Here is a 72,089-nt window from a genome sequence, read left to right on the forward strand (position 1 = left end):
GCTGCACCAATTGAGCCAACTCATACCTCAACTCCACCTCCATCACAAAATGTTGATAACTCAGCTCAACAACTTCATAAAAGTCCAGATACTCAGTCTGGCAAGGAACCCACACCCCCACCATCAGAAAATCCTACACCAGCCTCTGAGTCCAATGCTACAAAGTTTGCATACCTGAATGCAACTGAGTCTGGCCGTAGGATCATTGATTCAGCTCAGTCTCTACTTCGAGACTTTCATTCTACTCAAGCTGAAGGTAGCCAATCCACCCAAGAGCCCTCTCACCTAACAGGTATCACTCAACTTCTACAAGAACTCCGTAGCCTGAAAGATTTGGTCAGTATCATCACTGCAGTGCAAACCCAGCAACCAAACCAATAGCAAATGGCCAAACTGACTGAAGTAGTACTTAGCATGGCCACTCATCTGAACTCTCTTGAAGGAAAAATTCAACAATTATCTGACGTCAATCCAGGGTACGTCACTTCCTCTGAGCTTCAAAACTATTTTGTTAAGCTAGCAGCGGAACTGACCCCCTCCAGAGCAACTGTCCACACTGAGTCTGCAACATCTGCTGAGTTGCAAGATTGTTTCACCAAGCTATATGCTGAGCTTACTAAATCCAGTCCACCAAGCAATACAGAATCTGTCACCACCACCGAGCTCCAACAATGTTTCACTAAAATTCAAGCAGAGCTGACAAGTACCCGTGACCTTGTATCCTCTTCCTCTCAATGTACGATTGATCAACTGAGTGAGGCAGTGAGACTCTTGAACATTGATCGAGCCCAGATGGATGTTGATCCAGTATCCAACACAGAGCTAATGAGCTTCTCGCAAGCTATCATGAAAGCCATGAGGATCAACAATGCACAACGAATGTTCTATGACTCTGCTCTGTTGAAACTATTTCATCAATCTTATGGTCAGGTCACCAGCTCCATTGCCTGCCTCAGCAAAGCCCATGAATGTCTTCTTAGCATGATAAGCAGCTCCCTTCGAGTCCCCAGGCATGTCTAGGACGATAGCGTTCCAGTCATTGACAGCCTGGGAGAAAGCACCAAAAGGCTTCAACGCTATTCCAACTACCTCTCCTCTGCCGCCAGGAATAAAACCTTCCTCTATCAACCCGATGATGGCAAAACGGGGGAGACTAGTAAACAAGGAACTTAGCCTCTGACTTTAGGAACTGCGTCTGCCTCTGGGAGCAAAGGAAAAGGCATTGCTCATGTTGACCCCTCAGCCCAAAAGAAGAAGAAGTAAATCTAGCCAGTTTGTGTCTAGAGTTTGTGTCTAGAAACTTGGCATCTTATCCTGTTATCTATTTGTTTTGTCGTCTACTGTTTAGGTTGATATACCTTGTTTGTTGTTGTTGTCCAAAATCGTTTCTTATTTGTTGTTGATTGTTATTTAAATCCAATATCAGTTCTTTTTCCTCTTCCTGATCTGATCAGTCAAGTTTGAACAAACAAATCAAAAAGACACTAAAACTAAACTAGGAGACAACATCTTTCTAAAAGTAAAGCCAGTATACACAAATATAATAAACCTAGTAAAATTAGACCTCGGAAGGCTTAAGACAAAATGAATGCAACCCTTACGGGGGAGTCACTTCAAATATTTCAATCATGGGGCAACTTATAACTGAGTTCCGTAATTATGTCTTTTGCCAACATCAAAATGGGGGAGTTTGTTGAAACACCTTTCCACAAGATTTTGATTTGACAAAATCATCCATGATTAAGAGGCAATTAAATTTAAATGCTTTGATTTAATTGTACTAATATGTTTGTTGAATCTTGAGTGCAAAAATATATAAAGTAAAAGACATGACAAAAGTCAGCACAAGCGAAGCTGAGTAGAAAAGAACTCAGCATGACAGTATGGAAGCTGAGTGGAGTTAAAATTCAGAAACAAAACAAAGCTGACTAAAGCTAAAGACCACGTCAGGAGCGTTTAAACAAAACGGAGCTGACCTTGGAGGAACTCAGCATGAACCATAAATAAACGGAGCTAAGTATTCATCAGGACAGCATGAGGGATTCGTTCCACTAAAAGACAAAGTCTGCCAATCATCAGCACCAATAATTGGTACCTCGAAGATACCTAAGAAGACTGATTCCGAGCGTTTGAAGAAATCCCAGAAAAAGCTTCGAGCGTAGGAGAAAAATGGAGAAATGAGGAAGAAAGAGAAAGCGTAAGAAGAAGAAGAGAGTTTTCTCCTTCCTGGGACAGTGTGTCCACTACACGTGTTGGTCATCCAATGGCGTTGGACAGTGTGCTTATTAATGCAAGTGTTTATGACGGCGCGCGGAAGTTCAAAAGCCCTAAAGGACTTTAAGGACATTTTGGGGGGGCTTCTGATAACATCGAGATATTATCCTGAGGACCAAAAGGGATATTCGTCTCAGAGTACGCCACGTAGTGATCCCCAAAGGGAAGCTAGCTGGCGGATCTCCATGGATCAGCTCCAAGAGATCCGCTGGCGGATCTATAAGGCGGATCTCACTATTCGCCTCTATAACGGCTGGCCGCCGACTCGGCCATAAAAGATCATTTATGAGTTATTAAATTAGTTAAACTGCCAGGTAAAGGATAACTCATAACCGCCATTAATGAAGCATTAATGGAGACTTTCTAGTTACCTGAAGGTTACAACTTCCAGCTATATATAGCCCGATCCCCTAGGCTATCAAGGTACACACATTCTTATAACCCTTGTCAATTCAGTTGGTTTCCTTGATTCATCTTACTGACTTTGGCATCAGAGCTTCCCCCTATCGAACCCAACGACGCCCCCACATGGACGAAAGTTGATAAGAAATTCTCCACTTGTTATCAATTGGTGCGGTGAGCGTGGAATCCTTAATCAAACAAAGGGTTTTTCGTTCACGCTGAAAACATAATGACCAACGAAGGTGAAAATCCCTTCTCAGGGATCGAAACGCCGTTAGTTACACCATCTAGTGCTGGTCGCACTGAGACAACTGCTCCTATAACACATGTCAACAGTAACATGCCGACAACTGCTTTTATCAGTATGTGTGCTCAGGATATTGAGGCACGATATGGACTTGAGATAAGGAATCGCCTTCGAACATTCATGACTCTTCCTCCACGTTGGAGCACGACGTCAACATCGACCGTTTCATCTTGGCCTTTAAACTTTGGCCTTGGACCAGGGGCCCATAGCTCTTCGTTCCTTCAAGCCCACAATACGGATTCCATGTTAACTGCCACGACATCAGGTGGCGAACGACCAATTAATCGGGAGTTATTCCCTGGTGAAGGAAGTCAGAGAAATGATACGATCCTTCCTAGCAGATCGGGAGGTCCGGGGTTGAATCTTGGTGGGCCCAATATACCCAGACGTCCACGGACGAATTTATCCCTTGGCGGATCTAAAGGGCCAACTCACAAAAAGCGTAGAAAAGAGAAAGGTAGGCAGACGAGGTCACCTTCGTCCCGACGAGCGAAATCCTCCCATCGTGGCAGATCGCCCCCATCTACTGGTCGTAGACGAAGTAAAAGGCCAGAAAAGACATCCCATACAAACAGACCACCACCGCCACCGCCTTCAGGAACTGTTGGATACATCCCGTCAGGAGGCCAAGGGGGAGGAAACGGTCTGACTCCCCCAGGTGGAGGAAACGGAGGAGGAGGTGGTGGTGGAGGAAGAGGCGGAGGAGGAAGTGGATGCGGTAATGGAGGAAGACGTTCGTCATCAGACCAATCGTCTGATTCAAGTTCCTCTTCTTCTTCTTCTCCAAGCAGATCGCCACGAAGAGGCCGTCCCAGGGCGGATCCGAAAAATTTTGATGATAGAGTAAGGGCCCTGGTGCTTCGTATGAATGAAGAAAATGCTAGGCACAACCCGTTTCCCAATAGGGATTCGCCTTTCGCAGCGTGGATTGAGGCGGAGGAGACAGAACGAGCTTTTAAGATTCCTAATCTCGCAATAGACACAGGCAAAGATAATCCAGAAGCTCATGTTCGAAAGTATCGAATACTGGCCAGACTCAACCGAGCTACTGAGCTTGTGCTCTGCAAAATGTTTGTCACCACGCTGGGGGCCCCAGCCTATTTGCGGTTTCAATCTTTACCTCCAGGCTCGATAAACAGCTTTGATCAATTGAGCAGGGAATTTTGCGCAAAATTCGCCGGTTGTATTCCTGTAGTGGTGAAATCTGGGAAGCTTCTTGAGTTGAAGCAGAGGGCGAACGAATCCCTTCGAGAGTACGTGGACACTTTCAACCAATTATGCATACAAATTGTTGATGTGGACATCTCCGTAGCTGTGGAATGCTTCGTAAGAAATACCACCTGTAAGAGTTTGCAGGAAGATCTCATCCGAAAGAAACCCACCAGTATGGCAGAGTTGATGGAACGTTGTAAAGATTTCATTGAGGTGGATGACATTCACCGAGGTTCACCGTCATCGCCAAGGAGGGACAAGGGCGAATCTCATCCCCGAGATAGAGACAGAGACAAACGTCAGGACTCTAACTCTAGAAACAGGCGAAGAGATTCTAAGAGCAAATCAACGTTTGTCACCTCTTTCACACCTCTTAACGCTTCTAAAAGTGAAGTTCTTATGTGGATCGAGAACAGTCAACACAAACGGAGCATTTCATACCCCGAACCAAAGGAAGGGGAGTACACCAATAATGGTAAAAATCCAAAAAACTATTGCAAGTATCACAGGAAAAATGGCCACGACACTAATGCATGCTGGGAGTTAGCTCGAGAAATTGAGCGTCTCATAGAAAGAGGCAAATTGGATCGGTTCATCCAAACTGAAGGCAAGAGAGGAGATGGTGACAGATCCAAGGAGGACCCAAAGAAGAAGGGAAAAGGTACCATCAATGTCATAGCAGGTGGACCTAGGTACCAGCCAACGTTTAAAAAAGCAAGGACTACAGCCCTTGACAGGACGTCATTAAATCGCCCCTTTTCAGATGCAGGTCCTGAAATACCACCCCATGCGGATGCACTGGTCGTCGCTATGATGGTGGAAGGCTGGGAGATGAAAATGGTAATGATTGACACTGGAAGTTCATGCAATGTCATCACTAGAGGAGCTTTCGCCAAACTCATGATTGATCCTGTTCAAGTAGAGCCAACCATGGTCGATATCTTGGGAGTAACAGGACATACTTGTTGGTCCCTAGTGATTAGTTCCAAGGGGGGGGGGGGTTAGGAACTAATGTAACTTTTTTCACTTTTAATTATGCTGACGTAAGGTTATTGTAAGAGTTTGATAACTCAGCGTGTTGGTCAGCACGGGTGAATGATTAGTCAGACAGTTTTAGTCCTTATGCTGACTAAGACTGCTTGACTTGAGAGTTAGGAAATGACACTTAAAGAGTCAGTTTCTAACTCAGCACTCAATATCTACTCAGTTTCAGTTTTGACAATTTATAATCGGAGTAAATCTTACAATCAACACATGCACATATGTATTTATATTGAGAGAGAAGGTTTAGAAATTACTCAGCACGACTTATCCTGGTTCGGCCTCTCTGCCTACGTCCAGTCCCCAGTTCCTCCTGGGATTTTCAATCCAATACTGAGCTCTTTCAAGGTAGAGCACAAACCCTTTACAAGGCAGTGAGTATGCAAGAGTACGTCCTCTATTCGTCTACTCAGCTCCTACTAAGCACTACAACCCAGCACTTAGATTTTTCTACCACTGAATACTTACAACCAAGTACTCAGATTTTTCTACCACTGAATGCTTACAACCAAGCACTCAGCATACACCTCTCAATATCACTATTGATCACACACTTGTTCTTTTTCAGATAAAGAACACTTTAGATGATTACAGACAATCAATCTAGCATTTACACAAAGAATAGAAAGTTTGGTGTAAGATTTCTTTTGTTGTTGAGTGCTTTTGAGATTTTTCTCTCTTGTATATTTCTTCTTTTATTGCTTCTGTTTTTCTTCGTATTCTTATCCAAGAACTCTCATTGTCCTTTTATAGATGAAGGATCTGGTATTTGGATCCTTTGAATATGATGTAGCCGTTGAATCCAAAACGGCTCTTTTGGGGAACATTTGCAGGTTGCCTCCAGACTGTACCTCCATCCCTTTTTTTTTATTTCTTCAGGCGTCAGATTTGTCTCCTTCAGTCTTCGTCTTTTAGTGACAGTTGTCTTTTACCAATAATCCGACGTCCCATGATTCTTGGAATTTGCCTTCTTTGTATTATCGAGGCTTCAATCATTGGTGTAGATCATCGGCAGACTTTGTCTTCTAATAAACGGAATGTTTAGGCTATTTGATTGATACTCAGCTTCATTCGTTTTCTTTGAATACACATTCTTCATGTTGAGTTTCTTCTTAGTCAGCTCCGTTCTTGTTTGTATATTTCTGAAGGAGTCTTCTAGTTTAGCCAGTTTCGTTCTGATAACTTTTGAAGAAGCTTCTGACGCAAGGCTCTACTCTACTCAGCTTCATTCATTTTCTGTCAGATGTTCAACTTTCATGCTGAGGTCTTGTTTGGATGATGAGGCTGTCTTCTGGTTTAGTCAGCTTCGTTCTGATAGATCTGAAGGGAACTTCACATGATGAGTTCTGCTTTACTCAGCTTTGGCTTATGCTGACTTTTAACCTGTCTTATTTATTTATATATACTTTTGCACTCAACATTGAACAAACATATTAGTACAATTAAATCAAAGCGTATTAAATTTAATTGCCTCTTAATCATGGATGATTTTGTCAAATCAAAATCTTGTGGAAAGGTGTTTCAACAAACTCCCCCATTTTGATGTTGGCAAAATACATGATTATGGAACTCAGTTATAAGTTACCCCATGATTGAATTATTTTTGAAATGACTCCCCCGTAAGGGATGCACATATTGTCTTAACTTAATTCTAAACCTTCTAAGATTTAATTGAAGTATCTTTAAGACATTTGTGTGTACTGACTTAGTTTACTGTTGGATAGTTCAACGTCTGAATTTTTCGAATTTTAAGTCAGCTTTCAAAAATATTAGACGTATGTTTTTCGTCTTAATTTGTTTGTTCAATTTTATCAACCATTCTGATCAAGGCAAATTTATTGAATTAAAAAAAACATACATAGACACATAGGGGTAGGACTTGTATCCTAACTTCCTAACTTCACTCAAACTACTTAACTTCAACCTACTTCTGGCCTTGAGTTCCTCCTGGAATTTTCTCCCCCGTTTTGCCAGCATCAGGAGTAGAGGTGCTATTGGCAGAGGGTCTAGATTTGATCAGTTCAGTCAGATGTTGAATTTGGCCATCTAGAGAGTTCATGTGATTGACCATGGTCAGTATGAGTTCTGTCAGTTTTGCCATGTGATCAAGAGTTGATTGCTGTTCCTGAACTGAAGAGATATGACGAATCAAATCTTTAAGGCCAAGGAGCTCACTCAGGAGTTGGTGAATGGCAGATGGTTGGGATGACTTTTCTTGAGTGGATGAACTTGGGTTAACTTGAGGAGAGACTGGATCCTGAAGCAAAGTTTTAGCAGAGGCAATGATGCGTCGGCCTGACTCAGTAGCACCTAAGTGTGCAAATTTCGCAGCAGTGGTTTCGCACTGAGTACCTTGATTAGGAACAGGACTTTGAGGCGTACTGTCTTTAGGAGCTGAGACATTCTCATGTTGAGTTGGAGGTGGAGCTTGATTAGGCATGGTGATTTATTCATCTTGATCAGCTTGATTTGGACTGGCAGGGTTTTTGGCTTGTTCCTCATTTTGAGTAACAGAGGCTTGTTTTTGTGGAGAATCTTCCGGAGTTGATTCTTGTGCAGGAACAAGTCCTTCTTGCTGCTCATGATACTCAGTATGAACTTCACCTTGTTCAACATGAGCTTTATGTTGCTCAGCATGGTCCTTAGTGACCTCCTCAGCTTCCTTTTCTTTACCTTTAGGTTGAGTCCCGGCAGATGACTCAGCTTCAGTTCTCCTTACAGAATTACTCTTCTTTCTTTTTACTAAGGATGATTCAGGGATTCCTTCTTCTTCCTCACCCTGAAATCCATCTGACCTTTTTCTCTTTTCAGCTGCCTCAGCTTTTTCTTGATCAGCTTTCACTTTGTTTCTAGACATAAGTCTCAGTTTTCTCGGGACAGTATGAATATCCTTTGAGCAGATTCCCTTTTTCTTCTTCTTCTCAGATTGAACAATCTCAGGTGACCCAGTATTGGTACCCTCAGTTTCAGGTTCATTCTCTGGTTTTTCATCCTCATCTCCTTCCTCAACGACTTCAGTTCCCTCATATCCCCTCAAGGGTTGATCATACAGTAGTCCATTTAGTATGCTAGCAGTGATCTCACCTCCCAGTGTGCTTATCTCATTCACTGTTTCTATTTGCTTGTCTTGTATAATCTTAGTAATGAGAGAACCCAGGCGGAGCTTCCTCCCGCTTCGTTGAAGTGCACCGACTAGAAAAACAGGAAGATTGAATGGAGTGTAGGTCAACATGTGCCAGATGAAGCACTGTTCGAAGTTTGAGGCGGATGAGTCTGAGCTGAGTTTGGGGAAGATGAAATTAGTCAGCATAAAGTGGACCATCTTCTGGTTTTTACCCATACAGGTGCTGGGTATTTCTCCTTTGTGATCTTTGGGTTTACAGAACCCCTTCAGCTTTTCTGCTACGGATTTTGGTATTTTCTCCTTGGTTGTCCTAAATTGAATTCCTTTGTCTGGTAATTCTAACAATGTGGCTAGATAGGCAGGAGTTATGACGATCTTCTGACCTTTAACGATAGTCTCTAGATAGTCAGAGTCATCGGCATCAACCATCAGGTTTGAGTAAAATTCCCGTACTAACATGGGATAAGTTTTTCCGGAGAGAGAGAAAAGACCTTTCCATTGGTTCTTCTCGATCCATTCACAGAATGGTTTCTCATAGGAGACGAAACCGAAAGAAAACCTTCGACTCTTCATTACTTCTTGACTCTTAACCCAGGAATGCACTTTGATCATTCTCCTCACTGGTTCGGACGAAGGTCCGGCATGATTCGTGAGTTTGAGAGCTGGAATGATGGGTTTTTTACTGGAATACATTTTTGTGTACCAAGAAGAAGGTTTGTTCTTCAGGAGTTTTCAGGGGTAAGGAGGAAGTGAAGGTATTCTTTTGCCTTTTATAGACATTTTTGTTACTCTTTTGATTTGTAATCTGCCGTTTTTCCTAGGGACGTTCAATCGACAGTTATCCTGCTACTTATGACAGTTTCGGCGCATGGGATTTGCCATTAATATGTATCTTCCCAAAGTGCTTTCTTACACGCGTTTTCATTTGATGATGCATGGAGGATTTCGCTAGATTTTGTTGAATTTGGAACGTTCATGGTACAGGGTAGTTTTATTTTTATGTGGATGAATTTCTAATTCTTAGTGACTGAACATATGTTATTTACTCAGCATGAGGTGATTACTCTATATGTCTATCTACTCAACACAGAATATTTACTTAGCATTTGTATCTACTCAGCATGGATTATTAAGCTCAATGTGCAGTAGTCACTAGATTGATATCTGTCAGCATGACAATCACTCAACATTTGTTCAAATACTTAGAATTATTGAAGAGGATTAGACATACCGATAGCTTCCCTTAGTGTGTTGAATTGTTCACGAGCCAAAGGCTTAATGAAGATATCCGCGAGCTGTTCATCTGTTGGTACATAAGTCAGCTTGATCTCACCCTTTAGTACGTGATCTCTGATGAAGTGATGTCTTATGCTGACATGCTTCATCCTGCTATGTTGAATTGGATTCTTTGATAGATCAATGGCACTCTTGTTGTCATATTTGATCTCTATTGTCTCTGTTGTTACTCCATAATCCTCAAGCTGTTGCTTTATCTATAGAACTTGAGCAACACAGCTTCCAGCAGCAACGTACTCAGCTTCAGTTATAGACAGAGCAACTGATGACTGCTTCTTGCTGAACCAAGATACTAGACAGCTTCCAAGGAAATGACATCCTCCTGAAGTACTTTTGCGTTCCAGTTTATCTCGTCCGTAGTCAGAATCAGTGTATCCAATGAGTGTGAAGTTATTTGAGGTTGGATACCATAAACCTGCATCAACTGAGCTTTGCAAATATCTAAAAATTCTTTTGACAGCAATTAAGTGAGATTCTCTGGGGTCAGTTTGATATCTTGCATAATAACACACTGAGTACTGTATATCAGGTCTACTAGCTGTGAGATAGAGTAGTGAGCCTATCATACCTCGATAGAGTTTACTATCTACTGACTTACTTTTCTCATCTTTGCATAGGACAATATCAGTACCCATAGGGGTTGATATGGGCTTACAGTCTTCCATATCAAATTTCTTCAACATTTCTTTTGTGTACTTGGACTGACTAATGAAGATGCCGTTCTTACCTTGCTTTATTTGAAGTCCAAGGAAGAAGCTGAGTTCTCCCATCATGGACATTTCGAACTCAGTCTGCATCTGTTTGCTAAATTCTTGACACAAAGATTCGTCAGTAGCACCAAATATTATATCATCTACATAAATTTGTGCAAGTAGGGTATGTTTACCCTTTTTCTTAATGAACAAGGTTGTGTCAGCTTTTCCTCTGACATAGTTCCTGGTCAGCAGAAAGTTAGTCAACCTTTCATACCAAGCTCTTGGAGCTTGTTTCAGACCGTATAGGGCCTTTTTAAGTTTATAAACGTGGTTTGGAAACTTTGGGTCCTCAAAACCAGGAGGCTGATTAACATATACCTCTTCGTTTATAAAGCCATTCAGAAATGCACTTTTAACATCCATTTAATATAACTTGAAGTTCATGAAACTAGCATATGCACACAGTATTCGTATTGCTTCTAGCCTAGCAACTGGTGCGAAGGTTTCACCATAATCTATGCCTTCTTGCTGACTATAGCCTTAGGCTACAAGTCGGGCTTTATTTCTAACTACATTTCCATGCTCATCTAGTTTATTCCTAAATACCCATTTAGTCCCTATGGACTTCTGATTTCTGGGCCTAGGTACTAAATCCCATACCTCATTTCTCGTGAATTGATCAAGTTCTTCTTGCATAGCGTTGATCCAATACTCATCATGCTCAGCATCAGCAAAGTCTTTTGGTTCATGTACTGATACAAAAGCAACGTTGCTAAGGAACTTCCTAAGCTGATCTCTAGTCATTACTTTGTTGCTTGCATCATCAAGAATGGACTTCTCTGAGTGTCCTCTTGGAATCTTTATCTCCTTGGGTAAAGTTGAGTTGTTTGGAACAGGTGTTTCTACAATCTCTGCAGGGACAGATTGATCAGCAAAGATAATTTCAGTTTCGATTTTACCTTTGGTCAGTTCTTGAATTGATGATTCATCATGTCCATTCTGGTCAGCAGGAGCTGAGTTGGGTTCTTCCTCTGTGTGTTGAGTTGTTCTTCCTGCAGGGTCAGTTTCATCAAATTCTACATGGACTGACTCTTCTACAACCTGAGTCCTTTTATTATAGATCCTATATGCTTTACTGTTTGTTGAGTATCCCAAAAAGATCGCTTCGTCAGCTTTGGCATCAAATTTTGCCAGATTATCCTTAGTGTTGAGTATAAAACATTTACACCCAAAGGCACGAAAGTATCCAATATTAGGCTTTCGTCCTTTCCAAAGTTCATAAGGGGTTTTCTTTAATATAGGTCTTACCAATGCCCTATTCAATATATAACATGCTGTATTGACAGCTTCTCCCCAAAAGTACTTTGGAAGCCTATTTTCACTCAGCATTGTCCTAACAATTTCTACTATTGTCCTATTTTTCCTTTCAACAACTCCATTTTGTTGAGGAGTTCTAGGGGCAGAGAGATTGTGGTCAATACCATTAGTTTCACAGAATTCATCAAACAATTGATTTTTGAATTCTCCTCCGTTGTCACTTCTAATGTGAGTTACTCTTAGGTCTTTTTCATTTTCAAGCTTTTTGACTAATATGGTAAACACCTCAAATGTCTCATCCTTGCTACTTAGCAAGATAACCCAAGTATACCTAGAGAAATCATCTACAATAACCAAGGAAAATTTCTTACCTCCCAAGCTGAGTGGCTGGATAGGTCCGAAAAGATCCAAATGTAGTAATTCCAATGGTCTTTTGGTTGAGACAACCTTTTTGCTATGGAATGACTTTTTGATTTGTTTACCTTGCTGACAAGCATTACAAAGTTGATCTTTTTCATACTTTAATTTTGGTAATCCCTCAACTAATTGCTTTCTAGCTAGTTTGGCAAGGAGATCCATGCTGACATGCCCAAGTCTCCTATGCCATAGCCAGGAGTTGTCCTCTTTTGACACCAAGCATATACTTTTTGAAAATTCTTTTTCCAAACTCAACATGTAAACATTCTCTATACGATGGGCTGTTAAAATTAAATCATTTGTTTTTCCCTCGAGTATTTGACATTTAGCATCATCAAATATAACCTTCCTTCCACTCTTGCAAAGCTGAGCTACGCTTAGAAGATTATACTTGAGACCTTTAACTAAGGAGACTGGCTCAATTTTAGGGTTACCTCCGATAGTTCCTGAGCCGACTATCTTGCCCTTTTTGTTGTCTCCAAAGCTTACACTACCTCCTCGTTTAAGCTCTAGTGTGATGAACTGAGTTTCCTCACCTGTCATGTGTCTTGAGCATGCCCTGTCTATATACCAGAGTTTTGATTTTTCCACGCATGTCAAGCTGACCTGCATTTTAAACTATTCATTTTTAGGTACCCAATCCTTTTTGGGTCCTTTCTTGTTAGTGTAAACAGGTGCAAAATCATATTTTAACTTGTGACGACATACATTTGTAGTATGGCCACTTTTACCACAAAAGCCACACATAGCTACCCTTTGAGGGCGATATTGAGTGTGGTCAGCATTATTGTGCTGAGCATGCCAGCATACTTTGGTGGTATGACCTTTCTTACCACAGAAGTCACATTCGATAGTCTGTTTGTTATGCCAGCACACAGCTTTTGTGTGTCCTTTCTTCCCACAATAGCTACATTGAGTGAACTGGTTATGCTGAACAGTACCTGAGTACACAGCATGGGATTTATTCTTAGTTGAACCGTTTATTAGGTTCTGTAAGGTTGTGACATCCTTTCTAAGTCTTCTTGACTCAGTTTGAACCTCTGTGACAAACTTATGCAAGATTTGCATGTTGGTATGCAAGTCTGAGTTGTCCTGGAGGAGATATCGGAGATCACTTAGTTTGATCTCCTCAATCTCGTCACATCGCCTACTGAGTGCCTTACTTCTTTTGTTACACTTCTTAATTAGTGTATATAAGTCACTCAGGGCATTTACCATTTCCTTTCTGAGTAAAAGCAAGGATGTTACCTCATTGTTGTTTTTCTCCTGCTCAGAATCTCCAGAGAGGTCGGCTTGCTCAGATTGATATTGGTCAGCTCCATCATCTGCCATGAAACATATATTGGCTGTTTCATTTTGCTCAGCTTCGGATGATGTTGATTCATCACTATCACTCCACGTGGCCATCATTGCCTTTTTGCTTCCATTCTTGTCTTTCTTCAGACTAGGACAACTTGACTTAATATGCCCAGTTTGATGGCATTCATAACATGTGACAGGCTTGGAGCTGTCCTTTTTGTATCCGGTGTCACTGGGCTCAGCTTTATATCTGTCTCCTTTCTTGTATGGCCGCTTACTATTTCTTTCATTTCTTCTGAACAGCTTTTTCATTTTTCTAGTAAACATGGCCATTTCCTCATCATCAGTTGACTCACCTTCTGTGGAGTCAGCTTTCATTACCAGTGATTTTTATTTCTTATCCTCAGATTTATCTTTAGCTTCAAAGTTTTTCATAGAAATTTCATGAGTCAGCAAGGATCCGATCAGCTCATCATATTTGTATGTGGTCAGGTCCTGAGCTTCCTCTACAGCTGTCTTCTTGGCTTGCCAGCTTTTGGGAAGACTTCGTAAGATCTTCTTCACTTGTTCTTCTTCAGTGAAATTATTGCCGAGTCTTTTAAGCTCATTTATTATGTTGGTGAACCTGGCATTCATTGCTGAGATGTCCTCGTTGTCGGTCATCTCGAACAGCTCGTACAATCGCATGTGTTGGTTCACTTTGGATTCCTTAACCTTGTTGGTGCCTTCATAAGTTACTTCCAGCTTTTTCCAGATTTCCTGTGCTGACTCACAACCTGAAATCTTATTGTATTCTGCAGCATCTAGAGCACAGTGAAGCATATTGATAGCCGAAGCATTATTTTGTAATTTTCTGAGGTCATCCTCTGTCCACTCAGTTTCACTCTTGATAACTTTCTCATTATCAATAGTTTTATAAGGTATGTGTGGACCTTGAACTATTGCAAGCCATGCACTCATATTTGTGGCTTGAATAAAGTTCTTCATCCTATTCTTCCAAAATGTATAATTAGACCCAAAGAATAGGGGAGGTCTAGTGATTGATAATCCCTCAGGGAGTATTTGTGTTGTTTGGTTTCCTGGGAGGAAATGAGTGCTGTTTTCACCCATTTTTCGGGATCAGCTCAAGATTGTTAGATCTTTGAGTAGTGAGCTTGGGCTCTGATACCACTTGTTGGTCCCTAGTGATTAGTTCCAAGGGGGGGGGTTAGGAACTAATGTAACTTTTTTCACTTTTAATTATGCTGACTTAAGGTTATTGTAAGAGTTTGATAATTCAGCGTGTTGGTCAGCACGGGTGAATGATTAGTCAGACAGTTTTAGTCCTTATGCTGACTAAGACTGCTTGACTTGAGAGTTAGGAAATGACACTTAAAGAGTCAGTTTCTAACTCAGCACTCAATATCTACTCAGTTTCAGTTTTGACAATTTATAATCGGAGTAAATCTTACAATCAACACATGCACATATATATTTATATTGAGAGAGAAGGTTTAGAAATTACTCAGCACGACTTATCCTGGTTCGGCCTCTCTGCCTACGTCCAGTCCCCAGTTCCTCCTGGGATTTTCAATCCAATACTGAGCTCTTTCAAGGTAGAGCATAAACCCTTTACAAGGCAGTGAGTATGCAAGAGTACGTCCTCTATTCGTCTACTCAGCTCCTACTAAGCACTACAACCCAGCACTTAGATTTTTCTACCACTGAATACTTACAACCAAGTACTCAGATTTTTCTACCACTGAATGCTTACAACCAAGCACTCAACATACACCTCTCAATATCACTATTGATCACACACTTGTTCTTTTTCAGATAAAGAACACTTTAGATGATTACAGACAATCAATCTAGCATTTACACAAAGAATAGAAAGTTTGGTGTAAGATTTCTTTTGTTGTTGAGTGCTTTTGAGATTTTTCTCTCTTGTATATTTCTTCTTTTATTGCTTCTGTTTTTCTTCGTATTCTTATCCAAGAACTCTCATTGTCCTTTTATAGATGAAGGATCTGGTATTTGGATCCTTTGAATATGATGTAGCCGTTGAATCCAAAACGGCTCTTTTGGGGAACATTTGCAAGTTGCCTCCAGACTGTACCTCCATCCCTTTTTTTTATTTCTTCAGGCGTCAGATTTGTCTCCTTCAGTCTTCGTCTTTTAGTGACAGTTGTCTTTTACCAATAATCCGACGTCCCATGATTCTTGGAATTTGCCTTCTTTGTATTATCGAGGCTTCAATCATTGGTGTAGATCATCGGCAGACTTTGTCTTCTAATAAACGAAATGTTTATGCTATTTGATTGATACTCAGCTTCATTCGTTTTCTTTGAATGCACATTCTTCATGCTGAGTTTCTTCTTAGTCAGCTCCGTTCTTGTTTGTATATTTCTGAAGGAGTCTTCTAGTTTAGCCAGTTTCGTTCTGATAACTTTTGAAGAAGCTTCTGACGCAAGGTTCTACTCTACTCAGCTTCATTCATTTTCTGTCAGATGTTCAACTTTCATACTGAGGTCCTGTTTGGATGATGAGGCTGTCTTCTGGTTTAGTCAGCTTCGTTCTGATAGATCTGAAGGGAACTTCACATGCTGAGTTCTGCTTTACTCAACTTTGGCTTATGCTGACTTTTAACCTGTCTTATTTATTTATATATATACTTTTGCACTCAACATTGAACAAACATATTAGTACAATTAAATCAAAGCGTATTAAATTTAATTGCCTCTTAATCATGGATGATTTTGTCAAATCAAAATCTTGTGGAAAGGTGTTTCAACAATACTATTCAAACAAAAGGCCAAGTTACTTTGGACTGTGAGCTTACAGATGATGATCAAGTTTGGAGGGGAGATTTAGAATTTTCGATCTTGGATGGTCAGTTAGCTTATAATATCATCCTCGGACGACCTTTTATCTCCGAAGTTGCAGCTCTTATCTGCATTCGCCACTTAACACTTTACATTCCCACGGCCAAGGGAGGTGTAATGATCAAAGGTAGCCAAAAGGTGGCCCAAGAAACATATTCGGCATCACTAATGATTCGCCCTCAATCTAAGGAGGAAGATGAAGAAGAACGCGTCACGATGGCCTTGGGCGAGACCGAAATATACCTTATGGAGGATGAAAAGCAAGTGCGAATGGCCAAAGGGCTCAAAGATGAAATTAAAAATGCAATCACCAAAGTGCTCCACGAGGCAGAAGATGTCTTCGCTTGGAAAGATGAAATTCTCCCCGGAATCAGCCCAGACGTAATCACTCACAAGCTCAACATTGATAGGGATGCAGTTCATGTGGCTCAGAAATGGAGAAATCATGGCCCGGAAAGGCAAAAGGTGATAGAGGAAGAGATCACCAAACTCTAGAAGGCGGATGCCATTGAGGAGGTGCTTTACACTTAGTGGTTGGCGAACGTCGTTTTGGTGAAAAAAGCTGGCGGATCTTACCGCATGTGCATTGACTTCACAGATCTCAATAAAGCTTGCCCCAAAGACAACTATCCTTTGTCATGTATTGATATGCTTGTAGATGGAACTGCCGATCACGCAATGTACTCCTTTACTGATGTGAAGTCAAGTTATCATCAGATCCCTATGGAGCCCTCAGATAGAATCAAGACCTCATTCGTAACACACCAAGCAACTTATTGTTTCAAAGTTATGCCCTTTGGGCTTAAGAACGCAGGTGCAACTTATCAGAGGATGATGAACAAAATATTTGCAGATAATAAAAGGGGTAACTATTCTGTCTATGTAGATGACATGATCATCAAAAGTACGACCATAGAAAAACATGCAGACGATATAAAGGAGGTACTGGACGTACTCCGGCGCCACAACATTAAGCTGAACCCAGAGAAGTGCACTTTTGGGGCAACATATGGAAAATTTTTAGGGTTCATGATCAGCGAAAAAGGAGTTAGCCCAAATCCTGACAAAGTTAAGGCAGTTCTGGAAATGCAGGCACCGCGGAATGTCAGAGAAGTACAACGCCTTAACGGGCGTATCATAGCCTTGGGCAGTTTATCTCTTGCTCAGCCCGCAGATCCCAGCCCTTTTACGAGGTCATTAAGAAGCAAAAGGCATTCGAGTGGAATGAGGATTGTGAAAGGGCCTTCGAAGGAATCAAACGGTTCCTCTACATGTATGTATCGGTTACGGACAAAGCCGTATGCACGGTCATGATACGAGAAGAGGATGGCCAGCAGTTCCCGATTTATTACGTGAGCAAGGTTCTGAAAGACGCTGAAACCAGGTATTCAAAGCTTGATAAAATGGCACTGGCTGTTGTAACCACGGCAATCCGCCTTAGGCCATATTTTCAGGCGCATATTATGGTGGTTCGAACAAATATACCAATGAGAAAGGTGTTGCAGAAGCCAGACACTTCGGGAAGGCTGATGGAATGGGCAATCCGCCTGGGCGAATTCGATGTAAGGTATGAAAGCAGGTCAGCTTTAAAGAGTCAGGTCCTGGCGGACTTCGTGAATGAATTCACTGACGAAGGGATAGATCATCCCAAGCCTCCGATAGAAGAATGGTCAATGTACACCGATGGTGCCTCCACGGCGGATGGAGCGGACGTAGGCGTTGTGATCAAGGGTCCCCAATACATAAAATTACGGTACGCAGCAAAATTAAATTTCTATGCAACTAATAATGCTGCTGAATATGAAGCTCTAATATTGGGATTACGCCTACTTAAAGAAATTACTCCTGAGCGGATTGTGATCTACAGTGGAGTATGGCTGGCCACCTACTCCAAATCCTGGATGTCTATATAATTCCTTACGCAAACGTAAAGGTAAAATAACATAGTTTCCATAAAGGATCAAAACAAATTGTACTTAAAAATGTTTTTACAATATCTCAAATAAAAGCAAGCTAAACAACAATAGGAGCATCCTCCTTTGCGCATTCTTCTCCCATGGTGCTTGCTTTAGGATCCTCCTTCTCCAGATTCGCAGATACGCCATCGGGAGATACCTCCTTATCCACCGAGGATGTGGGACCAAGTGGAAGAGCCTGATCAGGGATTGGGGTAACATCCGCCTTGAGGGGCACTTCTTCAAGCTCATCCGCCAGAACCGTAATGGAGGGTTTGGTTTCCTCCATAGGTCCCTTCATCCATCTCCGAACGTAGTCACGGAGGTACTCCTTAGCGTCTGTCATTTTATTGAACCTCGCCACATCTTCTGGTTCGGGGACGGCGAATTGCGGATCTGTGAAGTTAATCTCAGGATGCGCCAAGGAGAAATACGCCATAAGCATCTCGCCGTAATAAAAAGCTTGCACGCCCGCCGTGCATTCAGCTTCTCCAAGGGCGTCTTCATGGCTTTTGGCATCAGATGCAATCTTTGCCTTTAAGCTCTTAATCTCCTCATCCCTGAGAAACAAGGCGGCTGTGGCAGAAGCAAGGTTGGCATTCGTCGAAGCAAGACCTGCATTAATGGAGGCGATAGTGGAATTAGCTTCCGCTATCTCTTTCTCTAATCTCTCGATAGTTGCCTTGTCCGCCACATTTTGAAGAAGCTCATTTTCCATGGTGCGAAGGCGAGCATACAACTATAAAAAAACAAATGATTCAATCAAAAGGCGAAAAGGGTTAAGGAGCTAATACTATCTACATCCTTTCTAAAGAAACTCACCGAAAGGAGCTCCGTCTTCCCTTTTTGGGCATGAATTGAACCAGGAATCTGGTTATAGTTCCTATGCACTTCGCCCACCTGACCCAAGGCCTCATCCAGATCATTTAAGATGGATTCATTCTCAAAAGAACCTTGGGTTCCCAATTTGGCGGACCAATATCCACCAATATCAGGCTTCGCCGTCTACACAAATACGAAAAAGTCATACTCCGGTCCAAAACTTGATGAACAAAAGGAAATCAAAAGGTGGACTACCTGGGCAACCTCCTCAGCAGGCTTGGCGGACCTCATGGCATCCGCCATAAGCTTAGGGCCTCCAGTGATGGTGGGCTTCCTCTTCTTTAGTGGTGGCTCAACCCCCGTGTCTGCATGACGTTTACCAGTATCAGTTTGAGGATTAACCGCTTGACCTTTCTTGCGTGCTTCGGCCTCCAAAAACTTCCTGCGCGTCTCTGCAAGAGCGTGATTGGCCTTAGATACACCCTTGCCAAAGAAAACATTAAAGTAATCAAAGTTCACGAAGAAATGAAGGGTACCTTGGTCAAATTGCGCAATCTTTGAATAAACGAATTGATCCCCTTCCAGGCGAATCAATGGGATATCACTCATCATGAAAGCTAAGGCATCTGCATAAGTCCATGCATCTGCCTTGATCTGCTTCATGAGCTCCGCCACCTCCTCATCACTGTTCGTTAAAATTCGCATGTCACCCGCCATATGTAGCGGCCTGGGATTCCAGACTGAAGGAAAACCCAATGGTTCGCCATCCTTTATCTTCACGTAGAAGAATTTCTCATCCCAGCAATGAACATTAGACATTTTTTCGCTAAATGGCGAATAAACTCCGAACTTGGCGAATGTGAGATAAGATTCGGACTTCCTTTTCGAGGGTTTGTGAAAAGCCCTAAAGATACGACCCGTATATACAACACCTAAATTCGAGGCGAGGTAGCAATCTAAAGCGATGTCCAACCAGCAGTTAGGATGTAGCTGGCTGACTGTAATTTCAAAGTAAGAAAGGATGTCCGCCATCATCTTTGGAAGAGGAAGTCGGAACCCTCTTTCCACATGACTACTATACACTGTGAGGAAGCCGCTAGGCGGATAGGAAGGACGTTGATGAGATGCGGCGAGCCGAGTCTCATAATTTTTGATCCAGGGAAAGCGATCCGCCAGATCTTCTAGATCCGCAGCACTCATACGAGATGGAGTAGACTCCGCTCGTGGATTCTTTTTCTTCTTAGGAGGAATCGAAGAAGAGGCCATTGATCCCCGGAACCACCTGTGGGCACCGGCCGGAACAGCACCGGAGATAGAAGTAAAATGAGAAGGATTCCTAGTGGAACGAGTCTGGTAACGATTACGCGCCGAGTTATTAAACTCAGCTAAATCGGAATTAACCGAGCCCTCGAAAGAATGGGAGTTCTTCGACGACGAGGTGGTCCAACTAAAATCGACTTCTATTTCAGGTTGGGAGATTGAATTAAAGAGTTCCGAAGTTGATCTAGAAGATGAAGACGAACTTCTAAACATCCAGGAAAAAGTTGAGTGAAAGAAAATGAACTTACATGAGAAATCAGAAGCTTGATGCGAAACTTTGAAGAAATCCCAGAAAAAGCTTCGAGCGTAGGAGAAAAATGGAGAAATGAGGAAGAAAGAGAAAGCGTAAGAAGAAGAAGAGAGTTTTCTCCTTCCTGGGACAGTGTGTCCACTACACGTGTTGGTCATCCAATGGCGTTGGACAGTGTGCTCATTAATGCAAGTGTTTATGACGGCGCGCGGAAGTTCAAAAGCCCTAAAGGACTTTAAGGACATTTTGGGGGGGCTTCTGATAACATCGAGATATTATCCTGAGGACCAAAAGGGATATTCGTCTCAGAGTACGCCACGTAGTGATCCCCAAAGGGAAGCTAGCTGGCGGATCTCCATGGATCAGCTCCAAGAGATCCGCTGGCCGATCTATAAGGCGGATCTCACTATTCGCCTCTATAATGGCTGGCCGCCGACTCGGCCATAAAAGATCATTTATGAGTTATTAAATTAGTTAAACCGCCAGGTAAAGGATAACTCATAACCGCCATTAATGAAGCATTAATGGAGACTTTCTAGTTACCTGAAGGTTACAACTTCCAGCTATATATAGCCCGATCCCCTAGGCTATCAAGGTACACACATTCTCATAACCCTTGTCAATTCAGTTGGTTTCCTTGATTCATCTTACTGACTTTGGCATCGGAGCTTCCCCCCGTCGAACCCAACGACGCCCCCACAGGGACGAAAGTTGATCAGAAATTCTCCACTTGTTATCAATTGGAAACAGACAACTGTCACAAACAAACAAAACAGACGCTAAAAGACAACCTGACGCCTGAAGTAAAACAGAAGCAGGGAATGGTGTGCAATCTGAAGATTTCCAGAAAATGTTCCCCAAAAGAGCCATTTTGGTAGCAACGGTCAAGACATTTTAAACGATCAAATCCACAGGATTTAGCCTATATAAGGACAATCGAAGAACCAAAACATATACAGAGAACTGAAGCATCAAAAGAAAAATACAAGAGAGAAAGTTTCAAAAGCACTCAAATACAAAAAGAATCTTACACCCACGTTTCTATTCTATATGTAAATGCTAGATTGAGTTGTAATCATCTAAAGTGTTCTTTAGTTCACAAAGGAACAAGTCTGTGATCAATAGTAATATTGAGAGAGTAAAGCTGAGTGCTAGGTTGTTAGCATTTCAGTAGTAGAGAAATCTAGGTGCTGGGTTATAGCACTTAGTAGGAGTTGAGTAGACGAATAGAGGAAGGTACTCTTGCATATTCAACTGCCTTGTAATTGGTTTGTGCTCTACCGTTAAAGAGCTCAGTATTGGATTCAAAAAGCCCGGAGGACTCTGGGGACTGGACGTAGGCAGAGAGGCCGAACCAGGATAAGTGATACTGAGTAATCTCTGAACTCTCTCTTATATTGTATGTGTTATGTGCTAAATTTACTCAGCATATAAATTGCCTAAGCTGACCTTGAGTAAATAAGTGGTAGAAGCCGACCTCCAAGAGTGTCAATTCTCAACTCACATGAAAACAACTTTAGTCAACATCTGACTAAAGCTGTCTTCGAACATATCTCACTAAGCTGACCAAAATCAGAGTTAGTAAACTCTCAAAATTACTTCCAGTCAGCTAAATTAAATCGCAAAAAGTTATATTAGTTCCTAACCCCCCATTGGAACTAATTATCAGGGACCAACACAATATTCATCGTGCTCAGCATCATCAAAGTTCTTTGGTTCATGTATTGAGACAAATGCAACATTGCTGAGGTATTTCCTAAGCTGATCTCTGGTCATCAGCTTGTTGTCAGCAGCATCAAGAATGGACTTTTCTGAATGTCCTCTTGGGATTTTTATTTCTTTGGGCAATGTTGAGTCATTTGGAATAGGTGTTTCTACAATCTTTACAGGAATAGATTGGTCAGTAAATGTTATTTCAACTTCTTGCTTACCTTTGGTCAGCCCTTGTATTGATGATTCAGAGTCTCCATTTTGATCAGCGGAAGCTGAGCTTGGTTCATCTTCAGTGAGCTGAGTTGACTTTCCTGCAGGGTCAGCTTCATCGAACTCAACATGGACAGACTCTTCTACAACCCGAGTTCGTTTATTATAGACTCTATATGCTTTGCTGTTTGTTGAGTACCCTAAGAAGATTGCTTCGTCAGCTTTAGCATCAAATTTTGCAAGATTGTCCTTTGTATTGAGTATAAAGCATTTACACCCAAAAGCACGAAAGTACCCAATGTTGGGCTTTCGTCCTTTCCAAAGTTCATATGGGGTTTTCTTAAGTATAGGTCTTACTAGAGCCCTATTCAGTATATAACATGTTGTGTGGACAGCTTCACCCCAGAAGTACTTTGGAAGCCTATTTTCACTCAGCATGGTTCTAGCAATTTCGACAATAGTTCTATTCTTCCTTTCAACAACCCCATTCTGTTGAGGTGTTCTAGGAGCAGAGAAATTATGGTCAATGCCACTGGTTTCACAGAATTCGTCAAACTGTTGGTTTTTGAATTCTTCACCATTGTCACTTCTAATATGAGCTAGTTTTAGGTCTTTGTCAATTTCAAGCTTTTTAATCAATGTGGTGAACATCTCAAATGTTTCATCCTTGCTACTCAGCAAGATGATCCAAGTGTACCTAGAGAAATCATCTACAATGACTAAGGAAAATTTCTTACCTCCCAAGCTGAGTGGCTGGATAGGTCCGAAAAGATCCAAGTGTAGTAATTCCAATGGTCTCTGGGTTGAGACAATATTTTTACTATGAAATGACTTTTTAATTTGTTTGCCTTGCTGACAAGCTTTACACAGTTGATCTTTTTCAAATTTTAATTTGGGTAATCCCTCAACTAATTGCTTTCTAGCTAATTTGGCAAGAAGGTCCATGCTGACATGCCCAAGTCTTCTATGCCATAGCCAGAAGTTATCTTCTTTAGACACCAAGCATATATTTTTGGAAAATTGTTTTTCTAAACTTAGCATGTATACATTTTCTACCCGAGGGGCAGTTAAAATTAATTCATTTGTATTTTCCTCGAGTATTTGACACTTGGTATTATCAAATACAATCTTTCTACCACTTTTGCAAAGCTGAGCTACACTCAGTAGATTGTATTTGAGACCTTTGACTAAGGAGACAGACTCAATAGTTGGGTTACCTCCGAGAGTACCTGAGCCGACTATCTTACCCTTCTTATTGTCTCCGAAGCTTACACTTCCACCTCGTTTAAGCTCTAGTGTGATGAACTGTGTTTCATCACCTGTCATGTGCCTTGAGCATGCGTTGTATATGTACCAAAGTTTTGACTTCTCCACGCATGTCAAGCTGACCTGCATCTTAAAGTATTCATCTTTAAGTACACAATTCTTTTTGGGTCCTTTCTTGTTAGTATAAACAGGTGCAAAATCATATTTTAGTTTGTGACGACATACTTTTATAGTGTGGCCATGTTTACCACAGAAGTCACAATAAACTACCCTTTGAGGGTGATGCTGAGTGTGGTCAGCATTGTTATGTTGAGCATGCCAACATACCTTAGTGGTATGTCCTTTTCTTCCGCAGAAGTCACATTGGACAATCCGCTTGTTGAACCAGCACTCATCTTTTGTGTGTCCCCTTTTCCCGCAATATTCACACTAGGTGAATTGTTTATGCTGACTAGTACTTGAGTACTCAACATGGGATTTATGTTTATTTGAGCCTTTTACTTGACTCTGTAGGGTTGTAACGTCCTTTCTAAGTCTCTTTGACTCAGATTGAACCTCCGTGACAAACTTATGCATTATTTGAATGTTGTTATGTAAATCTGCATTGTCTTGGAGGAGATATCTGAGGTCACTCAGCTTGACCTCTTCAACCTCATCACACCGCCTGCTGAGTGATTTGATTTTCTTTTTACACTTTTTAGTTAGTGTGTATAAATCACTCAAGGCATTTATCATCTCATTTCTAAGCAAAAGTAGGGATGTTACCTCATTGTTGTGTTCCTCCTGGTCAGTTTCATCTGAGAGCTCAGCTTGCTCAGATTGAGAGTGTTCAGCATCATCGGCCATAAAGCATATGTTTGCCGTTTCATTTGCATCAGCTTCGGATGATGTTGACTCATCACTGTCACTCCATGTTGCTACCATTGCCTTCTTGTTTCCCTTCTTATCTCTTTTTAGGTTTGGGCAGCTTGACTTGATGTGCCCAGTTTGGTGGCACTCAAAACATGTGACGGACTTGGAGCTGTCCTTCTTATATTTGTCACTGGACTCAGCTTTGTACCTATCACCTTTCTTGTATGGCCATTTGCTGTTTCTGTCATTTCTTCTGAACAGTTTCTTTATCTTTCTAGTAAACATAGTCATTTCCTCATCATCAGTTGACTCAGCTTCTGTGGAGTCGGCTTTCATCACCAGTGATTTCTATTTCTTATCTTCGGACTTTTCTTTAGCTTCAAAGTTTTTCATAGAGATTTCATGGGTCAGCAAGGATCTGATCAGCTCATCATATTTGTAGGTAGTCAAGTCCTGAGCTTCTTCTACGGCTGTTTTCTTTGCTTGCCAGCTCTTAGGTAGACTTCTCAGGATTTTCTTCACATGTTCCTCTTCAGTGAAGTTCTTTCCAAGTCTTTTGAGCTCATTTATGATGTTGGTGAATCTTGAGTTCATTTCTGAGATGTCTTCGTTCTCGTTCATCTCGAACAGCTCGTAGAGTCTCATATGCTGATTGACTTTGGACTCGTTAACCTTACTTGTGCCTTCATAAGTCACTTCCAACTTCTTCCAAATCTCCTGTGCTGACTCACATCCTGAAATCTTATTGTATTCTGCAGCATCTAAAGCACAGTGAAGCATATTTATAGCCGAAGCATTATTTTGTAATTTTCTGAGGTCATCCTCTGTCCACTCAGCTTCGCTTTTAACAATTTTCTCATTGTTAACAGTTTTATATGGCACATGTGGACCTTGAACAATTGCAAGCCATGCACTCATGTTTGTGGCTTGAATAACGTTTTTCATCCTATTCTTCTAGAATGTATAATTAGATCCAAAGAATAGGGGAGGTCTAGTGATTGATAATCCCTCAGGGAGTATCTGTGTTGTTTGATTCCCTGAAAGGAAACGAGTGCTGTTCTCAGCCATTTGTGGGGATCCGCTCAAGATAGTTATATCTTTGAGTAGTGAGCTTAGGCTCTGATACCACTTGTTGGTCCCGTGTGATTAGTTCCAAGGGGGGGGTTAGGAACTAATATAATTTTTTTCGTTTAATTAATATGCTGACTTAGTTATTTGGTGAGTTTGTTAACTCAGCTTTTGGTCAGCTTGGCCAGATATGTTACAAGACAGCTTTGGCCGGATATTGACTAAGGCTGTTTTATTTGTAAGTTAGATATTGACACTCTTGGAGGTCAGCTTCTAACTCAGTACTTGAAATTACTCAGAGTCAACTTTAAACAATTTTATATGCTGAGTAAACTTCACACACAATACATGCAAATATATATATTGAGAGAGAGAGTATAGAGATTACTCAGTATCACTTATCCTGGTTCGGCCTCTCCGCCTACGTCCAGTCCCCAGAGTCCTCCGGGCTTTTAGAATCCAATACTGAGCTCTTTAAAGGTAGAGCACAAACCGATTACAAGGCAGTTGAATATGCAAGAGTACCTTCCTCTATTCGTCTACTCAACTCCTACTAAGTGCTACAACCAAGCACCTAGATTTCTCTACCACTGAATGTTTACAACCAAACACTCAACACAACACTCTCAATGTTATAATTGATAGACACTTGTTCCTTTTCAAATAAAGAACACTTTAGAAGATTACAAGTAATCACTCTAGCATTTACACAAGGAATAGAAGATGGGTGTAAGATCTCTTTTTATATCTAAGTGCTTTTGTATCTTTTCTCTCTTGTACTTTTCTTTTTGTAAATCGGCAATGATCCAAGAAGTTTGATTGTCCTTATATAGGGAAAATCTGTGTTGGATCATTTGGAAATGATTTAGCCGTTGATGTTAAAATGACTCTTTTAGGGGACAGATTCTGGTCAGCTTCAGACTGTTCCGGCCATTCATTTCCTCTGTTTTCCTTCAGACGTCAGGCTTGTCTTCTTGCGTCTGGCTTGTCTTTTTGTGCCAGTTGTCCTTTGCCAATAATCCATTGACCCATACATCTCGGAATGTGTCTTCTGCGTATTTCCAACGATTCAATTATTGGTACAGAGGGGCGGTAATCATTGTCTTTTAGCGAACGACTCTTTCATGCTGCCCTGAGGGATCACTCAGCTTCTATTGCGTAAGTCTTTGTCTTCGGCAATTTCTAAGCTGAGTATATTTTTAGTCAGCTCAGCTTCGTAAGACAATTGTTGTTGCGGTTTCTTATGCTGAGCTTTATTCCACTTAGCTTGTTTTGTTCATCTCATGCTGACTTCTTCCTGTCTTACTTTTTATATTTATCTTTATTTATATTTATACTCAAAATTGAACAAACGGATTAGTACAATTAAAATAAAACACTTAAATTTAATTTTCTCTTAATCATGGATTATTTTGTCAAATCAAAATCTTGTGGAAAGGTGTTTCAACAAAGTTCAGTGGCCATGGATGTAATTTATGTTAAGTTTTTAAGTTGAATTTTATATTTTGGCTTAATACATCATTTGTCTCATAAACTTGTCCAAAAAGCTTGATTGGTCTCCTAAACATTTAAAGTATCTTATAGTCCTCTCAACTTGTATAAAATATTCAGTTAGCCCCCGAGACTTCATAAAATATAATCAATTGGTCACTCGGTTGCAAAAAAAAAAAGTAAATTAAATGCGGAAGATGTATTCCACGCATCTTAGAATGTTATTACATAATTCAAAAATAAATTAAAAAGAAAGTTATTACCTGTTCTACTATAAAACTTCTCTTCGCTATGATATTAAAATCGTATATACCCGATCTTGGTCATTTTACTTTTTTTAAAGACGCGTGCAATACATTTTCTGCATCTAACTTACTCTTTTGCAACCGAGTGGACAATTGATTACATTTTGTGCAAATTGAAGGACCAAACTAAATATTTTATACAAATTAAAAGAGCTATCAGAATACTTTAAAAGTTCAGAAAGTCAATCAACCTTTTAAAAAAGTTTAGGCACAAAGGATTATATTTAAAAAAAAATCAGTGTCCATGGGTGTAATCTACCCTTATAATTAATTATTATAGGGTAATTAATTTATTAGTCCATATATTTTGATAAAACACATTGTTTAGTCCATGTATTTTCAAAAATACATGATAAAGTCCCTAACCTTTTTCTCGATGAACTGTTTAGTCCGTAACGTTTTTCTCGGTAAATTGTTTAGTCCCTACCGTCAGACTCTCGTGAAGATTTTGTTAGTCAATTTGGATTTGCGTTCTCCTTTTCCTTTCCTTTAAACTATAATGCATCCGAAATCAACTTTGGGTGTTCTTTTTCTTGATTTTCTTCTTAATCGTTCAAATTCGTAAACATTGGATCTTTTCTTTTTCTTGTTCTCCATACAAATAACTTTTTATTTTAAATTGGATTTCCTCTTTTAAAGTTTGAAAGTAAATAGTAAAGGGTAATTTAGTCATTTCCGAAGTCATAAATGGTAAAAAATCTAACAAACAGACGAAAGGACTAAACAAATCATTGAAAAAAAGGTTAGGGACCTTACCATGTGTTTTTGAAAACATAAAGACTAAACAGTGTGTTTTGTCAAAATATAAGGACTAATAAATTAATTATCCATTATTATATAATGTAAAACAAAACCCTAGCACGGGTCTACATGCTGTTAATCCTAATGAACCTAGAATTAGAATTGGTGCATCTCATGGAAATAGCTTCTATAAATTCATAAATCCGATCCTTCAAAAAAATCAAAATCACAAAAACGCATCAAGCCTTAACAACAAAGTACTGAGATCGAAAGGGTTAATTTTTGAATTCCATGGATCCCATCATCGATTTATATCTACCTGAAGACATGGTGATGAATATATTATTAAGGTTACCTATTATTACTTGTTTTCGATTCAGAAGCGTCTGCAAAACCTGGTATTCTCTTCTCTCCGATCCTATTTTTACATATCAAAATCTTACTTGATCAGTTCTCATGATGATAACGATGACAACTCCTTATCAACCGTCGCGATGATATTACGGATCATAATTATTTTAATCTAATTTCTCATAATCATTCTATTTCTTTAACTCCTCATGAGGAAATTAGAGACTCTGAGTTTATCAGAGTTGCGGGTTGCTGCAATGGTTTAGTTTGTCTTACTGATCGTATGAGTAAGATTTTTATATGGAATCCTACTACTAAAGAAATCAAGGTCTTGCCCGAATCTAATTATACAGATCATGATGGGTTTTTTAAAGTCGGGTTTGGCTCTGATGCTAAGGCTAATGATTATAAAGTTTTTAAAATTTTCCATACAGGCATTGGGTGTGGTGGAAACGAGGTGGAGTTATATAGCTTTAGGACAAATTCATGGAAAAAAATTGATTATCCTTGTAGAGTATTTTTGTCCAATGGGACTCCTATCCACTTCGATGGAAAATTGTTTCATTGGTTAGCAACAATTTCTCAAGATCATATACTTCATCATGTGATTGTGTCATTTGACGTAAATCTTGAGTTATTTAAAACTACTGTTGTACCGTATAGCGTCAATCTTAGAAACCAAACCGGTTGGTATGGAATCAAGTTTTTCGTGCTAAACAAGCTTTTGGCTATATGTGTTACTCTTGAAGAAGCTGTGGATGTGGAACCCGTACATGAGATATCGGTCTTGCTCAAAGTTAGTGTAGAAGAATCTTGGATAAAACTAATAAGCATTGGACCGCTTAATAATGCACCGGTGAAGAAAATATTAGGTTGTTGGAAACATGGCAAATTAGTTGTTGAAACTTGCAACGGAGATGTGATCCTCTTTGATCCATTCACTCGACTAATTACTCATCTTCCGTCCTTTGGAATCCCTTGTAGTGATATACAAATTATGAGTTATGAGAAGAATCATGTACAATTAGTCTAGAATTTAATTTCTATTTTCTTTTGCTTTAACTAGTCTCAAAGTTTTCATTACTAATTAATTAAAGTATGATTTTAATTATAATTATAATTCATTTTGAGTTGTTTTAATAATATTATTGTTGAAATTTTGATTAACATAATTTTATATTATTATTTTTAGATAGTATATGGTAAAAGCTATGCTTACTTTGTTTTTAATAAAGTAAATCTTACTTTGTGTGTTTTCACCATTAGATTAATTTTCTAATCCATCATCCAATGGTGAAAACACATCAAGTAATGGTACTTTGTCAAAAACAAAGTAACCATAAAAGATACCATAGTATAATATATATTTTAATTGAATTTATATAATAATTTGTTAATTAACAAATAAAAAATAAAAAATTTGATTAATTCCTACTAATCCTCAAAAGTCTGGTCTGTCCAATAGTTTTTTAGAATTTTGCCAACTGATATGAAATCAATTTTTTTTTTAGTAAACAAGTTTGCCGCTAAATGTGATACTCTTTATTGTTGAAAATATGATAAATTAGTTGTTGAAATTGAAACTTGCAATGGTTATTTGACAAAGAAATAACATCAGGAAAAACGACAATCTTGATTATATCTAAAGTGAATCAAATCAATTACTTCCTGATAATAATAATAAATTGAACTTTAGTTTTTTTAATAGTACACTGACTAATTTCAAAACTTAACATAAATTTTTTTTTAAAATTACATCTTAACATCCGTGACTATTAAACTTTAATTAACTCCTTAAAATAACTATTAACAACTTCAAAATGAAAATATTAAAAATTTAAAATTGTTCAAAACGATATTTACCATGAAACCGTATTTTTATTTTCCAAAATCACCATATTTGGACTTTCTCTCTCTAACATTTCACTATCTCTCTCCTAACCAAACAACACCTAAATACCTCAAAAAAAAAAAAATTCAAGAATTAAAGTTGCTTATAATATCATTAACTCTTAGAATTCTTTATTTTGAGGCCGAGGTTGTATTGAGGAGTTGAGTGACTTTTATGTTAAGTTTTGAAGATTTTTTTTTTGTGTGATTTAATAATAGTATTGGAGATTAGTATTTTTAAAACTCGGTGAAATATTTGAATTTTTTGTCTAACTCGTACAAAATACAGTATATTCTTTACTCTTTTTTTTTCCACGTCTAATCATATGTTTGTGATTTGTTACTAATTAGTGATAAAGTAACGCATATATAAACTGTAGTTGACAAAATTCGTGACCGCGAGAAAACAGTTTAATGAATTATTTTTCAAATTGATCCAAATTACTCCTGACTGCCAACGATAAGAATAAAATTACATTATTTTAAATGTTAAGGGTAAAATTACTCTAATAGAATCTTTTGCACCTTATCCCAGTAAGGTAAAGGCTATGCTTACTTTGTTTTTGACAAAGTAAGGTTACTTTGTCAAAAACAAAGTAACCATAGAAGGCACCATCCCAGTAATAAATACAATAATTGTTGTCCAAATATGTTTTGGAGTTTCCAGAGTTATGATTCTCCAAACCCAAATCCAAAATCAAAATTGAATGATCCAATTTTACACACATTTAATCATAGGGTAAATTACACCCATTGTCACTTTACTCATTTTTCTGGTATCGCGATAAATTTCAAAACATAATATAAAAGTCACTTAACTCTACACTCTAATATTATGGTAATTAAACTTTAACTAACGTCTTAAAATGACCGTTAACAATATCAAAATGGAATTGTTCAAAAATTAAAGTTGTTTAAGACGACATGGTAAAATGAAACCACATTTCTTATTTTCCAAAACCACCAATTCTGGAACGCGCGCTCTCTCTAAAAATTCATTTTTCCTGCTCTAACCAAATAACACCTAAATAATTTTAAAATGAAAATTTTAAAAAATTAAAATTATTTAAAATATTATTAATTTTTTAGAATTTTTTATTTTAAAATCGTCACCCATCATTTTAAAAGCAGTGATTGAAGTTTAGTCGTCGCATGGGTCTACAAGTTACGCTACCCACATCACAGAACCCATTTTTATGAAATGAATTGATTTGTGTAACATGGTAAACAATAGGGTCAATTACATGAATATCATAATTAACTACAAAATTACAATTAAATCATATTACCAAACTTAATTCTTAATATGTCATTATTCTCTATATATTATGATTTTACACTATAATTTAAAAATTCTAGACTCCAATTCATAAATCATAAACCCTAAAAAATATATTCTAAACTTCTAATTTATAAATTCCAATCCTTAAAATATATTAAAAGTACTGATTTTACTAGTTTGACATAATCCAAAATTATAACTTGATATAGTTGTAAATAGTTTATAAAAGATGAATTTCTGTGTAATTTTCCCTAAACAAATACCCAACAGACCTTAACCAAAATTTGAATTTTTTTTTTGTCGTTAAAAAATATAATAGGGTAAATGCACTATTGGTTATTGAAGTTACATGGTTATCCTAGAATGGCCACTCAACTTTGAATTTTGTATCAATTAGTTTACTCCGCCCAATTCAGTGGTTAAAAGACATCGAAATAATGACATGAGTGACACGTCAACATGAGTCAATTCAGATCTCTGACCGAAACAAAACGTGACAGCCATGTGTCGGTTATTTTTATGAAAAAACTAAATTTTATTTATTTTTTCATAAAAATAATTGAAACGTGATAGTTAGGTGGCGCATACGTGGATGTCATATGTCGTTTCGGTCAGAGATCCGAGTTGATTCATGCTTACGTGTCACCTATGTCGTCATTTTGATGCTTTTTAATCACTGAAATCGCTAGGGTGGTCTAATTAAGACGAAACTTAAAGTTGAGTGGTTTTATTAAGACAAATTGAAGTTGAGTTACCGTTCTAAGACAATCATATAAGTACAGGAACCAGTAATACATTTAACTATATGTATTAATATATTTGACCATGAGCAATGCATTCATAATACTGATACATCATTTTCCAACAATGAAAATCATGCAAACCCCCAACACCACCCCACCAGTAGTATTCACATGGATCTCGATGATCAAATTCATTTAACCATTTACTATTAGATTTAAACTGATTAAAATCTCAGGATGAGGATTCAAAGCATCCTAAAACTTAAATTTAATCACTCTAGATTTAACGATAAATGACCAAATTCAATTTGGTCATCAGGATCCAAGGAAGAAAGCAAAGAAATCAAGTTATCTTTCTATTCGAATGCGTCATATTCCCAAACTCGAATAAAAAGATAAGAAACTTGTTATTTGAATCGGGGTAGAGAAATGAGAAAGAGGAAGGAACGTGGGTAGAAACCGTTTCGAAAGGGGAAGATAGATGGCTGCCGATTTTGATCATCTGGACTTTAATGACTATATAGTATTTGATCATTCATTGTTAAATCTATGCTTAGTAAAATTCTAGTGTGGAGATCCAAAGCATCCTAATAGCTCAACAATTATTAATTTTAAAATGTTTGTAAAATTAGAGTGATAAACACATCGGCATAAAGATTAAGAATATGTCACGTGGCAAAATTGTCTACAAATTTATATATAGTAATAGATTAACAAAATTTTATTTTTAACTAGTCGAAAACCCGTGCGATACACGAGATATGAAAGATTTTTACAATTTAGATAAATAAATTTACATATTTTACTTTTGAATGATTTTATATTATATATTAATTGATAATTCAAATCAAACCAAATTAATTTTAAGAAAAAAATTATTACTTTTTTTATAAAATTTTAATTAAAGATAAATGGTGTATTTTTAAAAAAAATAAATGATTTATACTAATTAATATATATATTTTTTATATTAGTTTTTTTAATATAAAATAATAATTAAATTACGAAATAATATAAAATATGAGATAAGTTGGTCTGGGAAGATAGGTTGCAGCAGTCAACGCAGTCACTACAGATGGTGACGGGGCTTTATTTCAGGAAGAGGTTCATTGCGATTATCCGAAGTTCAGATAGAACTTTCATGGGATGTCACAGTGGTTTGTTCCCATTTATTACTGAAGCTATGGTAGTGGAGGTGCTAGCATTACGTGAAGCAATAAGTTGGACTATGCCTTTACATTGTGTCAACGTAGTCTTTAAAAGTGACACTAAGGAGTTGTAGATAACATCAATTCTGTAACGGAAGACTGGTTAGAATATGGTATTATTATTCAGGATTACAAGGTATTGTTAGTTAACAACCACAATTTTAGGATGTCATTTTCTTCTCTTCTAACGAACAAGGCTGCCCATATTGTTGCACGACATGTTCTTTTAATGTTAGTGAGTTATCATCTTTTTTCGATTCCCAATCGGTTAGTTAATTCTATCTGTAAAGATTTTTCCATTACTGGTCAATGAATTAGTACTTTATTGGGTAAATTACACCCATGACCACTGAACTTTATAAATTTTTACGATATGATCATTGAACTTTAAAATGTAATATAAAAGCTACTGAATTTTACACTTTGTTACATCTGTGACCACTAAACTTTAACTAACGCCTCAAAATGACACTTAATGACCTCAAAATGTAAAGTTTATTGACTTTTATATTACATTTTAAAGTTCAATGACCATATCATAAAAATTGGAAAAATTCAGTGACCACGAGTGTAATTTATGCTACTTTTATTTAAAAAAATCACATACTTGTACAGTTTGGGAAGAAGTTTTGATTTATAAAAAAAGAAGAATCTATTTCAACCAATATGCCATTAGGCACGGTCATACATAACATAGAAATCACACTTGGAAATGGTGAACAATTAGCTAGAGTTGTAAGTGATGTAGCAAAATTGATTGCAAAAGAGGGTAAATTAGCCACATTAAAATTACCTTATAGGGAGGTTCGTTTAATATCTAAAAACTGCTCAGCAACAGTCGGACAAGCAAGGAATACTGGGATGGAGTAGAAAAGTTTGGATAGAGCTGAGTCTAAATGTTGGCTAGATAAATGTCTTGTAGTAAGAGGAGTGATTATGAACCCTGTAGACTATCCGTATAGGGGGTGAAGGGGAGGGCCCCAATTGGTAGAAAACACGCAACCCCTTGGGTTTATCCTGCGCTTGGAAAAAAAGTAGAAAAATGAACAAATATAGCGATAATTTGATTCTTCGTTACCGTAATAAATTGGAGAAAAAATAGAATTTGTTTCTTCGTAAAAAAAATAGAAGAAATTAATTGTGACACGTTCACTAATAGATACAAAATACAATGTTATAAATACAATATAGAAAGACGTGCAATGTACATCTTTTCGAACACAAAAAATAATACTTCATCCATTCCTTTATATAGGTCATTCCATGGTATTTCACACAAATTAAAAAATATATTGGTTAAGTAAAATAAATTCTCTCTCATGTTACTATTGGGTAATAAGCATTGAAATATTAAAAAACACATATACTAATGTAAAAAGTTTAATATTTGGAATAAAAAATTCTAGAATGTCTTATATTTGGGAAAAAAAAAATTTACTAAAATAACCAATATAAAGAAATGTAGGGGTAATAATTTTTTTTTTTTGTTAAACCATCCGGTACTCCGAACCACATTGGCCGACTAATCCGGATTCGGGGCGGGTCCAAGGATTACGGTATTTAAACCCCTCTCAGTCGCCGTTGTGGGGGATCGATCCTGAGACCGCCCTACCAAGCGCAGCCCCACGCTTCTACTTAATTATACTATATTTAACGCCATATTTGCATATTTTCAAATCACTAATATCATGGTACCTCATGCATTCAAATTTCAAGGCATAGTTTTTCGTTGAAAATTCAATTATATATAATTTTATTTATTAAGTAGAAGAAATTAAAATTTTAAAATAATAAGGATTAACTAATAGTGATGATATTTGTTGAATGTTCCTTTGCAAGTGATCTTTGGCGAATAGCAGGTCTCCCAATACCACAAACTAATGGGATGAATTTTTCAGATTGGCTGTTGCAGGTAATTGGCGATCCGAATCTGGAGCTCATTGATAGACTTTGCTGCACATTAAAGACGATTTGGGATCACAGGAACAGAGTCTTGTGGCATATGTCATGGTGGTCGGCGGATACTAGCTGGCGACATGGAATTGATGAATTGCGGGATTGGAGGGCGTACCAACAAAGCCCGCAAGCCATACCACTTGTGTCTCCACGAACTCTGCTGGGAAGCATACAACATCAACACCAGGGAGTTTGTCGGTCAACCGTTACGTCTGCCGAAGCTGTGCCGCAGGGCCAGGCTGTCGCGAACAAAGACATGGAAGCCACCAGTAAGAGGGTCAGTGAAATGTAATGTCGACGGCGCCATTTTCAATGAAGTTGGAAGTTGCGGGATAGGCGCAGTGGTCAGAGATGATTCAGGTACATTTTTGTTCCGTAGTAGCAGCTGCATTGCTAGTACTAGAGAACCCAAAGTGATCTAGGCTTTAGCACTACGCACAAGTCTGATTTGGCTCGCTTCCCTGCACTTCACACATGTTGAGTTTGAATCAGATGCCAAACTTGTTATTGATGCAGTTCTTTCCAACAAAAAGGATATCTCGGAATTCGGAACGCTTATTAATGACTGCCGAGTTATTCTTGGTTCTAATCCTACTTTTTCAGTATCATATATTAGTCGTTTAGCGAATAGAGCTGCTCATTTGGTAGCTAGGCAGACTTATTCCAATGCTAGCGATTTCTTGTCTTCTGATATGTCGGTTTGGCTATCAAACGCTATTTTTGAGGATGCAAATCCTATTTATTTATGAAGTGATTCTTTGGGTTAAAAAAAACTAATAGTGATGATATAAAATAATAATAAGCAACAATTAGTAAAAAAATGATAGAAATCCGTTATGGATTGCTAATTTATAATCCATCCACGGATTATTTTTTCATTTTTTTTGTTTTGAATTACATGTTTACTTAGTTCATATTTTCTGGTTTTTTATCACCTCCTTCATTTTCTTCACTTTCTAGTTCATGTCCACATAGACACAATGGAGGCACATCTTTCTCTTTGTCGTTAATTTCTTCAACTCGTCATTGACCCGTCGTCTGACTTACAATAAAAATTAGAATTCTTTTTTATTTGTATTTACTAATGATTAAAAACCGAAATAAAAGGTTAACCGGCTGAAATAATTAATTAACCGATTAGTGATTAACTGAATTTAATAGACTAGTATATAATTAGTATTTTTAAGAAACCGACCGTATTAACCTTAATAGACTCGTTAACCGACTATCTGCACTCATACTCAATTCCATTAGTGGTTGATTGTATTGAATTGAATGTTAAAAAGCACTAATCAAAATCGATAAATTGCCATTGCCAGAACCCTTAAAACTAATAAATTTGTGTTACCTTTTATTCTCCACCTATCAGAATTTCCTCCTCGAAAGCCCTTCCAAAATCATGAACTACCTCCCACCAATTTCTGCTATAATCAAATCCAACGGTTCCAGTAACAAGACGATGAAAAACAGGTTTGTTTCTGCTATGCCCTCATTTTGTTTCTTCTGCAAACAATAGAATTCTGTGATTTTATTGAGACAAATTGAAGGTGAGTGAACATGGACTAATGGATCATTTAAAGCCTAATAGTACAGGTTATTTTGAATTTCCTAAACGAGTTTGGGGTTTTGAAGGGTCTTATTTTAACTTTAGCTATTTATTTGATTCCACCCAACTGTTTGTAGAAATGCGCCACTGAATCAACGCCCATAACATTTTTGAATTTATTTCCCCCAATTATGTCATTTGATAGCAGCATAGGTAATGTGTGGTAGACCATTGAGGTGATAGCTTTTCAATAATCCGCTTTGTTGCAATAGATCGGAGGCATTTGGTCTTCTTAGTTTGTGGATGAGAATGTTGAACAAATATTGTCATGTTGTTATTCTTCCACTCTCCACTCTCCGCTTATGTCTTTTCATATTTAAGCCTTCTGGGTTATGCTTATACTAGTACTTGATCACTTTGAGATATAGACAAAAAAAGATGATGAAAAACAGGTTTGTTTCTCCTACAGGAAGGAGGGGTCTTGATAGAAGGAATGCTAATGGAGGTTTGGTGTCCGGGGTAAGCATAATAGATGTGTTCTTTTTCCGGCCAAGGCGAGTGTGGTTGCTGAAGCTCTAGAAATGAATGATCAGCATTGGTACTCTCTCTTTTTCTGTGTCCGTTCACTTCTTGTCTATGATGCTTTAATTTTTATAATCTCTTAAATATGATTTATCTTGCTTCTGCAGGACAGTTCATGCGAAAGCTGCTAATGATTTGACTGTACAAATTGGGGATTCCATTTTTCAACTTCATCAGGTGCACTTCATATGTTCTCTATTGATTTTTTCAAGCCTTGATATTGTTGTATAACGGTCAACTGTCGATTGTCTTTCTTGAGCTCCCAGAACTTTTTATGTTGAGTTTAGGTCGTATTAGCTTTTGCATACACGAATTCATCATTCAATAAGCCAATTGACATGCATCTTAAGACTAATAGAGTGTTCTAAGATGCATGGAGTTCAATGCTTTTCCAGTAGCATGTTCCCTTATTTTTGTCCTGAATTACAATCTGTTCATTTCTAATTATTTCTGATTTTTCTTCTCTTCTGAGGATAATTTTGATAAGATTCCAACTAATGTCATTTATGGTAATTTCAGCTTGCCATGGTATCGAAAAGTGGATACTTGAATAGATTAGCATTCCACAGAGGAATTAATGAAGAGAAAAGTACGATGCCTAAGATCCAAATAGTCGATTTTCCAGACGGAGCTGAAATATTTCTGTCAGTCATGAATTTTGTGCTGGACATTTGTTGGAAATGAGTGATGATCTTCAACAAGGAAATCTTATTTCCAAGACTGAAACTTTCCTGAACTATTTACTGTTTGAATCATGGAAAGACATTTCAGATTCTTAGAAGCTGCGAGAACAATTCTTCATGGGCAAAGGAATTACAGATCTTGAGACGATGCTCAGAAGCCATTGCTTGGAAGGCATGCATAGATCCAAGAGCATTTACTTCCGCTGATGATGATGCATTTGTAGAGAACTTGCAGCATGGATGCGTAGCTGAAAATTGGTGGTTCGAAGATGTTTCTCGTCTTCGAATAGATCGTTTTCTCAAAACCATTGAATTGATTAAAAAAAGGGATGAAATCAGAACTTGTCGGACCATGTATAGCTCACTGGACAACAAAATGGCTTTCTCAAATTCATTTCGGACAACACAATCTGCCAAAACATCTAACGGAACAGCCACTAAGAGTTACAGCAGAAAGTTTGATTAAAGTACTCCCCGAGGAGAAAAATTCAGTTTCCTGCAATTTTCTTCTTCACCTCCTCAAGTTGGGAATGATGATAGAATCACTATTCTGCTTCAGATCTCTTAATCAAGAATTATGGCAATAATGATACGGTTGGGAAGATTGATTGATGAATATCTAACAACGATTGCTAGGGATGATAAGTGTTCAGCTGAATAGTTCTTATCGCTTTCTGAAGCAAAAGATGCAAGATATTGCAATGACACCCTCTACCGAGCCATAGACATGTATCTAAAGGTATTGTTTCACTTCTTAGTTCGAGTTGTTTACATTTAATTACACTTTATTAGGACAGAAATTTATATAGTTCTCCTGAATATATTCAGCTAGCAATTTGAGCTATCTTCAACTGACTGCACTCGACGAACTATGCAGGCACATCCTAAGCTTACAGAAGAAGAGAGAACAACAATATGCAGAGCTATGAACTATCTTAAATTGTCGGAAGAAGCTCGCCAACACGCATTGAAGAACGACAGATTACCCTCGTGTATCACAACGTGACTTATCCTTTTAGAACAAGTAAATATGCAAAATCAATGACGAGTTCTGGATCCAATTTTCGAAGAACAAAGACTCGCTGTTATCAGACTGCGTAAGGGTTTAGACGAGGGATGCATCACTCCCCGAAAAGAGATAAGACTAATGAAGCAAGAGGTTGAGAACATGAAGGTGAAATTAAATGCATGCAAATATGTAGAATGCAACTCCAGAAACAAGTAAAGGGGCACTTTATTTGTGGTGAAATCGTATATTTCTTCCCTGTTAAAGAATTCGACATCAAGAACATTTCTTGTGGGAAGATTGATGGATGAATATCTAACAATCGTTGCTAGGGATGATAAGCTTTCAGTTGAATAGTTCTTATCGCTTTCTGAAGCATTACCGAAAGATGCAATATATTGCAACAACACCCTCTACCGAGCCATAAACATGTATTTCAAGGTAAGGTTTCACTTCATAGTTGGAATTGTTTACATTTAATTGCACTTTATAACAACGGAAATTTATTTAGTTTTGCTGAATATGTTCGGTTAGCAATTTGAGCTATCCAAGTAGCATCACTTGTAGGCAAATCCAACCACTGAATTAACAGCTGAGGTGTGGCCTTGTTGTGAGTGTTGAGCACCTTTACTGGATGAATTGTAAAAGCTTCATCAATATATAAAATTGCTAAATCATTCAATTTTTCTTATGACGTGGATGGTCTCAAATAGTTTTTCAATAATCTTAACTTTGAAAAAAGTCTTTCAACGGATACAGCGGTCGCTGACCTAGTTAGGAGGATTCGAAAATCAATTGAAATATTTAGATAACCATCTACTGCTTTGACAAACTCAAGAATTTAAAATGCTGACATCAATACATTGGGCGAAGTAATTTGCAACACTCTCATTTCTTAAAAATATCATCTGCATCAACATGTGAAATATTATTATAAGAAAATGTAGTCATAAAATTGTGTTTTGATTGTTTAGGCTTGTAATTATTGTCGTTGCATCTTTTGAGATTTTAATTTTTGTATTCTTTTTTTATAAATTTTTTATTTTTGGCCGTTCCCTCCCTTGTGCTCTAGACGAGTGTTGCGATTTGTTTAGCCCTAGAATTATTTTCGTTGCCGTTACATTTTATGAATTATTTTCCCTCCCTTGCGCCCTAGACAGGTGCACCTCCTGCCCATGCCAGGCACGCCTTGCAAGAAGGGGGGCAACTGAAGCCTGTAAGCCACCTTCTCTATCTTCTCCACCACCTGGAATGGCCCATAATAAGAGTTATTTCTTTCCTTCAAAAAAAAAAAAGTAATTAACTTTTAGATTTATTTATTTATTTTTTTTTTTTTTGCAAATGAAGAGGCGGGTGCAGGCTGGTTTAGTTAATTATTTATATTTAAAGTTTTTTTATATATTAATCCTTATTTTTGTAATGTTATTTTAAAAAATTCTAAATTTTACCTGATTAACTCTGAAATGTATCCCCGAAGTATCCCACGTATCCCCCGCCTATACCCACTATCCCACGTATCCCCATAATTAAAGTAAAAAGTAAAAAAATGGATACTTGTTTTTCCGTATCAGTGAAGAAACTGATTTTGTTGATGAGGATGAAGAGCACAAGTTTCATGATCTAATGTTTTAGATGAGGAGTGTGATAGTGATGATGACGAGTGATGAATTTGGAGAGTTTTGATTAGGATTTAGTATTCAACTTTAGCTTTCTAATATGGTTTTTATTTTGCATTTTAAATTTTATTTAGGGTAAATTTCAAATAAAACCCATGTGGTTGTGGTTTACTTTTTGTCAAAACGAGGATTGAGGTTTTGCACTTTTAAGAAAACAAGGACCTTTTGGATTAATGCTATTAAAACCATCTTTAACGACCTGAAAATGAAAATTTTCAAGAATTAAATTGTTCAATGTCATATTTGCTATGGAACTACATTTTTTATTTTCGAAAATCATCTTTTTTGGAACTTTCTCTCTCTAAACATTAACTTTCTATCTCTTTAATAAACATCATCTAAATAATCTCAAAATAAAAAAATTGAAGAATTAAAGTTGCTTAGAATATTAGTTCTTAAAATATGTCATTTTGGTCAAGGGTGATTTTAATAGTATCAATCGAAAAAGTCCTTATTTTGCTAAAGTTGAAAACCCCAGTCATTACTTTGAAAAAAAGTAAATCACAGTCATTTATCTGAAAATTAGTGAAACCACAGAGGTTTTATTTGAAATTTATCCTTTTATTTATACTTAAGAATATTGTCATGATTTAACATTCATTGCATTTTTATGTTAGTTTTATCATTTTTGTTTTTTTTGTTAGTACGCCTTGTCTCGCTATGGTGCGCACCATCACCGTGCGCCATGCGCCAAGGCTCCAAGGCCCTTAGCACCAGAAGAAGAAGAATTAGAAAGAGAGAAGGGAGAAAAGATAGAAAGCAGAATTAATATTCTTCATTAAATTCAAGATAGATCTTACAGTGATAGGTATGACAGACTAATGACAGCTACCTTTAGCGAATAAGAGAAAACTAGCAGAATAACAGCTGTAAAAGACAAAATAACAAGCAATAAGAGCAACATTAGTCTAATCATTTGTTACCTTTAGCGAATATTGTCATGATTTAGCATTCGTTGCAACACCCTTAAGTTACAAAGAGGTGCCACCTAAGCACAAAAAACACTCATACAAAACACCTCACTCTAATCATTTGTTACTTCAAGATTTGATAGGGTCCACTTGTCATACAACTTTATACATTCATTCAATTAATATACAAAAAAAAAAAAAAACCTAATTATTTCGATACTTATTAATAATTTCATAAAATTATATATCCAATAAAATTAATTCAATACTTATTATTATTTCTCTAAAATTTAATAATTAAATAATTATTGACGAGCCTCCAACCGAGAAATCGGACAAACTATATAAAAAAATAAAATTAAACTTAAATCAAACAAATTTTTAGGAGTATAAATGCTTTGGTCGGATATATTCATGAGTATCCAATAAACTTAAATCAAATTTTTAGTTAAAAAAGGTCCACTTTTGAAGAGATTAAACTAATAAAAGTATACTGTAAAAAGCAAAAACAAAAACAAAACAAAAAAAAAAACTAATAAAAGTAGACCTGGCAATTTCCGTGTTCGTGTCGTGTCAGGTTTCGGGTTCGTGTCAAAACCTGTAACACGAACATGATACGAAAACGTTTCGTGTCACAAAATCAAAACACGAACACGACCTGCTCTTGACACGGTAAACACGACACGACACGAATTTTTTACACAACCAATTAAATTGACACGGCCTGACCTGCTAACACGACCTAACATGCTAACACGGCACCACCTGACCTGCTATTTTTATACTCTTTATATTTATACTCTAATAAATAAGAAAAGTCATGTCTATTTTTAACCTAGTTTATTATAATTTTTAATTTTTTTAATTTCTTTAATTAAATTTCGGGTCAGTTTCGTGTTTTCGGGTTGACACGAAAATTAACGTGTCATTTCGTGTCGTGTCAACTTTCGTGTCGTGTCATAAAACCCTAAACACTAACACTAAAAAAGCATGTCGTGTTCGTGTCGTGTCATCGGGTCGTGTGTTCGCTTTGCCGGGTCTAAATAAAAGTATCAATTATGGAATATTTGGTGTGCATTGAAGTGGCGGACAGTGCATTAAAGTATGTTGCCAAGCGCTGCATGTGGCCCGTACGCCAGCGTGAATGTTAATTGTCAATTTTGGCCCGGAAAATTGTTTGTTACCTCTGTTGGTAACTTACTAATATTGGTAACTTAGTGGTTGGTGCTACAAACTTGTGTTAGTTACAAACTTGTAACACCATTAGAGGTTCTCTAATTAAGTAAGTATTAATTAATCCCAAATAATTAATTAAGCACGTAGCTGCTGATGTACGTAACATGCATCACTCCCCGGAAAGAGATAGGACTAATGAAGCAAGAGGTTGAGAACATGAAAGTCCAACTAAATGCATTGCAAATGTGTAGAATGCAACTCCAGAAACAAGTAAAGGGGCACTTTATTTGTGGAGGAATCTAGCTTCTGTAAGTAAAAACATTGTACAATAGCATTTTGGTATATCCATTTTCGTTCTTTTTTACTTTTCTGCTTCAGAAAATTCTAAGCGTTGCTGATTTGTTGGAAGTTCGTAATAACACCAGAAGGTTACAGATGAAACGTACTAAGAGTTACTATACAAGTAATCTGTCAAAATAGGACATATCCAGCAAGAAACGTACCAACAACTCATAAGAGTTGGGGTATGGTCAAATTCTATAGTTGTTTAAATATGAGTTATGGTAACTACAGCAAGATAAAGAAAGAACATTATACTACCACATAAGCATTTTATCATTGTAAGAGAGAATGTATCTATAAAAAAAACTCTGGTTTTCGTCCTTTGTTACCATTATAAGCATTCTCTGCAACAAACATGAGTGAAAGAATAAGAAATGGTGAAGAAGAAGAAATCTTACAACTGATAGTATGTATTGGGACAGCTTAAACGTTTGTCCTTTGTTAGAGAATGGCCTAGTCCATTGGTAGGGAGATAATGGAAGGCATGAGTGGACGGTAGTTTGGGTAATAGGCTGAGTATAAGTAGGAGTTGTTTATTAGTTTTTGGGTAATAAATTTTAGTCATTATTTTACTGTCAATGGTAGTCATTAACTCAATTGTTGGTAGCAAAAAGTGGGCGGCAAAATTGCCGCCCAAATGCAGACCAAAATGTGGGTCATTACTTATTTGGGTCATTATGTTTACGTCTAACATTATTTTAACTACTACATATTAGACAGCTCACTTTGTTTTATTTGACAGGGAAAAATGAGCTGTCTAAAGTGTTATTTGTTTTATGGAGAAAATGAGCTCCACTATCTTCTTGGCCTTGGGAGAGCTTTGGGATGTATAAGGTAAGCATTAGTTTCAGTTAATTAAGTGTGATTTGATTATTATTAATTAGGGTCTAATTAATTTGTGGTATCATGTGTTTTTGATGAAGTATCTACTTTATGGACCTCTAATTGGAAAGGCAATTCATAGTTTCATGGAAGAAGATAGAATCAAGAATAAATGGTTTATTCATAATCTTATCTTTTGTGCTCTTAGAGGACTTATTTATTGTGCGTGGAGTTCATTTGTTAACATGATTTTCCTCACTTTGAACCGTCGGATTAATCAACAAGGCTATGACTTCAAGCAGATTGATTAAGAGTGGGTGATAATTATATTTTTAATTGGGTCTCTTTAATTTGTTTTTATGCAATTAAGTACCACTAGATGTAGCTAGTGGTGTGGACTTGAACAAGGAACTATAATGGCAAAATTACTTGAGTTTGGTGATGTTGATGTTGTTTATACCAACTAGAACTAATCAGATCCTTGACTGTGACTTCTGGAACATCAAAATTGGGGTTTTGGAACAAAAAATAACTAATATGTTGTTTATCCTTTCATTTGATAAAAAATTGATTTAACTAATCAGATCCTTGACTGTGATTTAAGGTAAGCTACAGGTAGTGGGGTTTATTGACAGTTTGTTTGTTTGTAATGTTTTAAATCTTAAGGTTCTAGAGTCATTAAATGTGAGTGAAAACTCTACGTCGTAGTGCTCTATAGCTTTATTATCTTTTTGATAATTTTCACATGATAGTCCTTGTTTTGTGCCTATAAACTAATTGTCAGTTTTTTTGTGTTCTTACGGGACGTTTGGTATTCTATTGGGATAGGGATAAAGATAAATGGTTGGGATAAGGATAAAAATATGATAGTCGAGAATTATTATTCAATGTTTGTTATGTGAGATATGGATAGGGATAAAATAATACATTTTACTATTTTAAGCTTATTTAAACTATATAACATTAATTTGAAGGATAAGATGGAATTTACATCCTATTAAAATCGCAGGAGCTTATCCCACCTCCTTATACCACTCTCATCTTGGGTATAGGATTTGAGGGATAAGAGGCTTATCCCTCATATGTCTCACTCTTCTATCTCCCAAACAAACACGGGATAACTTATCTCGTGTTTCTTTATCCCTATCCCACCTCCTATATCCCTTCTAACAAACATCCCGTTAGTAATCATGTTCTTAAAATTATGTTACAAGATCTAGTAATAAAGTTTATAACCTGTGGTTAGATCTTATGCATATTGCATAATGATACTAGTATCCTATGACTTAATACAGTGTGTTTGACTTAGTTATTTATCAAACCGATGAATTTTGGTCTTTCGGTCTATTAGGTTTGGTTTCGGTCTTAAATATTGCAATATATCGACAATATGGGTCGATTCGGTTTCTATACTTACAATTGGGATATGATGAAAACTTTATCCAATTTTCAATTGATAGTTGCAATTTTATCTAAGCATTACACCAATTACAATTTTGATAATCAATTGTTTTTTTCTCAAAGCTTTTCATTTGTAAAAATATGAAGCTTGATATAAGCAAGCATTGCTAAATTATATTTCCATGCTTGAACTCTGAGGGGGCGTTTGGTTTGGGGTCTTTAGGAATGGGAATGGGAATGGGAATGGGAGGGTTTCATTCCCTTTGTTCTTGTTTGTTTACAAAAAAAAACTCATTCCCTTTACCCACTTTAGGTTAAGCCATTACCTCATTCCCTCTAGGGAATTGGATTCCCTTCACCCCATTCCCTTTCCTAAACATATCCAAACACATAGGGTTATTCATTTCCTTTCCTTTAGTTTCCCTTTCTTGATTCTTTTTCCCTTACCCCCTGTGAACCGAACGCCCTCTGAACTAATTATAATTAGATGAAAGAGTGACTATTTGTTGTAATCATGATACAAAAAATTACGAAGTTTGGATTAAAATTGCATAAAATTTAGGGATAAGGTACAAAAATACCCCTAACTTAGACAGTCAAGAGCAATATTACTCCTAACGTTAAAAATGGTACAATTAAGGACCTAACGTTGACAACTTGGTCCAATTTTAACCACACTAACAGATTTCCTTTTGGCATACTTAAGATTCCGTTTGCCAGAGAAATAAATTTAGGCTCCACATATAAAATAACACCAAATGTAGGGTTAACGTTTAAAAAAGAGTACCAATTTAGTCTCAATAATGGAACGTGAGACGTCATTCATATTACTCGGTTAAGTTCTTATTTCTCTGTCCACGTATAATTGTTTTCCAGCTTAATAAATTCCATGGGAATAAAATAGCTAACTGTCCTTTACAGAAGCTGTCGAATGAAGTCCATGCAGGTGGGTCTGTGAGGCTACAAATAATTGCTTAGGAAAAACTTGAAAAAGAAAAAAAAAAACTTTTCGTGAAAAGCTCCGAAACTCAGCTATTTCCAAAGAAGCTAAAAATTGATGTTTCTTAAATCGAACCAAACACTCTATTTTCTACCGTTTAGAGTAAAACGCTAAACATTGATCCGAAAAGCTGAAACAAACCCTATAGTTTTAGAAAATATTATATTTTCTATATATAAAAAAGAAAAAGAAAATGTACAATTTTTTTTTTAAAAAGAAGGAAAAAAAGAAAATGTACTAAATAAAGAAAAAAAAATTGAAAAGCCCAGCCTGTACTTGTATTTTAACTTTTCTCTTGAGTCTTTCATTGCTTATATCGCTGTCTTCTTCAAGCCTCCATAGCTGCAACCACCACAAACTCCCCCAAAATCTAGGGTTTCTGGTCTGGTGGCCCTTACCAAATTACATCGAAACTGCTAATTTCAAGTTTTAAGGTACAAATCTCCATTTTCACTATCATTTATTTTTTGTTCGTTTATTTATATTATATTTTTTGCCCTGTACCATGTCCACAAACAATCTTGAGAGTTCCAGTGTAACAATGAAAATCCGCGTATCAGTTTACCTTTTTCTACTGCACAATTCCTTTTCATATAGCTAGGCTTTCGCTTTCATGGTTGTCCCTCACTCCCCAAATTTTACCTGGATCTGCAGGATTAGACACGCTTTTCTTCATTTATTGTCACTCTTATCTATATTTATGCTTGGATCTAAATCTTTGGAGTTCTGGCTTTTGTTTTGCAGACTCTTGATTATGTAGTTTACATATGACGAAAGCTGCAACTGCGCCTGAAAGGTATTTTAGCTTTCTGTAGAGTGCTTTATGAACTTCTTGAATTATTTTCTTAAAAGTGTTATAGTATTATATGCTCATCACTAATTCTGAAAGGCATGATGAAGATTTGTTTATGTGTAAGGATGAACCTAATTGGATTGACTGACTAGCATTTATCAAAATTTATTCGATTGATATGTGCAAGATTCATCTTAACAATCAGTCGATTAATGAACAAAGCAAAAGTTTTGGTGTTTTCAAAAGTTTTTATATTACTGTAGAATTTACTGATTAAGCAATAGATTTTTCAAAAAGAAATATAATTCAATCAGTAGCATTGAATAGTAAAATCTAAATTTTTTGTTCATTGAAAAGAAGATGGAAATAGATAGAAAGAAATAAAAATGGGAACATGGTTACGAAGCTCCATATAAAGATGCTGCAGAGCCATGTAAAATTGGAAGGTCTATCTTTGGAACCTATATGTGCATAGCCATGTAAAATTGGTAGTATAAATCGAATTGTTTATGATATTTGCTCTTCTTTAATAGATGGAATTGCTTTGCCATAATGCAGGTCATTTTCTGATTCTCCTTCATCAACTGTTGAGGATCGGTATGCGGTTAATGTTATTGATCTACCTGGTGTAAGTGCCGTTGCATTGCTCTTGTACATCATGTATATCAATGACCAGATAAACATGTTCCCTATCCTTTTCTTAAGTGTTTGACTTTGGAACATCAACTTTAGTGATCAGGTTCCTCAAAATTCACATGAATGATGCATCTTTTGGTATTATTATTCCCTATTGATTAGCTTTGTGGAAAATACCAGAAAGGATGCAGTAAGAAACATTTTGATAGACCATGTGCGAGTTGTGTTGTCATGAGATACTATTGAAGTACCATTTGTTCTTTGCTTTTATTTGTCAGCTTTTGTAACCAATTATGTGCCTCTCTTCTCTCCAATTGAAGCTGTATAATTTTTCTTGTTTGTAGGGAATTAAGAAAACTCTTGTTTTGAGAGAGATTCCCCAAGATGGCATTAAGAAGCTTCTGTACAATAAAGAGTCATTGGCATCATGTGATATAGTAGTATTCGTCCATGACAGGTAAATAAGAGGTGCCTGTTCATTTTAGTCATGATTACAGAGTGGTGGTGGTTGGTATAATAATTGGCCATAAGATTTGAAACCTTTTGGGATTGAGTGAGTTAAAATCTTTTCACGAAACACGTTGAGATGCTTCCCAAAGAAAGATGATGCAACCAGTTTTACTTTTCTAGTACAGCAGAATCATTTGTATATTAAAGGTTATTGTTATTATTGCAGCTCCGACGAGTTCTCATGGAGGAGAGCAACTGAATTGCTTGTGGAAGTTGCCGGCCATGGTGAGGACACTGGCTATGAAGTCCCATGCTTAATTGTTGCAGCTAAAGATGATCTAAATTCATTTCCAATGGCAATACAAGAATCTACAAGGGTATATACTTTCTTCATTGCTTCTATTATCTCTTGGTTTCAAAGTGCATTAATTTCAAATTTTTCTTTCTTTTGGCAACAGCTTGACTTTGTAAAAAATTTCAGTCATTCTTATGTGTAAGCAGTGTTTTTTCATTGTTTTTAAAGCCATTTTAAAAGTATACTGATTTTTCTGAATGGTATTCTAGTATTCCCTGAATTCTATATTTGATCTATTATTGGTTTATGAGATTATGTGTATGTGTTTATGAGTTTGAGTTTGCGTGAGTTTGAGTTTTGATTCTCTATTATCCTTCAACTGAATTCGAAAAAAACATTATGCAGAAGTTTCTTGCTGCAAGTTTGGTCTGGGAGCACATTTGTCAACAAAAAAGATATTCTAGCGATTATTGCAGAATGTTGCCGGCGAGGACTCTCTTCTCAGACTGGAGGTGATCCGACGATGTCCGAGGCGTACTGGAGGAGAAAGGGGGACAGGTGTACGATGGTGATTTCAGGGAGTGATTTGATGAGTTACTTCAGTAACGCCAGGAATATATGTTGGTTACGATGGTGATTTCAGGGAGTGATTTGATGAGTTACTTCAGTAACGCCGGGAATATATGCTGCTTTTTAGAGCCAACGCTTGTTGGTGTGATCAAGCAGCTGCATCGGACAGTTGGAAATGCAGTAGCAGATGATCGGTACGTCATGGTGGGAACAGGCCTTCAGCACCAACTGACTTATTTCTATCAGGATGAAGAATGAGAGCCAGTTTCCTATAATGTTTGCGGATTGTGTCATCATCAGCTGACGGTTCTACACCAAGAATTCTATACCAATTTATTTCCCCATTTGTTCTTTGCTTGGAAGAGATAAACACTCCAAGCGTTAATCGAAACCGATGTGGAAGGCATACATCTGCATCGTGGTTATTGTTAAATTTGTAGAATAACTGAGCATTTTCAACTTGTGAGTTCCTATTCATTTGAGATATTAAATTTGTTTTGGATGATAAAGCTTAGATTTTGGCTGTAAATTTCCACTGATTTCTGCAGAATTCTTATTGCTTTGAGCTAGTAGGACTTTTATATTGTGATTGTGGCAGCCAGCATTAGACTCATTTGACTGCAGCTACTCATAGGTGAAGATTCCACAGTAGAACTCGTAAAAGGAATGCCTTGAGGGTCAAAATAGTCCATGAAATTATCTGATCACTTTTGTTGGAATTTTAGGTATCAATTCAGAATTCATCTTAAAAAATAGATTTTAGAAGTTTAAGAAAAAGAAATATTGAGCAATTTCAGCAATGGGATTTATTTAATATTCATAGTGCTATAACATATATAATCATACTCAATTGGATGGAATTTCTAAATAGTTATACACTGATTAATTGAATGCTAAAAGCTTTACATCAAAATCAATTGTGATGATCAAATTGTAAACCGGATGATCAAACTGTAAACCGGGAAAGGTAAAAACACTAAACTGCTATCGTTTTTGTATACTTGTATGCAAGGAAGATAAAGAATCACCAAATGACATGAAACAAAATGAAGAAATGTGTCCAAATTCAAATTCAAGATAAGGCATGCTATGCTCACTTGACCTATCCATGGGTTGGGTTGGTTCGCGGGACTTTTATGTAAAAATGCTTAGTCTAAGTTTTGTCCAGTCCACCTATTAACTTAGGTGGACTCGGGCTTAAAATCAAATCTCAAGTCCAACACATATAAGCTCAATTAAAAATATATACATAATTTTTAATTATAAAGATAAAATTTATAAACATATAAATATATAAACTTATTAACTAATATGGAACCAAGTCCTAAAAACTAAATTTATAAATTTATAATTAAGACTATAAAGATAATGACTTAAGTAAAAATGACCGCGAACTGAAAATAAAAATTTCAAGATTTGAAATTAAAACTGAAATTGAAATATTACAATTTTGATTTTATATTTGTCTTATGTAACTGATCTATTCCCGCATTTGCGACTTTTCGCAACCAGTGTCGAATATAGAATTGGTCCGTTGGGAGGCCGATTTTACACTTGCGTACGTAAAAATAAAAATTCTCGATGAAGAAGACGAGTGAAATAAAACGTGTAGTTCATAATGGCCTTTTATATCCCTCTCAATTTGTGCACACTAAATGAATTTGGTAACTTTTTGCTCCCCCGCGAAACTTATAATAGTTTGCACTTTTTTGTTTTCAGACAACCATGACAGTCATATATAACTAGTGTCATCTGATGATTAAGTACCTTTTTGATTAAAATCGCGTTTTTTTATGACAGACGTGTGTCATCGTAATGTCACATATGTAATTTGAGATTGTTTGTACTTAAACTTTCAGATTACAGAAAATTAAAATAGTGTCATGAAAAACATTGAAACGACACGAAAACAAATGGCTATCATATATCTTGTGTTATGTGAAAGAGAAAATGGTCTAGTGACTCATGTATATTTCCTGCTTCATCAAAATCATGTAGTAATGACAAGTACATCAAATGCATTGTTCCACTATTCTTCCCTCCAAATAATAAACCACTGATTACACGTAGTATGAATACTCTTGCATAGCATTGAACAATAACATCGTCAGCATTAAGGTGCAAGAATTGAAAATGTTTGATCTAACCATGTTATATTTAATTGTATTTCCCTTTATAGCACTTACACGAGGTACAACTCCTAATAATACTTCACAAGTAGCCTCCCAATAATAGTTTGCACTACTAGCTTTTGCATTCCCATCAACACGTAAATCGTTAGTACCTCAACATCTCGTAAGGTAACGATGGCTTTACCCATTATTAGATGAAAAGTGTGTGTCTCCGATCTCCACTTTTCAATCAACGCATTTATTAGACTATAAACATGTCCATGGGTCGGGTTGGACCGGACCTATCGGGCTTTCATGTAAAAATACTCAGTCCAAGCCCAGCCCAGTATTAATTTAGGCGGCTTGGGTCGGGCTGGACTCAGGCTTAAAAATCAACTTCCAAGCTCAACCCATATAAACCCACCTAAAAATATATAAATAATTTAAAGGGTAAATTTCAAATAAAACCCCTGTGGTTTCACTAATTTTCAGATAAAGGATTGTGGTTTACTTTTTGTCAAAACGAGGATTGAGGTTTTCAACTTTAGCAAAATAAGGACTTTTTCTATTGATACTATTAAAATCATGATTGACGACTTCAAAAATGACATATTTTAAGAACTACTAATATTCTAAGCAACTTTAATAAAATCATCATTGACGACTTCAAAAATGACATATTTTAAGAACTACTAATATTCTAAGCAACTTTAATTCTTCAACTTTTTTATTTTGAGATTATTTAGATGAAGTTTGGTAAAAAGAGAGAAAGTTAATGTTTAGAGAGAGAAAGTTACAAAAAAGATGATTTTCGAAAATCGAAAATGTAGTTCCATAGAAAATATGACATTGAACAACTTTAATTCTTGAAAATTTTCATTTTCAGGTCGTTAAAGAGGGTTTTAATAGCATTAATCGAAGTGCGAAACCTAGGGGTGTCAATATGGGTTCGCGGGTTGTAAACGTGTCGTGTTGACTTACTCAGGTGACCCATTTATCCCAACCCTGACCCAACCCATTTAATAAATGGGTCGACTCGACACGAATCATTTAAGAAGCGAGTTGAACGTGTCAACCTGGATAACCCATTTAATTTTGCAACTCCATACTAAAAAAATATTCAACTAAACAAAATGAAAAAAAAAATAAGAACATGCATAATTGCATACGAAAAAATAAAATCCAATACAAACTAACAAAACAAATTCAACAAGATAACATGACAAATCTAAAATCCAAAACTTACAAACAAAATAAAAAATTTTAATTCCAAATAACAAATAAACTAAAACTAAAACATTCAATTCAACTAAGTTTTGGATTATATCCGATCTTTATTTTTGACGGTATAAGTTTAGTAATAGCTTAGGAGAAACTGTTTTATTCCACCGCATGCTGAATTAAACGCTTCAACGATGTGCTAATTCAGCCCTAAAATTTATTTCACCGCAAGCATCTGCGACCAACAACAGTCCTACTGCAGATCCAGAATTAAACGCCTCAGCGTTGTGTCAGTTCAGTCATAAGATTTATTTCACCGCAAGCATCTGCGACAGCGGACAGAAGCCAGTCTTTCTAGGTAAGTGTATTATTTATCATGTATATCGTGGCTTCGATGATCAGCAGCCATTGTTTTGCCACTGTTAGCCTTTATATTACCATGTATACATGATAGAAGTCGGTCTTTCTAGGTAGTGTATTATCATGTATACCATTCTTTTGATGGATTGCTGTCTAGTAGACATTCTTTTCCCACTGCTTAGTTGTCTGTTAGCCTTTATATTACCATGTATACAAGACAGAAGCCGGTCTTTCTAGGTAGTGTATTATCATGTATATTTTGCCCCTACTTAGTTGTCTATTAGCCTTTATATTACCATGTATACACTGCTTAGTTACTCTCTTCTCTTTCTCATTTGAGGAGTACTTATTTATTATTATTATTATTATTAAGTTTAAGAATATGCTCACTAGACGTCTTGTTATTTCCTTGCACTAGTGCTTTAGCAGACACATATTTCATCGTATCTTTGTAATTAATTATCATAAATGTTGATTTTTTCCTGTGAAAAGTTTATGTTTGATGGCACCAAATACTGTGATTAAATTCAAGTATTTGAATCTCTGGATCTGTCTGCTTATCAATTCCCCTGCGGTAGGGGCGGAGACAGCCCGGAGGGTTCAACTATTTAATCAGACAGATCCAGAGATTCAAATACTTGAATTTAATCACAGTATTTGGTGAACCATCAAACATAAACTTTTCACAGGAAAAAATCAACATTTATGATAATTAATTACAAAGATACGATGAAATATGTGTCTGCTAAAGCACTGGTGCAGGGAAATAACAAGACGTCTAGTGAGCATATTCTTAAACTTAATAATAATAAATAAGTACTCCTCAAATGAGAACGAGAAGAGGGTAACTAAGCAGTGTATACATGGTAATATAAAGGCTAATAGACAACTAAGTAGGGGCAAAATATACATGATAATACACTACCTAGAAAGACCGGCTTCTGTCTCGTATACATGGTAATATAAAGGCTAACAGACAACTAAGCAGTGGGAAAAGAATGTCTACTAGACAGTGATGCGGATTCCGCGAAAGAAGCCTCACTAAGGGATAAGTGTACCCCGTCGTTATCAAGTAATAAATTTCTGGTTAAGTCCAGGTTATCGTCCACAGGATTTATTTCTGCAAGTATCGAGTTACTTGGTTTCAGGTGTTATATAGGCTTAGGGGGGTTTTGAGTTGGTTTTGCTAAATTAATCTACTCCTAGGTTGAATTGTACTATTCCTAGCTAAGTTATCTAGTTCTAACTAAGTTATCCTACGCCTAATTAAGTTACTCTACCCCTAATTAAGTTAAACTACTCCTAAGTGATCTTTTACCAATGCAATTATCCGAAGGAACATGAAGGGATACGATGATAATGAAAATAGATTGTTTAAGCAATTGAATTAAAACCTAAGTCACTTGTGTCCGAGGCGATTAACCCGACCTATCCTCCTAAAGTTCCTAGTTCGTGATTCCCTTGTAAGACCGAAACTAGCTCTAAGGCTCAGCAATTTGGTCTTAATCTTCTATAGGGTCGTCAATCCTATAGGCACTGACTAGGTCAGATGCAGCTCGCAATATGTGCCAACTTGATTTTGGGATTATCGAATGAGTTAAACCAATCAGACAAAGCGTAAGACAAAGATTAAAGCATTAAAACAATTGAATGAACAAGAACTATAATATATATCAAAGATGGAAAATATTGTCACGAAGTTACAATAAGCCTAAAATTCATAACATGTATCAGAGGCTAGACAGAATGTAAAAGAAGAAAAATCCCTTTCAGGGAACCTGTCTACCAATGCAGGCGTCTTTCTAGGACTTAAGGATGGAGCTTGAGCAATCCTCGGTGAACGGAGCTTCGGAGGTGTCTTCAATGGAGGTTTGAAGGATATGGAGGAGGTGGAGAGGATTTCTCAAGAGGAAAAACTAAGAAAATAACAAAGATAAAAGATAATTCCAATTACATTGGAAAAACTCTATTTATAGGCGTGGCTCGGCCCTCTTTTTGACCTATTTTCGTGTCCTTGTTGATGTAGGAATTCGTGGGGTCCATCTTGGCTTCATGGGGGCGGAATTGATCTTTTTGACCAATTCCCGCAGGTCTGCTCACCGAGCAGGGCGAGCTGCTCGGCGAGCAGGCGCTACTCGCGGCGAGCAGCGCCCTGCTCGACGAGCAGGCGCCTGGCGGCCTGATCGGCGAGCAGGCACCTACTCGCCCGAGCAGGCGCCTGGTGGCCTGCTCGGCGAGTAGGCCTCCAGGGGCCTTCTCGGTGAGCAGGCATGGCCTACGGAGGCCCGCTCGTCGAGCATTTTTGCCCGGTATGCCCCCGCGTGCTTGCCGACTGCCGTCGATGCCCTTTTTCGTCCGAACTTATACCTGCGCACGTACAGAAACTCCAGATAACATTAGTCCAAAGGCTAAATTGATCCGTCAATCGCTTATTTTGAGCAAATGCTTCGTTTGGTGCAACTTTTGACGGACCAATTAGCTTCAAAAGATAACGGAATTATACTATGCATGCTATTTTGGCCGTAATTGCCTAGATTGGTCATAAAACGAGCCTAAACAACGAAAAATAAATAAAACGTTTCCAATTCCTAACTAACTCACACAAAAGCATTTAAATGCGAGAAATGCTCGCTTATTAACTAAATAAAGCTAAAACCCGTCCTAAAACCGTACCCAAAGATAGGGGTTTTTGACCCCTATCAAACCTCCTCGCACTTAAAACTTTACTTGTCCCCAAGTAAACTAAAAAACTAAACTCGCAATCACAAGCAAGCTAGAAAACCTCCCGGTTTGACTAGGTGCTTGACACAATTTCGAGCATCTGTAATTACATGCATTCAGAAATACAAAGTAGAGACACGATATCCAAAAGCCGCATTTCAATTATCATAGGTCATAGTTTTAAGCAAAAGGACACATGTTCAATTAAACGAGCTTGAGGGGATCGCTAAGTAGAACACCTCACCATAGGTAGTTCACTCATTCACACAATTTTGGTGGCTAAAGTGTTTACTCTCGGCTTATGTTCTTGCTTAGGATTACGTTGATTTTGCACGTTCATCCGAGTTCCTCTACTATGCTATATGACTCCGATGATATCAAAAACAGCCTCTAATTGGGGTTGTAATGTGGTTAGAGGGTTAAAGGTACAACAAGGGTTAATAGTTCTAGCGCTAGAAAAACAAAGTTAAAATGGTTTTAGCGAGTATGAAGTGACTGAGCTTTTTATTTATTCACTATTCTCTTTTTGGGATGTTTTCTTGAGACGTTTTTGATTTTAAGAACTAGGGAATGAAGTTCTCCCCTTTTTGTTCGTCTCTTTTCTTTCCTTTTCTTTTTCTGTTTTTCTCTTTTTCCCTTTTCTCTTTTTTTTTCTTTTTTGGATAGTGATGCTCATTCACTTCTTAGCCTTTTGGCTTGCTACTATAATGCCATAAACAAAGAAAAAGCGCTAGGAGAAGGCAAAGGCTCAATTTGAGCTTTGCAAAAACTTGGGTTAGGCAATAAACTAAGTGATAGTTTGCAAAAATAAGGGTTAGGACGAAAGAAAAATTCTACAAACTACAAAAATATAGGCTCAAAGGGGCTTCCTAGAGTGGATGAAAAAGAAAAAATAAGGTAAAGAAAAGGGTTAATTCTAATGAGGTTGATTCATCGTTTATCATCTCAAATCATTGCATGTAGGTTCAACACAATATTAGGTGCAAAATCTGTAATCTTTCCACAAGTCAAAGCATTCACACAAAAATGTCAAGAAAAATAGCTTTTTGATGTTCGTTCTTAGGCTCAAATTCAACTCACAATTCTTTGGGTTTCAATTTTGTGTTTACTAGTTTTCCCCAAACTCAAGTTCAACATTACATGCCTTCAATTCTTAAGTTATCTACCTAAGTAATGATTTTAGCATTTCTTCAAAAGTAGGGTCTAAATGCAAACTTTAGCTCATGCTCTTACAGATACACGGATTGTGTCCTACACCTAAACTAGTTGTCATGCAATATTAGATTCGGTTCTCAGCCCTCAAAGATAAATAACGAAGTTTAGATTCGAAGGAGGTTCACGGTTTTAGGTCCTAAACATGCAGAAACTTAAATAAAACTCGAAAAACGCAAAACTAAACTAGACACGATGCAACCAAAATTTAAAAATTTTATACAATTTTTGTAAGTTTGTCTACCCCTCCTCCTCACACTAAAAATATGCAATAAGTTCCAACATTGCATTACAAATCATGAAGTACGAGTGTAAAAAATCAGGGTGGAGAAGACAACTTACTGATCATCTTGAAGACGGAGGATTTGGACACCCGAAGTGTCTTTACCGAGATAAAGTTTGAGTCGATGTCCATTTACTTTCTGGGTGGTTCCATCATTCAATATAATCTCAACCATACCGGAGGGATGTGCGTTAAGAACTGAGAATGGTCCATACCATCTACTCTTGAGCTTGCCAGGGAAGAATCTCAATCGGGAGTTATAAAGCAGCACTTGGTCACCTTTTTGGAAGGTTTTCCGCTGTACTTTTTTATTGTGCATCCTCTTGGTTCATTCTTTGTACAGTTTGGCATTCTCGTAAGAGTTATATCGGAGCTCATCCAGTTCATGCAGTTGTGTTAACCGTAGGTCACCTGAAAGTTTAGGGTCAAAGTTTAGAAATTTCAGCGCCCAATAAGCTTTGTGCTCTAATTCAACAGGCAAATGACAAGATTTCCCGAAAACTAAACGGTAGGGGGACATTCCTATGGGAGTCTTGAATGCTGTCTGGTATGCCCAAAGAGCATCGTCCAGTTTAAGACTCTAATCTTTTCTAGCATTCCCCACCGTCGTTTTGGTTTAGGGTTGTAATTAAAACACTAAACCAAAACGACGTCGTTTTGGGGAGAAAAAAAAAATTTCGGGTGAAGGGGGGGCAAATGCCCCCCCCTAAATCCGCCCGTGCCCACTTGTTATCATTAGTAGTTGTTATTAACCAAGAATTCTGCCATTCAAGTTGTTATCATTAGTAGCTGTTATTAACCAAGAATTCTGCCATCCAAGTACCTATTTGGGTTTTGATTAAAGCATATACCCTCTACCTAGGGGGTGTTTGGTAGCTTCTTTTCGACCTCCTGTTTGCCTTTTCACTTTGAAAAGGAGAGTTTAAGGTGTTTGGTTAGACACCTCCTGTTTGCCTTTTGTAGCCGAAAAGTAGCTTTTTATAAAAGCAGGGACTCCCTGCTTTTTGGAACAGCAGCCTTTTCAAACAGCAAACAGCAAACCGTAACAGGAAACAGGAAACAGGAAACAGGAAACAGGAAACAGGAAACAGTAACAGCAAACAGCAGATAAAACAAACGGAACCTTAATATGTGGAAATATTCCTTAACACATAGATAAACTTGATGCTCTATTCCTAGATTACACATTGAATGTGTTGAAATGTTTGTTTCAGCTTTAGAGCATCCTGCTATTAAGGTATTTGTTACTCGACCCTTATTTGTGGTTAGACATAAGTAATACAGTATACTGTTTTTTCATTTTGGTTCCCAAATTTTGTTTAATTTGCCTACAATAAATGAATTCTATCTAAGAAGCTGATTGAAATATGCTTGAATCATGTTTTACGAGTCTCTTATAACTATGTGATTGTTCAACTGATATTTACTATCATTTGATTTGTTCATACTATTTTCCTTTGTTATTGATGCATAACTCAGGCTCATGCTCATTCACTGCATATTTTAGCCAGATCTTATTTGGATGTTTTTAATTGAGTTTTTGCTATTTGTGGAATCTCTAATTTATATCCCCAATTTATCAAATACTTTATCAAAGTTTTAGGTCAAATCCTCAATTTATTAAATACACAACCAAACTTTAATCAAATCACTAATTTAGTCACCCACGTCCTCAAATTTTGTAGAGACTGGCCGGAACTACCACTGCTCATAATGGTTACGACGGACGGAGGGACTCGGCCCCCCTGTATCTACCCCTGTCCACAACTCCATGGTACTTCTCTAGTTTCTAGAATGCTCCACTATTCACAACTACTCTTTTTTTAGGGTCACTAAAGTACGAGCTTTATATACAAGTGATCACAAAAATATTTTTTATTCCAATAAAGTCATAGAAGTAGCAAATTTATGTCAATAAAGTCCTCGTGGCTAGATTTGACAATCTAAACCATCAAAAAAATTATTATGGTTGTCATGTCAACAACATGTCATGATATATCATATATATATATTTTTGAAACTAAAGAACTTTATATTAAACTTAAATCAGAACAAAGAACATCAAGCAGAAAAGCGGGAGGACTGTCCCACTCACTACGTACAGACATAGACCCGACTGCCCTAGCTAGTGTATGAGCAGCCTGGTTCACTGAACGTCTAATAAAAGAGATAGCTATATAATCTAAATCTTGCATAATAGAAAGACAATTGTTAGACGAGGTGCCGCGGCCTAATCTCCCGGGCGGACCGGGGGGTGGACACCTCATGGCGACGTAAGCGGTGATTGGCGCCGAAAGCAACCAATCGTGGAATCAAGATGCTCGGCAGGATCGGAGCTCGGAGATATGGAAGAGTCGCCACCCACGAATGGGAAAATGAACACCGATCCCTTGCGGGAGACCGGTGTGGGTTCGGGAAACTTAGGTACGAGCCGAGAAGGCTAGCTCCTTTCCGGAGAAAGGCTACTAGGCACCCCGACATCGCCCGGTTATGAACCACCGGCCTCCTACTCAGCATGTTAGGCGATAACGGACTAATCGTATACTTCTTCAAGTTTAAAATTCATTTGAAACCTTTTCTTTCTCTTTTTGGAAACCGTTTTGAGCATATATTATTGAAAAGCCACATTAGTAAAGAATCACCCATTTATATTATACATACACAGAGAAGGGGGAAGAAAGAAGTGATTTATTTACAACTTTATTTAAATGTCATGCTGTGTGTTTATTCTATGCTAACTTATTTCCCCCCAAAACGAGTTTATTTACGTGGTTCGCACCTTAATCGCCGTTGGAACGATTTAGGTGCGTTTTAAAACCCCGATTGGTGAAGTTTACTCGAATCGCCGTTGGAACGACTCAAGTGTTTGAAAACGTTTGAGATAAAAACCTTTAGTAAGAAAACGTGGTTAAACATACAAGTCCATTTTATTTTGTACAAATTCTTTTGAGAAAATGGTTCAAAATATTCGATTATTCACAATGAAAATGATTTTAATTACAAGGTTCACTTAATCCGCCTTTGGAACGAATTAAGGTTTTAAAACGTGGTGTTTTGAAAACGATTTGAAATATTAACAAAACAACTATATTTATTTACATTAGGAACCTCTAAAAATTCATTAGTGTAAATGATTAAATTGAAAACTCTCTTTTTGTGATTTATTTTCTCCTTTTATTTAATGGACTCTTTACCTATTATAATTACAATAATAAACCCATTTAAACCAAGATTCACTCCCAAATAAAACCCATTTGAAACATGGACCCATAAATGGTCCAAAAGAATAAAGAAAATAATTTAAGCATATATATATACATTCAAATCAAAAAGAGAATATGAAAATAAAAGTTAATAAAAAGAAACTATATAGTACATATATGAAAATACTAGATATAATACATTAATACTTTAAAGAGGTGGAAATAGTAAATAAATCTCATTAGATAAGAAAATAACATTTATCCAAAATAGTTTCATATAATAAACAATAACATAACCCAAATATCCCAAAACTATATATATACATAACTAATATAGTTTTAAATACCAAAAATAACATATATCCATATACTAATACTTACTAATTAGTTCCCAAAATGCCCAAATAAATAGACTTTTAAAATAGAATCTAATATAACTCAAATGAATAAAAAAAAGAGAATATATATATATACATATACCTATGCTTTAAAAATTGAATAAAAAATGATATACAAACATCCTAAATAATTATATACACTAAATATCTAAAAATAGTTTGAAAATATATATTACATAAATACACATATATATACAAAGGACCAAAAGCTTAAAAGTTAAGAAACAGGGACCAAAACAGCATTTTTTTACATTCCAGCAGATTTACCGACGGAAAATCCGTCGGTAAACAGCAATTAGTGACAGAAACGGAAAATTACAGCAGCACTCCAATTGTTTCCAGATTTATTCAAAAGCTTTAAATTAAGTCTAACTCAATCGTTTTGGATTTCCGAACTACCAAAAATGGATCATAGTCAATAACGGAAGTTCCTAAAACGACGTTTTTATTTTAAAACATTATTTGGAAATTTTTTTTGTTAAAACTTATAATTACAACGTTTTCGATACCCGAACTACCTTTTAATCGGATCACGGTTCGTATTGGGATATCAAAACGAGGTTTTTTACTTCAAAACAAAACCGAACGTTTATCTAACAAGAGACGGGAATTAAATAAATACGAAAAATTAAATAAAACGTGATAAATAAATAAATGACAAAATAAATAAAATTATAACATAAAAATAAATAAAGGAAACGAAATAAATTATATAAAATAAAATAAAACGAGTCTAGTCCTCGAATAATACCTCAAGTTCGGTATCTGACAGTCGAAGCCGATTGATTCCACGAGTCGTGATTTTCCGGTTTTTTGTGTTTTTTAGTAAAAATTTAACTTTGGGAAAATTTGGATTTTTTTGGGAAAAAAAAATATTTTCTCCAAAAAATTGACTTTCTCTCTCTAAAAATGTTTAGAGTGAGAAAGCTCCAAAGAATCCCCCCTCCCCTTGAAATGCATGGGGATCCGTGCCTTTTATAGGCAAACGGATCCCCGACGGAATGGGCGACGCCCGAAGAGAATTGGGCGTCGCCCAAGGGGGTTGGGCGGCCGCCCAACATTGTTGGGCGATCGCCCAACGATTATTGGGCGGTCGCCCAACAGCGTTGGGCAAGCGCCCAACGCGAGGTTGGGCGCGCGCGCCCAACTATCGTTGGTCGTCCGCCCGACGCGGTTGGGCGCCCGCCCAACGGCCGCCGGGGCGCGTCTCGCACCGTCGGGCGTGCACGTCCCACGGCCGTCGAGCTTGCATTCCGCGCCGTCGGGCGTCCACGCGTCGTGACCGCCGAACGTGTGTTCCGTACTGTCGGGCGCACACGTCCCGTGGCCGACGAGCACGCGCCTCGCGCCGCCAAGCTCGTGCATTGCTCAGACGTCGAGCGCGTGCTATCCGGGGTTGGATGCGCGCGTCCAACGGACGTCGAGCGCGCGCTTTGCATCGTCGAGCGGGCGTCCGACTGTCGTTGAACGCGCGCCGGCTGCCGCTAAGCACCCGCACCATGTCGTTAAGCATTCGCGAGCCATTCGATCAACAGCAGTGACCCACCGTAACTTATTTATTTTGTTTTCGAAACTTTCGGAATCAATCGCTTCAACCATCTTGTTTTCAGGTTTTCGTCACAGGTCCTCCGACTCTGTGTCTACAGTTGCCCCTACTTTTCTATTTTGACAGTGATGTGTGTGTTTTGAAAACGTTTTTTGCTAACGTAACACATGCAATGTAAAACATATAAAAGTAAAAGACACGTAAAGAGTAGGAGGGAGCATACCTGACCTTCACGCTGCGCGTTCCGGTGTTGTTTGTCGATTCTTTCCCGCCTCGCCTCTGAATCGGCCGTCGGTGGATGTTTTTCTCTCGGAATCTAGCGTACGTTGACTATGGGTAAGAATGGCTAACAAGCTACCTCGGTCGTGAACCGTAGGTAAGATGGCTAAAAAGCTACCTCGATCGTGAACCGTAGGTAAGATGGCTAAAAAGCTACCTCGGTCGTGAACCGTAGGTAAGATGGCTAAAAAGCTACCTCGATCGTGAACCGTAGGTAAGATGGCTAAGAAGCTACCTCGGTCGTGAACCGTAGGTAAGATGGCTAAGAAGCTACCTCGGTCGTGAACCGTAGGTAAGATGGCTAAAAAGCTACCTCGGTCGTGAACCGTAGGTAAGATGGCTAAAGAGCTACCTCGGTCGCGAACCGTAGGTAAGATGGCTAAAGAGCTACCTCGGTCGTGAACCGTTGGTAAGATGGCTAAAGGGTAGAAAAGTTCTTTCTAATGATTCTGAATTCTTTTAAAACACCATTGTCTGGAGCTAGTGTCTCGGAGGTTTAATGGGAACGTGTTTTGGTCTGGAATGATATAGACTAACGATTATTTTTCTGTTGACTGTCGTCTGTATTTTGACTGGTGTCACTGTTCTGTAAAAATTGGTTGTTGCCTAGAGTTCATATCTTGACAATATTGGATGCTGTCTGGGAGAAATGCAGGCTGAAACGGACTGCGAATCGGAGGTCTGTGCGCCTAGTAATTAATTATTTACTTTTTACCTTTATGTCAAATCGTACCTTTTTCACTATTTACGGGAATGTCATTCCCTCTTACTATATAAGGTGGTGGGGTTTCATTTCAACCCCACACCTTCTCTCTCTTCTTTCTCTCTCTAGGCTTTGATTTTGGATTATTCTCGGGATGGATTTAGATGAATGGGATGGCACTAGAGGCATGGACGAGGTTTACGTAAACCTAGATAGAGTGGACCCTTTCCACGACCCTACAACGCATCTGAGCCGGACACGCTGCAACGAGGTAAGTAATTTCTCACTTTTATTTGATTCAAACTCTAGGTTTTAGCATTCCTATCCGAACATGATTTGCATGCTAACCTTTAGATTGCCTTAGAGGACTTTAGCTAGAAAACATGAATTTCTTCACTTACAAGTAACACTTGTTTATTTCTGTGTGAGAATGCGCGCTATATGTATGTGAATAACGACACTACGAATTTATGCATGCTAACAGTAAAAACAACGTGGATAGTAAAAACGTGAATAGTGCATGTGAATAGTAAAAACGTGAATAGTGTACGTGAATAGTAAAAACTAAACTAATGCACGTGAATAGTGAAAACTTAACTCATGCGCGTGGATAGTAAAACTTAACTAATGCACGTGAATAGTGCGCGTGAATAGTAAAAACGTGAATAGTGAAAAACTTAACTAATGCACGTGAATAGTAAAAACTTAACTAATGCACGTGAATAGTAAAAACTTAACTAATGCATGTGAATAGTAAAAAAACGTGAATAGTGCAAACTTAACTAATGCATGTGAGTGTAAACCTAATCTATGCCCCTCGTCTATGCAGACGAGAGTGGGTTAAAGAATTGACTAAACCTTACATGGACGACCCTAAAGGAGAGATTTTTACAGAAAGTTGGTCCTAACTGACCGGATGTCTCTAGGTTAGATAATGAAAGAATGCCTAGTCTTAACGTGTCTTTATTAATTGCATGTTTTATGAACTGTATTTAAATTTTCTTGTCTTGTTCTTTCTAGTTTATTGAGATTTCTGGGACCACCGCCGAGATTCACTCGTGGTATGCTAGGCTGGGTGCCGTGGCGAGAGCCCGCGTGCGCGAGTTGGGCTTTGAGCCTTTCATTGCAGCGTTGCCCCGTACCAACGAGGTATGTGACCGTTTTGGCCTACGCGCCTTATATGAGCGGTGGGTTGACTCGACCCACACTTTCCACCTTTCTTTCGGGGAGATGACCATCTCGCCTAGAGATTTTTTACTGTTGACAGGATTGCGAGGGAGCAGCACTCCCGTTCCTCTTCATTTTGACATGATGCGACCGCGGGTCGACCTCGCTAGGCTCGCTGCTTTGATTGGACCGGGAGTTCGCCCATGCGCCAAATCTACTCCGGCGAAGTTTATTTCCACCGCGAGCCTTTTGAGTCGGCGAGATTTTTGCGAGACTGACGATACCGACTTGGCGGTTCATAGTTTCTTGGTATATACTCTGAGTGAGACGATTTTCCGCACGAAGGGCGGGAAGGTACACGCGGGTCTCATTCAGGCACTCAGCGATCTGGATGCGGCGGCTTCCTATGATTGGGCGGGGCCAGGCTTAGCCTTTCTCTACAAGTTTTTGGATCTGACTTGCCGGAAGCGCAAGGATTTCGGTGGTTACACCTTCGCTTTGCTGGTACGTGACGCCTTCTTGACTTGCCCGTCTTATCTTCTTCGCGTCTTTCACACTCCTAATCCTTATTTTTACCGCAGGTGTGGGCGTATGAGAGGCATATCCTTCCTAGCCGGTCTCGACCTCGGCCGAGAGTACCGAGGCCGCCTTTCATGACCCGGTGGAGAGATTTCGATTTGGGTGCCGAGAGGATACGGACGGTGCCGCCGCTCCTAGATTGGATCGACTCGCTGACCCTCAGACAAGTAGATGTTGCCTAGTCGTGCTAGATTCTTGTTTGAGCCTTTCTGACTTTCTCTTTGTGTATTTTTTAGATTAAGTTCAGGTGGGACGACCTCGACTTCGATCCCGATTATACGTATGTATCTATGATCCAAGAGCAGTAGTGTGTGCTCACCGGCCCCTGCGTGCGGGCGTGGTATTTGGGGGACCGATGCATCACCGGAGTTAGTGACGCACATTGGACACCGGGTGAGATCCCCGTCTCTATGTTTGCGGTGCGGACCATGCCCCTATCGGTCGTTCGTCGGGACCTGTCTCGTCGGTTCGTTGGTAGAGCGGTGTGGGTTCACGCCGGGGGCCGTGAGCTTTACTTGTCTACTTTGCTGAGCGCGAGGGATGCCCCGGCGGCAGCGATGGAGGTGGATCCGGTGGCAGATGTATTTTCGAGGGAGGCTGTTGCGGCAGTCTTTGGTCAGGAGGAGGTCCCGGTGAGTGGTTCCGCTTTTTTACCCTTTATTCATGAGATGGTTAGCGGTATTTATTGTGTGTTTTTTTTTTGCAGGAGGGATCCTGGAGGAGTGCCCATTTATCTGATTTCTTTGACGGCACTCGAGCTCAGACACCCGTGTACGAGCAGCCTTACTATGTCGGCGAGTCCTCCAGCGCTGCCCGACCAGAGAGCTCATCCCTAGGTGTGCCCCTACCAGACTACGGGCGAGATTTTGCCACGATTTGTTATGACGAGTCCGGGGCAGCTTATGCGGGATTTGAGACAGCTCCTCCTTTCTTCACCTCGAGGGTCCCCTTTGATCCCTCAGATGCTTCTCTGACTACGAGGGAGACCTGCACGGATTATGTGGGGCTGTCTGGTTATCTCCGAGATCGCCTCAGCTTGCGCTGCACCGATCACCTGGTATGTATCATTATTTTACTTTAGTGTAGTGGAATGTATGCATGTATGTATGATTTATGTTCGTGCCTACGCTGCTTCTTATTTTTATCTGTTTTTCCTTTCTTTTGCTTTAGAGCGATCTGCATGCCCACGAGCGGAGGCAGAGCGAGTTGGTGCGGGAGGCCGACGCTCGGGTCGGTCAGGTGTATCAGGAGAGAAATGACCACTGGTCAGGGATGATGCGATGGGAGACTGAGGGTTGCCTTACCATCGAGGAGAGGGCGCGCGATGAGTCGATCGGACGCCTCGCTGCCGAGGAGAGAGCACGGGTCGCCGATGAGAGAGCACGAGTTGTTGATGAGCGAGCGCGAGCTGCCGAGGAGGCACTATCTGCGGAGCGGGCATCACACTTGAGAGATTTTGAGGACTATTGGGACTTCCCTCCGTATTAGGCTCGTTATGCATTGCTTTGTAGCTTTCATTATTGCTTTGTAGCTTTTATTGGAGTTTCCCCGCTGTATAGCTGATGTATAGGGAGTGGGGTGGATAGTAGATAGGCTTTTTGTGAAAAGTAGGATAGGAAATGTATAACTCGTGATTCATATTACCATGCATTCAGTAGATTATGATGATTCCAATCATTCTCGTCAAATATATTCATGCCTTTATTTATTTACAAACAACAGAAATACTTAGTCTCTTATACATTGTTTTTGTAATTGCTCAAGTCATAACTATTGTTACCAGGACCCGCCTTTCGGTTTTCGGATCCCGGCGATTTTTCTCCTCTCCTTTTACTATCCCGGAATTTTTAAATGAGTGCCCTTTTGGGTTTTCACCCATTGGGATTTCCCTTATTGTTGCATAGGTCGCCCTTTGCGGGTTTTCAACCTATCGGGAATTTTTTTTTTTTTTTTTTTTACGAAAAGTATTTCTTAAGCCTATCCAGGTTGGTAGGTTCGGAGAATTCCATGCCGTCCATTGTAGTTAACTTCACCGCTCCTTTGCTTAGTATCTTCTTCACGACGAATGGCCCTTCCCAATTAGGCCTAAACTTCCCCCTTGGGTCGGTGTGCGTCACGCGGATCTGTTTCAGCACTAAATCTCCTTCTTTGATAGGGCTGGTCTTGACTTTTTTATTGAAAGCCCGAGCCATTCTTCTCTGGTATAACTGTACATGGTAAAGCGCTTCCATCCTTTTTTCGTCAACTAAAGCCAACTGCTCACATCGCCTCTTCACCCATTCCGCCTCGGGAATTTCTGCCTCCACTGCGATTCTCAATGATCGCTTTTCGATCTCAATCGGCAAGACTGCTTCTTTTCCATACACCAAAGAGAATGGCGTTGCCCCAGTTGAGGTTCTAATTGTCGTGCGATAAGCCCACAACGTGAGTGGGAGGTGCTCATGCCAATTCCGATGTGATTCCACCGTTTTTACGAGAATCCTCTTAAGGTTCTTATTAGCTGCTTCTACTGCTCCATTAGCCTGTGGACGGTACGGAGAAGACCTGTGATGTTCAATGCCATATTCTCGGAAAAGATTTCTTACTTCCCCCTGAAACTGGACCCCGTTATCCGTAATCATGTGATGAGGCACTCCAAACCTGGCGATCAAGTGTTTTTCAATGAACTTTCTCATTTGCTTGGATCCCAGTTTGCTAAACGACTCTGCTTCTACCCACTTGGTGAAATAATCGATGGCGACAGTAATAAACTTATGTCCGTTTGAAGCATTAGGCCTTACCTCACCAATGATGTCAATGCCCCAAGCCGCGAATGGCCAAATAGGCGCTAGCACATGTAGTTCCATGGCCGGAAGATGGCTGCAATCGCCGTAGATTTGACAATCATGGCATTTCTTTGCATACTCGTTACAATCTCTTTCCATGGTGAGCCAATAGAAGCCTTGCCTAATAATTTTCTTAGCTAGTACTGCTCCTCCCATATGGGCTCCACAAATTCCTGAATGTACTGATTCCATTGCCTCGCGGGCTTCTCCCGCATCCAAGCATCTTAGTTGTAACCCATCAATGTGCCTTTTGTAAAGCAAGTCGTTATAGATGACGAACTGACGAGCTAGCCTTCTAATCACAGCTTGATCCCTAGGTTCTGACTCTGCCGGATATGTTCCATCTTTCATGAAGTTCACGATATCGAAATACCATGGTTTTTCATCTGCCCCTAATAGCATTACGTCTTCGTAGCACGGTTTGTGAGATCTTCTCAATACCAACGGTTTCGAAGCAAGGTTCCGGGGATTGTCCCAAACTGACACCAAAGTGGCCAAGGCATCCGCCGCCTGGTTCTGTGCTCGAGGAATATGATAGAAACGGCATTCTTTGAATCTTTGTGCCAACCCTTCTAGCTGATCGAGGTACGGACGTAGTCTTTCTTCTCTTACCTCCCAGTTTCCTTGTGCCTGTTCGATGATCAACTTTGAGTCACCCCAAATTTCGACATATGACGCTCCCAGTGCCGCTAATGACTCTAAACCATAAATGCACGCTTCATATTCGGCCATATTATTGGTGAGAGGGAAGGATAACTTCTTGGCCATCGGGATCCTTTCTCCTTCCGGTGAGGTAAGTAGTACTCCTACTCCGGCTCCATTCGAATTTACTGCTCCGTCGAAGAACATTTTCCACGGTATAACTTCGATTGCGTTCAAGTGCTCATCGGGGAAATCATAGCTTATCTCTTCTTCCTCTGCATTCAGGGGTTGGTTGGCCAGAAATTCTGCCATGGCCCTCCCTTTGATAACCTTCTTCGTCACATATTCAATGTCAAACTCGGACAAAAGCAACAACCATCTGGCTAACTTGCCCGTTAAGGATGGGGTTCGGTATAGATACTTCACGGGGTCCATCCGAGAAATAATGATCACTTTATACGATTGGAAATAGTGCCGCAGTTTCTTTGTCAACCATACTACTGCCACACATGTCTTTTCGATCATGTTGTACTTGAGCTCGTACTCCAGGAATTTCTTACTCAAATAATACACCGTGTGCTCCACACCGGTGTCTCCCTCTTGAGCCAACATTGCCCCAATAGATCGCTCCTCAATTGCTACATAGAGGAGAAGCGGCTTTCCCAGTTTAGGCGGTCTCAGCACTGGCGGATTGGACAAATAGTTCCGAACGCTCTCCAGAGCTTGCTGACACTTATCATTCCAAGTAGCGGGTTGGTCTTTCCTTAGCAACTTAAAGATTGGCTCGCAGATTGCGGTGAGTCTCGCTATGAACCGACTGATATACTGAACCTGCCCCAGAAACCCTCTCACTTCCTTCTCATTTCTCGGCGCCGGCATCTCCTGTATAGCCTTCACTTTATCAGGATCCACCTCGATTCCCTTATTTCCGATTACATAGCCTAAGATTTTCCCCAACGAAACGCCGAAAAAGCACTTCTTCGGGTTTAACCTTAGCTTGAATTCTGCAATTCGGGCCAAAAACTTCTCGAGCGCGGCAAAATGCCCTTCTCTTGTCTCTGATTTGACCATCATATCGTCCACGTAGACTTCTACCTCCTTGTGTATCATATCATGGAACAGTGCTGTGGCCATTCGCTGATAAGTTGCCCCGGCATTTTTCAAACCAAACGGCATTACTCTGTAACAGTATGTCCCCCACTCGGTTGTGAACGAGGTTTTTGCTTTGTGCTTTTCGGCCATCTGAACTTGCATGTAGCCCATGAAACTATCCACATTCGTGTGTAAGACGTTTGACGCTGCACTGTCGATCAATACGTCGATATGAGGCAATGCGAACTCATCCTTGGGGCATGCCTTGTTAAGATCTCTGTAATCAACGCACATCCTCACTTTGCCGTCCTTTTTTGCGATTGGCACCACATTTGCGACCCAAGGGGGATAGTCGATCACTTCGATGAATCCTGCTTCTAACTGCTTCTTCACCTCCTCTCTGATCTTATCTGCCCATTCTGGTCTCATACGTCGGAGCTTCTGCTTTACGGGCTTTGCTTCGGGGTAAGTTGGAATGCGGTGAGTTACGATAGATTGATCAATTCCCGGCATGTCTTCGTATGTCCATGCGAATACAATTTCGTATTTTTTAATTATTCTCTCGAATTCTTTTCTCTCTTCAATAGTTAATTCTTGAGCAATTTGTATAAGTTTAGGATTTTCATCCGTACCAAGATTGAAAGTTGACATTTCTATTGCATTGATTTCAAATGTAGGCATGTTATATGAATGAGAATGCATGGAATGATCATGATCGACATCAAGCAAGTAAGCAAAATTAGAATTCATTTCATTGATAGCATGGGTGATTACATCATCTGATTCAAACAAAGCAGTAATACAATTTCCATCATCAATGTTCTCGGGCTCCTCATGAACCTTGGAGGTACTAGGCTCATCTCCCGCTCCTGCAGTTGCTTCAATGGTGATGACTTGCTCCTCGGCATTCAAATCCAGCATCATAATCTCCTCGACGAAGCAGCTCGCCTTTCCTTCGCCCCAGTCGGCAACATCATTGAAGATCTCAAAACCTGGCATAATCTTTCCTTCAGCGCTAATAGCCACTTCCGACTCATCATCAGACTCATCCCAGATATTGATCAGAACCCTCTGATTGATACCTTCCTCATCGGAGGAACTTCCCCAAATGTCCACGACCATCAGATCCATTATGTGAAGGACATTCGGATTTATGTAGGAAGGGTCCAACGATCCATACCGAGCCCAGCCTATCAGTTCTTCATAGTCCTTGAGGAACACTCCATTTATTCTTCTAGCCACGAGTGGAACAGCACCCTTCCGGATGCACATGAGTCGCTCCTGATCACTCAAGGTGACCCGACACGAGGCATACTTGAACCTCCATCTTCTAGCATAATCCACGAATGCTTCCTTAGGAAACTGCTTGATTCTTTCTAAATCTTCCAACGACCCTGTCCACGGAATGTACCTCTCATACCTCTGCACAAAGGCCTCCATGAGGGATCCCCAGTCCCCTTTTGTCTTTGCCGAGAGCATTCGGTGCCACATCAAAGCTTCTCCTATGAGTGTCTTTGGAAAATGCTGGACTAACTCACTTCGGTAGAGTCCCGCATCAAACATGTAGGCACGGAAACGGTTTATGTGATCAATGGGGTTCTCATCTCCCTTATACTTAGACATGGCTGTTACTGCTTCAGGTGTCTCCTCTTCGGGTAATGCAGGCATTTCCTCTGGACATTCCCGTGCGGCGTATTTCTTGATGAATCTCTTAGTCATTTTTGCCCAATCTGCTTTAACGTGCATTGGAAGAGACATGTACCACACTAGTGGATCTCCTGCCAATGAGTTGCAAAACAAGCTCGTGATCTCCTCCTCTTTGAAACCTAGAGGACCCATAGCCGACAGATAAAAATGCAAGTGCTCCATGGGGTCCTTCCCTTCATTATACTTGCTGACAGTCGGAAACGGACGTTTGATAGGCCCAATTTGCATCGCGCTATATTCCCCTACCCGTATTTTGTCTCTTCGATACTTCATCAAAAACAAGCTTGACACCAGTGACCAATCAAGCTTAGTCGCGTCAGGTAGCGATTGAAACCACTTCAAAGGTTCTCCCACTAGCGAAAGATGGAACCATGGAGCGACTTCTTCCACTTTGTATGGCTCTCCAAACATAGCACACACGTATCCATACAAATGAGCTTCGGGGTCTTCTACCCCACTAAATAATTTCAACACAGGCAT

General features: G+C 38.5%; 2 protein-coding genes across 2 annotated transcripts; both read left to right on the forward strand.

The window, feature by feature from the left end:
- The first annotated feature begins 35,525 nt into the window (after window positions 1-35,525).
- LOC136207281 (coleoptile phototropism protein 1-like) lies at window positions 35,526-44,857 on the forward strand. Its single transcript, XM_065998568.1, is given in 15 exon segments — window positions 35,526-35,948; window positions 37,623-37,734; window positions 37,737-37,815; window positions 37,907-37,976; window positions 38,319-38,439; window positions 38,442-38,562; window positions 38,564-38,803; window positions 38,805-39,020; window positions 39,022-39,078; window positions 39,080-39,221; window positions 39,360-39,513; window positions 39,516-39,564; window positions 39,566-39,929; window positions 44,336-44,427; window positions 44,517-44,857. Coding segments are annotated over 13 exon segments (1,926 nt in total). The 3' UTR covers window positions 39,708-39,929; window positions 44,336-44,427; window positions 44,517-44,857.
- A 2,235-nt stretch (window positions 44,858-47,092) lies between these two features.
- LOC136205799 (mitochondrial Rho GTPase 1-like) lies at window positions 47,093-50,110 on the forward strand. Its single transcript, XM_065996591.1, has 6 exons — window positions 47,093-47,250; window positions 47,561-47,612; window positions 48,168-48,237; window positions 48,590-48,702; window positions 48,922-49,072; window positions 49,396-50,110. Exons 2-6 carry the CDS (start codon window positions 47,584-47,586, stop codon window positions 49,504-49,506), a joined length of 474 nt encoding a protein of 157 aa, XP_065852663.1. The 5' UTR covers window positions 47,093-47,250; window positions 47,561-47,583; the 3' UTR covers window positions 49,507-50,110.
- The last annotated feature ends 21,979 nt before the right edge of the window (window positions 50,111-72,089 follow it).

Source organism: Euphorbia lathyris, chromosome 9 (genome assembly GCF_963576675.1).
Source record: "Euphorbia lathyris chromosome 9, ddEupLath1.1, whole genome shotgun sequence".
In the NCBI taxonomy this organism is placed as follows: domain Eukaryota; kingdom Viridiplantae; phylum Streptophyta; class Magnoliopsida; order Malpighiales; family Euphorbiaceae; genus Euphorbia; species Euphorbia lathyris.

Bases quoted from the DNA above. Each gene is read 5' to 3' on its own strand.
- LOC136205799 (XM_065996591.1), top strand. From the start codon at position 47,584: ATGACGAAAGCTGCAACTGCGCCTGAAAG. The intron at 48,703-48,921 runs GTAAATAAGAGG...TTATTATTGCAG, and splicing joins GTAGTATTCGTCCATGACAG to CTCCGACGAGTTCTCATGGA. The intron at 49,073-49,395 runs GTATATACTTTC...AACATTATGCAG, and splicing joins CAATACAAGAATCTACAAGG to AAGTTTCTTGCTGCAAGTTT.